Genomic DNA, 72,089 nt, shown 5'->3' with positions numbered 1-72,089 from the left:
TGGCTCTCCTCACCATTGATGCTTGCTGAATGTGTGGTGGTGAGGTAATTGTAGGCAAAGATTGGAGGGCTGAGGGAGAGAGGTGCCACAGGACAAGGAGGAGAGAGGCTTCAGTCTCTGGACTCCAGAGTCTAGGATTCATCTTTGGCAAGCTGTGTGGCAGCTTGTCTGCCTCCTTCACTTCTCCCTCTAAAGAATAATAAATGATTGATCCTGACTCTGATTGATCCTGAGGCCCTCCAGAGAGCTAGCCTGAACATTATACAAAACTTTGGCTGAAAATCTGTATCTTGTGAATTACTCTGAAAAGCTTAACATTTTCATTTTTTTAAAATTTTATTTTTTTTATTTAATAGCCTTTTATTTACAGGTTATATGCATGGGTAACTTTACAGCATTAACAATTGCCAAGCCTCTTGTTCCAATTTTTCACCTCTTACCCCCCACCCCCTCCCCCAGATGGCAGGATGACCAGTAGATGTTAAATATATTAAAATATAAATTAGATACACAATAAGTATACATGACCAAACCGTTATTTTGCTGTACAAAAAGAATCAGACTCTGAAATATTGTACAATTAGCTTGTGAAGGAAATCAAAAATGCAGGTGGGCATAAATATAGGAATTGGGAATTCAATGTAATGGTTTTTAGTCATCACCCAGAGTTCTTTCTCTGGGCATAGCTGGTTCAGTTCATTACTGTTCCGTTGGAAATGATTTGGTTTATCTCATTGCTGAGGATGGCCAGGTCCATCAGAACTGGTCATCATATAGTATTGTTGTTGAAGTATGTAATGATCTCCTGGTCCTGCTCATTTCACTCAGCATCAGTTCGTGTAAGTCTCTCCAGGCCTTTCTGAAATCATCCTGTTGGTCATTTCTTACAGAACAATAATATTCCATAATATTCATATACCACAATTTATTCAGCCATTCTCCAACTGATAGCTTAATATTTTCAAAAAGATACTTCCTTTCCCTTGAATTTTCTGATTCTGACTAGGTTTTGGAATGTAAGGATTGGATTACTATTTTTAAAGTTGTTTTAAAGAAGAACATCCATTGTCAAGAATATCCAGTTTATGATTTTATAATTAAAAGAGAAAGGTAATCTCACAGAGAAGAGAAAAACAGGCTTGTAAGAAGTATTAGAAAATCAAAGTATACACTTGACAATTTTACAAATTAATTTGAAGTAGGAATCAATTTAGGAATAACTTTTTCTTATGTATTTTAAACTTATAAATTTTGCTATAAATTATATGAGATTCCTAATCTTGTTTATAAGAAAGTCAGATTTCTTATTTTTGTATAGACAAGAAGAAAGGAGATAGGGTCTACAGCATCGCATTGACAGGGGTGTGAAACTGTCTTCCCTTTTGATCTGTACAATTAACACTCTGAAATTCTTTTCCCTTTGACCCCTGAGGCCTCCCCTTCTCCCCTTCCTTCTCCCCCCCCCTCCTGGCTAGGCCTTTTCTAAGGCAAATCACTCCATTGATGCAGACCCTTTTCAGGAAATTCCAGATTCCAGAAGCCTTCAAAAAGTGATTTCCATTCAATTAGAGATCTAGGGATCTAGGCCTGAGGACTTTGGCTTTCTTTTCAACCTGAAACCTGAGCCTCAGATATATAAAAGATATTTCTAAACTCACTTCTTTGCAGAATGTCCAAAGTAGCATACTTTGCCTCTTTGGCATAGTAACCAGAACCCTACCTGCTGTAAAGACAATCTCTTCTCATCAAAAACCTTTTGTTATTTCCCAGTAGGACTTTGCCACTGAAGAAGTCAGTTTTTCTAGCAAAGCAGACTTCTCATCCAACAATAAACTTCCATTTTTGCCTCTTTGGGTTTGTGAATTCTTTCATGAAGAACCTTGTGCCTCTGATCAAAAGGGGATTCCCACAACTCTTTGAATGGCACTAGAACCTTATCATTGGTTCCCTGACCAACTGGGAAAACCCCCAAAATCTGGACAAGCTAAAGCCTTTTTTTTTTGGTCTATTCTATAGCATGACACTCAAATACCTGGGAAGATTTGTGTTGTTGGAGCTCCAGGCTGGAGCAGTATTTTCTCAGGAATGCCTGGTTGAGAATACCCCACCCTCCAGTATCTCTACCACTCTTGTCAGCTTGAAGTAGTTACAGAAGTCTGAGATCTTCACCCCCTTTTCCCCAAATGAATTTGGGTGATAACTGCTTGAGGGAGGGATGACAGGGATGTGAAACTGTGTTTCCTTTTGATCTGTAAAATTAACACTTTGAAATTCTGTCCCCTCTGATTCCTGACCTCCCTCACCCCCACGTTTTGGCTGGGCCTTTTCTAAAGCAAATCACCCTGTTGCTGCAGACCCTTTTCAGGAAATTCCAAATTCCAGAAGCCTTCAAGAAGTGATTTCCATTCAATTGAAGATCTAGGCCTGAGGACTTTGGCTCTCTTTTCAATCTGAAATCTGAGCCTCAAATTTTCTATAAAGGATATTTCTAAACTCACTTCTTTGCAGAATGTACAAAGTAGCATACTTTGCCTCTCTGGCATAGCAGCCAGGACCATGCCTGCTGTGAAGATATTCTCTTCTCAGTGAAAAACATTTTGTTATTTCCCTAGCAGGACTTTGCCACTGAAGAAGTCAGTTTTATTAGCAAAGCTGACTTTACATCCAACAATAAACTTCCATTTTTTGCCACCTAAATCTTTTCAGGCTTATGAATTCTTTCATCAAGGACCTGTGCTTCCCATCAAAAGGGGATTCCATAACTTTCTGACTGCCATTAGAATCCCATCACCGATAGTTTATGAAGTAGGGAAGATTATTATGAGTCTTGTAGCTTTAATTTTTAAAGGGCAGACTACCCACATCTCAATTGAAATTGAGATTAATTCAGTCTCCCTTCCACATTAAAGAGGGAATTTTTGTTACTCAAAAGACCAAATTGAAAATTTAACTGAAAGATTGAAGTCTAAATAAGCTTAAGAATTTCTACATATGATGGAAATTAAGAATTACAAAAACACCATAGCCAAAGGGATTTCCTTCTTAATCCCCAGAGAAAGAAGCAAATGGAAAGGCAATTAAGTCATCTAAAAACTTCTCTTTGCTAATCAGGATGAGATTTTTTTCAGATGATACAAATCTTTATGTCCCAGATAAACTCCCAGATAACTTCTCTCAGAGAAGTTAAGAAGAAAGTAAGAAGCCTATTATTATTGTTGTTGTTGTTGTTATTATTATTTCTCAATAAGTTATGTAAAAGTACTTAACTATATTCAAAACTAGTCCCTTTTAGTTTGCAAGATACTTCTATTACCGAAACCCTTTTAGAAACCATTTTTACAGTTTATACCAAGTTGAACCCATTATTGAATACATCAAAGATGCTGCTTTATATAATTTCTATGAGGAAAAGGAAAACCAGAAAAAAAGAAAAAGAGGGGAAGAAATTGGAGAAAGATCAGGTTGCAGAATTTAACCCCAGCTTTTTTCTAGCTGTTTCCTTCTCTTCCCACCAATTTTAGAAGTTAAATAACTGCCTTTCCAATTGAGACTTCCAATGGAAACTTAACAAGACTAACTGAACTTGAGTACAGAAAGGAATTTTTTTGAACTCAGACAAGTAACAATAGTGTATAAGTTTTCTTTCTGTTTTTAAAAACATTCCTTTCTCCTTATCCTTAAATCCACCAGTGAAATATTGGGGACAAGATCTCATGAGCAGACTTAGGGTACATTCTCTGCTCTCTGACAGTATTCTGTTCTTTACAATATCTGACACCCCAAATCTGACATTAGGACTATGTGTTTAACACTGCAAAATATTTTTCCCCCTTGAAGGCACATTTTGATCAAAGTTTTCTATAGAAGTCTTAAGTGCAATAAATTTAGAATTTCAGCAATTTATATTTAAAATGTATGTTACCATTATGAAAGTTGTTCAAAAGAATTGAAAAACAGAACTCAACTTATGAGTTTCAAAATATTAACTCTCTCCACATTCTGAAAAGTGAAAAGTAAGCAGAAAAGGGAAGAAAATAAATTCATTTTAGTTGGGAAAAAATATTTTCAGTTGATCTTTATAGACAAAATGACAAATGCAGTTTGCTAATTAAGTACCTTAAGTTTTTTGGTTTGTTTCTGAATAATCTTTACTGAAGTTACATATTAACCACCTTAGTCTTAATAAACTCCAGTATTAAAGATTTATTTTTGTAAGGGTTAAATAAGAGATAGATACCTGTCAATCTGTAGGTTTACAGCTATCATATATTCACTATATATACGTATCTACAGAATATTATTACTTCATTAGACTCTAATATCTACATCAGGATGAATTTTAAGCTGTTCTTGAGAAGGAGAAATATTGGTGAGAAGAAATTGTTAAGTAAAATCTTTAAGGTAATTTTTCCTTTATAAGGGCAGATAAAGTTGTATTTACTAATTTATTGCAATAATTTGAGAATATTGATAATAATTGTGTCCAGCCCTAGAGTAATAGATGAGTTTTGAGATGAAACTTTTTTGGGAACATAAAGTATTCTTTTTATGTTTCATTTTTAGCTTTGGTGTGTCCCAGGGCCAATCTTTCATTGATTCAAGGAAAAATGCTAGCAGATCAAAGACTGACAGGTATCTACCTGTATGAATAAGATTGGAAAGATGATCTTGGGAAGGCTAAAATTGAACTCTCAATTCATTCCCATACGAGATATTTGCAAATCTGGTTAATTCTGTACTTTGCTGTGTATTTTTCCATAAATTTGGCTATTTATGCTCTTCTAAGATAGAATTTAATTGAATTAAGAATGCTTTATGCTGTCGTACTTGTGTTGAAGCATTCTGTTTCCTCTGACAGAATGTGTGTAGGCCTGGAAGACCTATGAACACTGTACTGATGCTATGATAATCATGTCCCTCCTTCTTCCCTCTTGCAGGAAATCTCTCTACCCAGAACAAATTAAATTGAAATTTTTCTTTTTCCCCAGTTACATGTGAAAACATACTTTAAATATTTAAATCATGTTCTTTCCTTCCTCTCCATGCCTACCCTACTCATTGACAAGGCACATATAAAGTTATGTAAAACATTTCCATAAAAGTTATATTGTGAAATAAAATACATATCCACCACCCTAACAAAATTCAAGACACAGTATTCAGTGACTACAGTAATCTAGTGTTTGATAAACCCAAAGATCTCAGCTTCTCTCTGTATTGATCCTGCTGGTCATTTCTTACAGAAAAATAATATTCCATAACATTTATATACCACAATTTATCCAACCATACTCCAATTGATGGGCATCCACTTAGTTTGCAGTTTCTAGCCACTACAAACAAGGTTACACAAATATTTTGGCATATACAAGTCCCTTTCTCTTCTTTAGTATCTCTTTGGGATATAAGGATCAAAGGGTATGCACAGTTTGATAACTTTTTGAGCATAGTTCCAAATTGCTCTCCAGAATGGTTAGATGCATTCACAATTCCACCAACAATGTATTAGTGTCCCTGTTTTCCCACATCCCCTCCAACATTCTGCATTATCTTTCCCTGTCATTCTAGCCAATCTGACAGGTGTGTAGTGGTATCTCAGAGTTATCTTAATTTGCATTTCTCTGATTAATAATGATTTGGACCATATTTTCATATGGCTAGAAATAGTTTCAATTTCTTCATCTGAGAATTGTCTGTTCATATCCTTTGACTATTTATCAATTGGAGAATGGCTTGATTTCTTATAAATTAAAGTCAATTCTCTATATATTTTGGAAATGAGGCCTTTATCAGAACCTTTGACTGTAAAAATGTTTTCCCAGTTTATTGCTTCCCTTCTAATCTCCTCTGCATTAGTTTTGTATGTACAAAAGCTTTTCAATTTGATATAATCAAAATTTTCTATTTTGTGATCAATTATGATCTCTAGTTCTTCTTTGGTCATAAATTCCTTCCTCTTCCACAGGTCTGAGAAGTAAATGATCCTGTGTTCCTCTAATGTATTTATAATTTCGTTCTTTATGCCTTAATCATAGACCCATTTTGATCTTATCTTGGTATATGGTGTTAAATGTGGGTCCATGCCTAATTTCTGCCATACTAATTTCCAGTTATCCCAGCAGTTTTTGTCAAATAATGAATTCTTATCCCAAAAGTTAGGATCTTTGGGTTTGTCAAACACTTGATTGCTATAGTTGACTATTTTGTCTTGTGAACCTAATCTATTCCACTGATCAACTAATCTATTTCTTAGTCAATACCAAATGGTTTTGGTGACTGCAGCTTTATAATATAGTTTTAGATCAGGTACAGCTAGGCCTGGAGGGAGGGAAGGAAAAAGTTGGAACTGAAGTGAGTGCAAGGGATAATGTTGCAAAAAAATTACCCATGCATATGCTCTGTCAATAAAAAAGTTATAATAAAGAAAAGAAAGAAAAAATAGAGAGTGAAGGAGTCCTACCAAATTCCTTTTATGATACCTAAATCAGGTAGGACTGAAACAGACAAAGAAGTTATTGACCAATCTTCCTAATAAACATTGATGCAAAAGTCTTAAGTAAAATATTAGTAAAAAGATTATAGAAAATCATCCCCAGGATAATACAAAATGACTTTCTGGAAGCAAGATTCTCAATGTTTTCTTGTCTTTTTGTTGTTCTTGCTTAAATAGATGGATGTTTCACTACTTTTTGAAATGTTAGAAGATGAGATGGATATTTGTTTATTTTTAGGCATAAGCAATAACTTGAAAATTTTCTATGTCAGAAACTATGAAAATCTTATTTTTCTTTTTGGACTTTGTTGTTCTATCTAATAAAATTAAAGGGGCGGCATGGAATAGTTGTCTAGGCTAGAGATCTGCTCTTGGGGAAATAATGACCTTGTTTTAAATCTTGCCTTAGAGTCATACTACAACCAAGTTACTTAAATTCTCTTGAAACTTCAAGAATACATTTTGGACAGAGAGAGAAGCATCAGAGGGCCCAGTTCAGTGCATCTGAACCAGATTAAAATGTAATTGGAAAAGAAGCAAGAAAATCAGGAGGGGAAGGGGTTAAGCCAAGATAGCAGAGAGTAGACAGGTTTTTGACCTCTTCCTGGTGTCCCTCAGATCAACAACAGATCAAGTCTATGAATTGGTTTTGGAGAGACAGAAGACACAGATATTTAAAGTATAACAAAATTTCAGCAGAAAATATTTTGGAATAATTTCAGAAAAGGTGTGTTTCAATTGGACATGGGGGATGCCACTGAAAACAGAAACAGCAAAGGATCCAGGGCAGCAGGGTAATCTACCAGGAAGCTGTTAGCCAACCTACAGCATTGGCTACTGTGTCCTGGATCAGAAGCCAGTAGATAAGCAGATTAACTATGAGAAATCCAATACAACTACAAAAGACAAATAGCAAGAGAGTTTTGAAAAGGAAACCCAGAAATTATCTGAAGAAAACTCTTTAAAAATAGATTTAGTGAAATTGAAAAAGGATATAAATCATTACAAAATATATTTGGTAAGATGAAAAAAAAACATATAATTGCTTATAAAATAGATTGATGAAATGGTAAAAGAAACCAATTAATTGAAAAACAGAATTAATGAAATGGAAAATAAGAAAACAATGAATAAAGCAGCTCATTTAAAAGTTCAATTGGCCAAAAGGAGATAAAAAAGCAAACTGAAGAAAATAATTCACTAAAAATTAGAATTGAGCAAATGGAAATGAATGACTCAATGAGACATCAAGAATCAGTCAAACAAAACCAAACAAAAAAGAAAAAAACGGAAAAAATGTAAAATATGTGATTGGAAAAACAACCAAGAAATTAGATCCAGCAGAGGCAATCTAAGAATTATTGGACTCCCTGAAAACCATGATGAAAAAAAGGAGCCTAGACATCATCTTTCAGGAAATCATCAAAGAAAACTGCCCTGATGTCCTAAAACCAGAAGGTAAAAAAATAGCCATTGAAAGAATTCATAGAACGCCTCCTGAAAGAGACACCAAAATGAAAACTCCAAGGTATATTATAGCTAAATTTCAGAATTATCAGGTCAAGGAGAAAATATTGAAAACAGCCAAAAAGAAACAATTCAAATATTGAACCACAATCAGGATTACTCAAAACCTAGCAGCTTCCACTTTAAAGGATCAAAGGCAAAGAAGCTTGGATTTCACCCAACCATCAACTATTCATCAAAATTAAGCATTATTTTTTTTTCTGACAGAAAAGATGGACATTCAATGAAACAGGTAGATTTCATATATTTCTGATGAAAAGATAAGAGCTTAATAGCAAATGTGATTTTCAAAAACAGAGCTCAGGAGAAGCATAAAAATGGAAAAGGGAAAAAAATGTTTCTTTTAAAACTTAAAAAAGTATACATTCTTATATAGGAAGATGATATGTTTAACTTGAGAACTGTGTCTCTATTATGAATATACTTAGAGGGTGTAGATATAATTTGATTCTATTGTGGTGATATAAAGAAGAAACTAGTGGAAAGGGGATTGTAGTAGAAGAAGAGAAAAATGGAGATAAAATGGGATAAATTGCATCTCATGAAGAGGCAAAAAAGATCTATAAAAACTGAGAGAAAGAAAGGATGTGGACTGATCATTGAGCAAACCTTACTCTTATGAGATTTGACTCAAAGGCATAATATCAGCTATATTTAGCTTCACAGAGAAAGTTGTCTCATCCTATAGGGAAGTAGTAGAAGAAAAGGGAAAAAAGGGGGGATGCTAATAGAAGAGAGAACAGAAATAGAAGGGGAAAAGGATAAGATAGAGGAAGGGGCTGTAAAAGGGGAGAGATGTTTGAGGGAGGTAGTAGTCAGAAGCAAAACACTTGGGAGATGACATAGGGAAAAAGGAAAGAAAAAAATTTAACTTGAGATAAAATAAGATTCAGGAAATACAGTTAGTAATTTAAACTACAAATGTGAATAGAATGAATTCTCCCATAAAATGAAATAAAAATTAAAAGCCAGAATATTACATTATGTTATTTACAACAAACATGTTTAAAGCAAAATGATATATACAGAGTAAAGACAAAAGATTGGAGCAGAATCTATTTTCTTAAGGTGAAGTAAAAAAGCAGGGGTAGTGATTCTGATCTCAAATTCAGCAAAAGCAAAAATAGATCTAATTCAAAGAGATAGGGAAAGAAGCTACATTTTGCAAAAGGGTACCATAGGTAATGACGTAATTTTAAAACTAAACATATATGTACCAAGTGGTAAAGCATTCAAATTCCCAGTAAGAAGTTAGGAGAGATGCAAGAAGAATTAGAAATCAAAACTATACTAATGGAGGATCTCAAACTTGTTCTCACAAAACTAGAAAAATTGAACTACAAAATAAAAAAGAAAGATATTAAAGAGGTAAATAGAATTTTAGAAAAATAAGGTATGATAGACCTTTGGAGAAAATTGAATAGAGACAGAAATGTATATGCTCATTTCTCAGTGGTATATGGAACATTTAGAAAAATTAATCATGTATTAGGGCATAAAAACCTCAAAATAAAATGCAGAAAGGTAGAAATGATACATGCATCTTTCTCAGATAATGATGCAATAAAAATTACATGTAATAAATGGCCAGGGGAAAATAGACTAAAAAACAATTGTAAGCTATATAATCCAATCCCAAAGAATGAATGAGTGAAACAACAAATCACAGACACAATCAATAATTGCATCCAAAGGAATGACAATAATGAGACAACATAACAAAGCTTATAGGATGCAGCCAAAGTAATTCTTATGGTAAGTTTTATATCTCTAGATGCTTACTTGTATAATATAGAGAAAGAGAAAATCAATGAATTGGGCTTACAACAAAAATATTAGAAAAAGAACAAATTGAAAATCCCTAATTAAAGAACAAATTTGAAATTCTGAAAATAACAGGAAAGATTAATAAAATTGAATGTAAGAAAATTATTAGTTCTATAAAAATCAACAAAAGAGATAAATATTTTAGTTAATTTGAAGGAAAAGGAAAGAAGAAAATCAAATTATTAGTTTCAAAAATGAGAGTGTAAAATTTCCACCAAGAAGAGGAAATTAGAGCACTAAATTAGGAGCTATTTTGCCCAATTATATACCAATAAATCTGATAATCTAAGTGAATGGATGAATATTTATAAAAATATAAATTACCCAAATTAACAGAGAATGAAATAAAATACTTAAATAATCCCATTTCAGAAAAAGAAATAGAAAAAGCTATTACTTAATTCTTTAAGAAAAACTTCCCAGAACCAGATGGGTTTACATGTGAATTCTACCAAACAGTTAAAGAACAATTAACTCCAATACTATATAAACTATTTGAAAAAATAGGGAATGAAGGACTCCTACCGAATTCCTTTTATGACACAGACATGGTACTGATACCTATACCAAATAAGGTGAAAACTGAGGAAAAAAAATATAGACCAATTTCCCTAATGAATACTGATGCAAAAATCTTAAATAAAATATTAGCTAAGAGATTACAGAAAATCATTGCCAGGATAATATACTATGACCAAGTAGGATTTATACCAGGAATGCAGGGCTGGTTCAAAATGAGGGAAATTATTAGCATAATTGTCCATATCAATAACCAAACAAACAAAAATCATATAATTACCTCAAAAGAGACAGAAAAAGCATTTGACAAAATCCAACATATTCCTATTAAAAACACTAGAAAGCATATGAATAATGGAGTTTTCTTTAAAATGATAAGTAGCATCTTTTTAAATTCACAGCAAGTATCATATGTAATGGAGATAAATTAGAAGCACTCCTAATAAGATCAGGGATGAAACAAGGTTGTGTACTACCACCATTACTATTCAATATTGTATTAGAAATGTTAGCTTTAGCAATAAGAAGAGAAAAAGAAATTAAAGGAATTAGAGTAGGTAATGAGAAAACCAAATTATCACTCTTTACAAATGATCTTAGAGAATCCGAGAGAGTCAACTAAAAAACTACTAGAAACAAGTCACAACTTTAGCAAAGTTGCAGGATACAAAATAAATCCACATAAGTCATCAGCATTTCTATAGGTTACCAACAAAGTCCAGCAGCAAGAGATACAAAAAGAAATTCCATTTAAACTTATCATTGATAATATAAAATATTTGGGAATCTGCATGCCCAAACAGTCAGGAACTATATGAATACAATTACAAAATGCTTTCCGCATAAATAAAGTCAGATCTAAGCAACTGGAAGTATATCAAGTACTCATGGGTAAGTTAAGCTAATAAAATAATGATGAAAATTTTACCTAAATCAATCTACTTATTCAATGCTACACCAATGAAACTGCCAAGAAATTACTTTACAGAGCTAGAAAAAATAATAACAAAGTTCATATAGAAGGACAAAATGTCAAGAATTTCAAGGGAATTAATGAAAAAATGTAAATGAAGATGGCCTAGCTGTACCAGACCTAAAACTATATTATAAAGCTGTGGTCATCAAAATCATTTGGTGCTGTCTATGAAATAAAGTTGTTGATCTGTGGAATAGGTCAGGTTCATGAGATCCAATATTCAATGACTACAATAATTTACTGTTTGATAAAACCAGAAGGGAAGCAATAAATTGGAAAAAAAAATTTACATGCAAGGGTTCTGATAAAGGACTCATTTTAAAAATAGATTGATAACTGACTCAAATTTATAAGAATCCAAACCTTTCTTCAATTAACAAATGCTCAAATGATATGAACAGACAATTTTCAGATGAAAAACTTAAAACCATTTTTAGTCATATGGAAAAAATACTCTAAATTACATTGATCAGAGAAATGCAAATCAAGACAACTCTGAGGTACCATTATTCACCTCAGATTGGCTGAGATGCCTGGGAAAAAATGATAAATGTTTAAGAGGATGTGGGAAAACTAGGAACTTAATACATTGTTGGTGGAGTTGTGAACTTATCCAACCATTCTGGAGAGCAATTTGAAACTATGCCCAAAGAACTATCAAACTTTGCATACCTTTTGATCCAGCAGAGCCTCTACTGGGTTGATATCCCAAAGAGATCATAAAAAGGGAAAAGGACACACATGTGCAAAGATATTTGTAGCAGTCCTTTTTGTAGTGGTAAGAAACTGGAAATGAGTAGATGCCCATCAGTTGGAGAATGGCTGAATAATTTATGGTATATGAATGCTATGTAATGTTATTGTTTTGTAAGAAATGAGCTACAACATGATTTCAGAAAGGATTGGAGAGGTATACATGAACTGATGCTAAGTGAAGAACCAGGAGAACATTATACTCAACAACATCAAGATTATATAATGATCAGTTCTGATGGACATGGCTCTTTTCAACAGCAAGATGATTCAGGCCAGTTCTAATAGTCTTGTGATGAAGAGAATTGTTTGTAAGGCTAGAGAGGATTGTAGAGATTGAGTGTGGATCACAACATAGTATTTTCATTTTTTTTTTTTGTCATTGTTTGTTTTCTTGGTCATTTTTTTTTTTTCCCTTTTTGATCTGATTTTTTTCCTGTGCAACGTGATATGCACATATGTTGGATCACTTGCTGCTTAGGGGAGAGAGTGAGAGGGGAAAGGAGGAAAATTTTTTTGAACACAAGATTTTGCAAGAGTGAATGTTGAAAATTATCTATGCATATGTTTTAACAATAAAAAGCTTTAATAAAAAAGAAAAAAGAAATGAAATTAGAGTAAAGCATACAGAATATTAGCATATGGTTTTCTAAGTCAACATGCTGATAAATGATTTAATGGTTCTCTTTTGTATTTGAATTTAACCCCAGTGCTGTAAGAGCATTCCTCATATACATTAATACGGAGAGTTTTCTCACTGGAAACTTCCTAAACCCATACTATTATAGGTCTGAGCTAATTACAAAGCAACAAAACAAATTAGAAGTTATAAAATTAGGTTCTGCTGGATTGTAGGTAAGTACTTTCTATTTATTTACTGTACTTATCTCATATAAATTGTTTACTTATCTCATCTTCCTGAATTCAGATCTGACTTCAGATACTTATTGCTGTGTGACCTTGAGCAAGTCACTTAATTATGTTTGCCTTAGTTTTCTCATTTGTAAAATGAGATAGTGAAAGAAGTGACAAACCACCCCAGTATCTTTGCCAAGGTGATGGCACATTACAGATATTGAGTAAATATTGAATGCAGATTAGACACCTATTTACTTCAACTTATCTTCTTGGGTTACTGGGAAGTAAAGTGACTTTTTATATATGTCACAGCTTGTATGTATCCAGTACCAAAAAATGAACTTTAGTCTTCCTGAATTACTCCTTGAAATTACTTCAGGCAATATCTTGTATCCTAACTATGATCAATTTTTACTCCATAATCTTTTATGTCTTTAGTCCTTCTAAAGTGTTTTGGAAATTATTTTCATTAGTACATTTATGGTTTAAATTCCTTTTTATGAGTTTTACATTTGACTTTGCCACATTTTTCTTTATAAATCTTGCAAATATTCCTTTAAAATGTGTATGGCACATTTCACTTAAAGGAAATTAATTATTGCTTTTATTAAATATTTGGAGACTTAAAAACTTAGTTTTAATTTACTCCCTTATTGTAGACTATCTAATATTACATGAGCATTTTCTTAGTCCTCTTAAAGTCATTTTCTGAGAATTAATTCTGAAGTTGAAACTTCGGATACTTTTTTTGAAAGTTTTGTTTCTAATGCTCCTTCTCTGTAAATTCCAAAAGCAATCTATCATTTAGATGCATTGGAAACTTCTTCTCCAGAAATATCAATGTCTTTTGGAAAGACTAATATTCATCAAATAATGCAGCTGCAACCAGATTTCAAGGTTATGATTTTCAATTTTCAAGGTTTTTCTACTTTTTCTAATTATTATTGACTGTAAAGAGTAAAAGATAATTCTTTAACACAAAATGCATAACTTTGCTCTTTTTATATTTTTCATTGTTAAATTTTAATTTCAGTTCTCTTGATTCAGAGTCACAGATGCTAGTTTATTCATGTTGCAATTCTTTGCATAGACTTTTGCAAGAAGTATGTAAATTTTAATAGTTGAATGATATGTATTTCTTAGAAATAGTTTGAAACAAAAGTCATTGAGTGATAGAATCTTAAAAATAAACATTTGATTAATCTGAAATAAAATCAGTCTGACTTGCATTACAGATTATAAGTAGATAATCAGTATATAGAATGCTAGACTTGGCATTTAGGAAGACCTGATTTCTTGCCTCAGACACTTAGTTGCTATTTGATTCATGATAAATCAGTTAACTTCACTATGTATATTTTCTCATCTATAAAATAGCAATTAAAATAGCACCTACCTCTCAGAGATGCTGTAAAGTTAAAATGAGATATTTGCAAAAGTACTTTGAAAGTCTCAAAATGTTATATCAATGTTATATAGAAAAAAATAATTTTGTAAAGATTACATGATCCTAGAAATGTCACTCTATTCTCTCTCAGGGAGGTGATTTTACCTAAGTGCCTCATCATGAAATAGGAATGAATGAATTCTTTAAGATCATATCAGTATAGCAGATATTGTTTCAAGTCTTACCAAATCAGAAAAGTTTGGAGTATGAACCTGGTGATATACTTTATGTCTGTAGTTACAGGAATAAACGAGTTAGCCTCAGGACAATTAATTCTTCAAAGTAAGATAGTTTTTTTTGTTTGTTTTTGTTTTTGTTGTTTTAGTCAAAATACTTAGCGTTTGCATTGTATCCCAGTAGAAGCATCGATATTAATAAAACTATAGTTTTGGACAACTGAAAAACCAATTAACCAATAAATCATAAGCATTTACCAAATTTGATATTAGGCATTGTGATTGGCTTAGGGGATGGAAAGACAAAAATGAAACTCTTTGCCCATTGAGAGTTGCATTCTACCAAAGGAAGATGTACTAGAATAATATTTCTAATAGCTTTTTAGGATGTAAAATTCCCCTTGGGTTATTTCCAAAATCTTCATTTTGTTTATTGTCTTAGTCAAATTTATTGTCAAATTTAGTTTAGTTCTGCATTCAAAATTTACTCAGTACCTATAATCTGCCATGCACCTCAGCTTCCTCATTTTTTGAGTGTTTGTGAATACAAAGAATGCATCTTTCACAAGACTTCTGAAAAAATATAATCAAAAAGGGTTACAGAGTCTACTATAAAAAAGGTCTCATCCTAGGGTTCTTCATTTTTGAGAGGGAGAAAAATTAACAGTTTGGAATTGTTGGTAGCTGTTTCTGGATCTGATAGACGAAAAGAGGTGGATTGGAAAGCATATAGGGGAAAGGAAGAAAATTGATTACAAGAGAAAGGATGAAAATATGTATCCGATATTCATTTTAGAGTTTACAGCTTTATTCTTTATTTTAATACTTTATTTAGTACCTTATACATAATGCTTTAACACTTTATTTCAGAACAACAATGAAACAATTTGTTGTTGTTTGTTTTTAATTTAAAGGGTTCCATACTCTATTACACATTCACGTGGACACACTTTAAACAACTGAATTTTTTTTTTAAACGTCCAGAAACTTTGAGGAGTGTTGTTTAGAGATCTGGTGGGAGACAAAAGTGGAGGAGCTAGTGAAGGAGTCTGAATTCTCAATTCTTGGAGATAATGTCTCCCAAGGATTTTCTCCTCAAATCCTCCTCTTTCAATCTTCACTGTCCGGGTCCGCCTCTCTACTTCACCCTGCACGTTACCAAAGCTGAATGAAATATAACATCAGGCAGCTTTCCGGAGTCAAGTTGCAGGAGGCTGGGGTGCACTCCCGGGAGACTTAGAGGAAAAAAAGTGGGTGTCTTTCCCTCTTTTAAGGTTTCTTCTGAATCCCTCTTCGTTCACCCGGCCACTTCAAGTCTTTTTCCTCCGTCCCCCTAGAGGCCATAACTCCCTTCAGCCCCAGTACCAGTTTGTGCCCCGCCATGGGAGGGGCGCAAAGAAAAATCAGCCTATAGCTGCAGAATTCTTGCAGATAGACCTACTCCTCACTTCCCCCTCACTTCTCCTTTTCCATCCTTCCTGTTCAAACCTCCTCCGTCCTCAATTCCAGACCTCCCACGCTTCCTCCATCTAACTCACAGTCAAACCAACCAGTCGGAAGCTAAAAGAAAAGGTCCTGCCCCGCGAAGGAGGGACTGAACTCCTTGCTCCCTGAGGCTGGCAGGCCGGCGGGCGGACGGGCTGGCCGGCAGATTGCCAGGGCCCGGTTTGGGGGTGGAGGTGGAGGTGGAGGTGGAGGTGGAGGTGGAGGTGGAGGTGGGGTGGGGTGGGCAAAGAGGGTGAGTGCACGTCACGTGCACGTTCCCTCAGCCTGGGATAAATGTCCTGGAGCAAGAAGGAGCCCTGGAGAAGCTCTCTGAGCAGGGGCTGGGAACTGAGGAACTTGAGTGGAAGAAGGGAAGCGAGGCGCTCGAGTTTACCCCAGTCCCTGCTTCGCTTTCTCCCCGGGGGCCCTCAAGATATAAAGAGCCCAAAAGACCGAGGTGAGCACCCTGGCAGTCAAGCCAAGCACTCCTGGCTCGGCTCCGACTCTTGACATTGGACATCTGAGCACTTCACTTCTCAATCAACTTCTTCCAAGGCTGCTAAGGAAGTGGTTCAGGGCGCTCCACTTCTTCCTCGACTTGCGCAGCGAAAAGCCCCTACCTTGGCTTTCACTAAAAGAAAGCAACCTTCATCACAGTCACTTCTGGGTCTTCAATCTGGGTTACTAACAAATTGGAAAGTTCGGCTCTAGTTGGGGGAGGCAGGCAGGCAGGCGCACAGTGTTTCAGCCTCTAGCTCCTAACTGTGGACATCACGCTGGAGAGGTAAGGTTTTTTTTTTTTTTTGTTTGTTTTTTTCCCTGTCATATATCCTACGTACAATGTGGAGGTAGCGTCTTCCTATACTTTCCTGCTTACTTTTTCTTTTGTTTGTTTGTTTATATTTTCATGATACTTAATCTGTAGGAAATTAGAAGGCAATGGGGAGGGTAAAGTCCTTGAAAAGTAAGAAAAGGAAAGGCTTCCAGGAGTGTTGCTATTTTGAAAGTGTGGGTGTCCGGCCCCTCTTTTGTCCTGCTCTTTACCCCTTGGGTTGTTTATACGAGGAACTCTCCCAGAAGAGTATAGAGATGAAAAGGGGGATCCGAATTTTGGTTGGTTGCTTTTGAGAAAGCTTGCGCTTGTGACACCAGAGACCCAAGAGCAAACAGTGTTGGGCCATGGGAGAGGAACACACTATCCAGGGCATAAGGACTTTTGTTTTTTTGGGAGGAAAGAAACGATACACGTGGTTAAGAAGCAGTGCTGATTTCTGCTCTTTCAGATGGTAGTGGTAGTTGTAGGTAGTACAATTGAAATGCACATGTAACTGATGTAAAAATTGCATTGTGAATTTCTTTAGAAAGAAGAGTGACATTTTTTCATTCCAATTCCCCCAAACTCAGTGTTTTTGATAATTGTTACCAAGGATTTACACTTATTTTCAAAACTTTCTTTCAGAGTTGCCCCAAACAACAAACTACATCCAATCATTCCTCCTCTTTCCTTCTCCTTTTCTTCTTTCTTCTTGTTCTTGTTCTTTTCTTGTTCTTGTTCTAGATCTTGTTCTTGGTCTTCTTGTTTTTGTTCTTCCTTCTTTTCTTAAAACTACTTTGGTTGATGGTACAAATGATCATAATCTTGGGTTTCACTGGTACCCTAGTCACCTTTTTGTGTCATCTGAAGTTTTATAATTAAAACTTTATTATTTTTTCTAGTTTTTTTTAGTCTTAGAGGACAACTGACTTAATGATACACAACTTGGCACATAACTGAACAAAATGGATTTCTATGTATATGTGAAACCTACATTTATATAAAGTTATGATAAAGGAGGATAATTTATGTAGAAACCATAAATAATGAGTGTCCCTTTCTACTTCACCTTACAATGGTATCTTTTATTCATTTCTAATTATTGTATAATTAAAAAAATAACTAAAAGTCATTTCATCCTGAACTTTTGCCTTAATTATTGAACTCTCATTCATATCTTTAGAGTCAAAAAGGAGGGGAAGGAAGACTTTGTCTTGGAGTTTATCCTAGGGAAATCCTGAAATCATTCACAATGAAGTGGGCAGCACAAGAGTGGCTCAGAATAACTTCATTGCTATTCATTGCTAATGCGATTCCAGCAATGGTTGTCCCCAATGCAACAGTTTTGGAGAAACTTTTGGAAAAGTACATGGATGAAGATGGTGAGTGGTGGATCGCCAAGCAAAGAGGGAAAAGGGCGATCACAGACAATGATATGCAGAGTATCTTGGACCTTCATAATAAATTAAGAAGTCAGGTATATCCACCAGCTTCTAATATGGAATATATGGTAAGGACATATTGTGAGTGGTTTTCACAGAAAAAAAAATGTTGATAGATGCTTTCTTTCAGCACCACAGTTAAATGTCCTATGTTACTTGCTAATTTTCAGTATTTACCTGCATTGTAAGAAGTATGGTAACTTTTCTATGGTAAACTTCCACTCTATGTTGATACACACACACACACACACACACACACACACATACATATACATATATTTATATGTCTATATATATGGAGGTAATACAAATGACTACATACATATACAATAGTTAAATTTAAATTTTAAAATGAATGGCATAAGTTTTAATTGGCTAAATTACTTGAGTCTTTGGTATCTAAAGCCACTGAGCAACTGTCCCATTTCTATTTAGTGACCTGAGAGGCATTGTTCCATAAGACTTTACAGTAACTAAAACATTTAAAAAGGTTGGGGCCCTGTAATAGGGAAATACACACACACAGATATGTAACATATGAATGTGAACACATACATATTTCTAGATTTAGGTTACTAATACAAGTCTTCTGATAAAAATTCAATAGATTATAAGGAAAGTTTATCTATAAATGTGCCATGTTGATATATCTCTACAGTATCTGATTTGCAAATGTTTGTAATATGAGAATACTTTAGTTAAAGCATCAAATACTGAACTATGAATTCAAAGCAGATTTTTCTTATGTCCCTCTCAAATGTTTAACCCATTTCTACAGCAAAATAAGAAGATTAGGGAATAGATTTTAAAGTCACAAGATTACTTTTGGCTAAGAAATTACATGGTACCTTAGTGATTTAGAGCATTAGGCACTTACCGAAGAGACTACTATTAGCTAGAGGATAGTATTAGAATTAGAAAAGTCTAATAATAAGTGGTAACGAGACTTGAATTTGTTTTTGGTTTCAGTGACCTCTCAGGACATCAACATTACTCATTTAAAATCATAGCATAGTAGGCTGGCTTTCAGTGACCTTTGTTAAGGCCTGAAGATAAAGGTGTTTAAGTCATCCTAAAGTGACTTTAAAACCAAATTCCATGAACACATAGGATTCAAATCTTGCTTAAAATTTTTTCTTAAAAAGATTTACCATTAAGAGAATAGATAGCATTTAGAAAAACTCAGCCAAGAACACCAATCTATGTTATCTATTTTAATGTATTGAAAATAAAAGCCAAGTTTTTTTAAAATTTTTTATGAAGAGTGTTAGCTCAACTTTCTGCTTATTTGATGAATCTTAAAGCACAGTATTTATTATTTTGTATTTTATCATACAATTCGAAGAATACTCTTTTCAGTGTAAAGAGAAGCAGGAATATTCATTTTTATTTGTACCTACAATGCTTTTGGGAATTTGAAGAATTAGTTGCTTTCTAATTGAAAGAAGATTGTAGAAGGGGAGGTTGAGGAAAACATCTGCAAAGATGATCCCAGAAATCTCAATATAGGTTATAAACTATAACCTATTATATTGCACAAACATAGAAGTTATAAAAAAATATTTCTCTCTGAGCATGTGTGTGTGTGTGTGTGTGTGTGTGTGTGTGTATGTTGTAGCAAACTTCCAAAGTTAACTAATACCTTTTGAATGAAGTCTGGTATAAGAAGTTTATATAAACTTCTCTTTTAGTTTCACTGGTTTTATCCTAGCCTTGAAATGGAGATCCAGAAACCAGACAGGATTTATGTTGTGTTGCCCCTAGATACTATTAGCTCTGGAACCATGACTTGGCCATTAATTTGTCTACAGAGGAGTTCATTGGCAAAGTAAAGTAAAAGAGCAGATTTTAATATTGCAATATGTTTTCCAGACTACAAAGTTAAGGAAGAGTCTAACAGCAGTTGTGTTTGTTTTGAGATACTTTGGATTAATACCAAATAAGTTTATAGCTACAAGTGTTGATTTACTGTGAACACATTATTTTTCTTAGTTACTTAATCTCTCATTTATTTCAAAGGTTCAATGGTAATTATATTTTTAAATCTAGTGCAATATATTTAATATTATCTATTTTAGTTACCTTATGATCCACTTTTAACCTCATGGATGACTACTAATATCATTTTAAAAATAGAACTCATTTTAGTCACAGTTAAGCCCTCAATTGCAATTGTAATCAAGATAGATCTGCACTCACAGCAGTGCAGTGATCTGAAATCCAATTAGCAATACAACACATGAGAAAAATAGGCAATTTATTGCTATTTTTAAAGAAGATGTAATATAATTTGAAAGACTGGATAAGCATACATGTAAAAACTTTAGAAACTTTAGATTTTTTTCAAACTACACTTAAAATAAGGGGATATAGAATAACAGAATGAATAATTCATATAATCAGAAAAGGTTTTCTGGAGACTATAGGTTTTAGATTGCATTTTGAATGAAGGGATGCCAGATTATAGGGAGGAATTTAAGGAAATTAAATAAACCAGTAATAAATGAGTTTGTATTTTTCAGGACACAGCAAGTAAATTGTCTTGGTTAGATCAAAATATTCCATCGCAAGAATCTTAAGAAACAAGAAATAGACTTAGGGCTACATTTATGATGAATGTTCTGGAACCACTGTTGAATTTAGAATGTCATGATCTACTGAGAAAGTAAATTTTTGAAAGAATATGTAGAATGGATTTCATGGAAAGAGATTAGAACAGTTAGCCCATCTCAATGGTTCTAGCTAGAATCCAGAAATTAGGTGATGTTGTCTTAAAATAAGATAGTTACAATGGTATTGAATAGAAAAATAAATTTTTGTAGGGAAAGAATTGATAGTTTATTGGATGCAGATGACAAATAAGAGAGAGATATGAAAATGATTTTAAAAGTAATGAACTTGGATGATGGGGACAGATGATAAAGGTGCTGTAGATGGTGAAAGAAACCATTTCAGTTTTGACTTGTTTTGAGTCCATTGATGTATAAATTGTTAATTTATGACTAAGTAGAAATAATAATCTTACATTTAAAAAATAAACATTTGAAATTAAATTGTGAGTTCTGATTTTAACACTGAATTTCTAAGTTCTTCTTCCCCCATTATTAGGTTATAGATTTGTTAGGTAGATAATGTGATAGACCTGAATCTAAAAATAAATACTATCAAAATTATGCCAGGTATACTAAAGTGGCAGTTGCTATTGACAATTCTGCTTATCCATCACTTCTAAAACCCTACTGCCAGTCTCCCAGCTGGGAAAGATATTGACTGGCATATATTTCACTCTTCCTTTCTTTTATGGCAGACCTGGAGGAAATGGGTTAGAATTTTGGCATTTTTCAAGGATATACAGACATCTGATTCCCAGTTCGCTATTCTTTTTATTAGTTAACTTTCTATTGTAAGCCAAATAGCCAGTCATGTATAAATATTTGTTGAATTAAATTGAAATCAGCCCAGGACCCATGTTGATACATTTGATAGCTCTTTTAGAACTTGGATATTTGCAAGTTACTGTGGAAATCATTTCCTTCTTGTGCTTCACTACTCACCAAGCAATCCTAGAAACTTAAGAATGCCATAGCTAGTGAGCTGACCTTGGTATGTGCCAATGTGGGCTATGTCCAACCTCTGCCTCAATATGGCATCTGCCCAAACCTGTGAAAGTTTAGCCTGTGTATTACCCTGTTTCCTCTCATCAATTCAATCCCTTTTGACACTGTTTTTCATTGGTATGTTTCTAATGAAGGAAAAAGGTAAAAAAGAAATGATTAAATTATGCTTAGTGAATCCAGATCTTAGAATTTTATTCTGCGCTTATTAAAACCTACAGAGTATTTCATTGATTATTTTAATGGATTTTAAAAGATTTTATTGTTTTCTAATATATTTTGAAATATATCCTATACTTTTAAGGAATGAAATATTTATCTCCCATTGAGGTTTAACGCAATATAGGAATACATATAAATAAAGATGTCATACACACACACACACACATATCTTTATATATATAAAATAAGTCAAAATAATGTTTACTAATTCAGTTAAATGTATTTGCTGGATGCCTGCTATATGAACACTGTGCTCATTGATGTTCTTCGCTAATCAAAGAATAGCATTACTTAAAGAGAAACTAATTTGTTTAGTTTGAAGTCACTTCATTATCAATTATTTAGTAGTAATATAGCAGTTTTTTAATGATCCTGTTAAACAGGATTTAAAACTCTGAAGAATAAAGTCATATAGAAATTCATTTACTGGAACTTGAAGACTTTTAAGATAAATTTTCAGACTGTATTACATAAGAAAATAGATGTTAGGACATGTTGGCAAAGTTGTGTGATTACAGTTCAGTTTTGTTAGAAATCATAAAATATTAAACAATGAAGTGAATAGGACTAAAGGTAATTTTAGTTATTTTAATGGGTGCAGTGATTGCTAGATAATGGGAGGAATTCCTATGGTATGGACTGGGAAAGGACAAAAAATTTGGAGACCCACCATGATAGAGGAGAAATCCAGCAGTGAGAAATATCTTGTAAAATTCTAAAAATGTTTTGAAAATGTTCCCATTGCTATAATGTCAGCATGCCATGAAGGGATCCTTGATCTTAATCTTTCTTAAAAATATTGTAAATTCATTTAGTGCAGGAAATTTTTCAAGGGAATATATATATATATATATATATATATATATATATTAGCATTTTACTTTAAAAATGACAGTTGAGGGGCAGCTAATTGGTGTGAATAGAGTACCTGCCAGCTCTAAAGTTAGGAGGACCTGCATTCAAATCTGGCCTCAGAAATGTAATACTTCTTACCTGTATGACCGTGTGCAAGTCACTTAACTTCAGTTACCTCAGCAAAAAACAAAAACAAAAACAAAAAACAAAAAAGACAGTTGAGGGAAAATAGATTTTGCCTTGAAATAATTTATTTCATATTTTGCTTTACTAAAATCAACTAGTCCATAAAGCAAGGGATATTTTTAACTCTAGTTAAAATCACTATGAGAGGAAGAAAGATAGCTCTCCCACATATAACTCCCATAATTATTTTTTCAAATCAATAATGGGCCCACAGAATGGGCCCTTTAAAGAAGGATGTTTATATTTAGTTGTTGCAGTTGTGACTGAGTCTTCATGACACTATTTCAGGTTTTCTTGGCAAAGACATGGGAGTGGTTTGCCATTTCCTTATCCAGCTCATTTTGCAGATGAGGAAACTATGTTAAACAGCATTAAGTGATCTGCATAGGGTCACATAGTAAGTGTCAGAGACTGGGTTTGAACTGAGATCTTCCTGACTACAAGCCTGGCTCTCCCTATCCTTTGTGTCTAAAGGAGAACCTAATATGTCAAGCATTTCAAGGAAGTATTATAACTGATATCATAACTACCCCTATGCTTTTACTGAGAATACCATTGATATTATGGTAGAAATCATATCTGTTATTAAGACCGTATAAATGCATTGATTCACATTAGCAATTGATTCTTTGAGAGTAAAGTCAATATCTCAAAGATAGCAGCACTGCTTTTTTCCTTGTCCTTTGAAAATATACTGTCAAAATCTAGATTAAATATGCTAAAGGATATATCTTGGACGGACCCTATTGGTACCCTATTGCTATCATTCTTGAAAGTTTGGGAAATAGCCCTGAACAATATTAGTTTTCCCTTGTAAATAGTTACGACTTTGTCATTATGAATTTATCTAATCCTTTCTGGAATTTATTTACAACCTCTTAGTATATCAAACTACCTAACATCTGCCACAGAAATAAAAAAATATGTTTTTCTAAAATTATTATATTTTAACTTATTCTTTTAAAAATAATTTTAAGATTTTTGATCATCAAGAATTTTTTCTTCCTCTCAGCTTCTCTAATCAACTACAAAAAGAATACAGAACCATTATGTCATATAAGCATAATAAAAGAAAACAAATTCCCACATTGATCACATCCAAAAATGTGTTTTTCAATCTGCATATTAATGCATCATCTCTTTGCAAATAACTAGAGTTCTTCATGAATTCTCTGGAATGATGATTGGCCATTGCAGCGGTCAATTTTTACATCTTTGAGAGAGACATATTTTTCATTGTTAATGCTATAGTATGCACTGGTTTCTTGATTCTGCTAACATTTAAACTTAGGAGAGAATCATTTGTTTTAGAATTTTGTTATTATGGGGTTTGATTAATAAGTTCATATTCTATATTTTGACATAACAAATATTAATGTTGTATCCCTTCAGTTGTTCAGTTAACTCTTCCTAAAATTTTGTCACTTTTTTGTTTGTTATATTGTATTTCAAAGTATGGTAGCCCAAAAAACAAACTGTCTTTCAGAGTTCATTTTAACAAAAATTTGCCTTTGAGAGCATCTAAATTTGTTTATATATTTCAGAAATCAAAATAAGATTTTTTTTAGAAATTTTCTACTTATTGAACTATTCTCTTGTGTTAGAGTAGAGGCACTTTTGGAATAATGAAAAGAGCACTAATGGAGATCATTCCTTTATTGCCCAGTCTCTAAGTACCCCTGAGCATGATAACACTTTACTCCTCATTTGTAAAATGAGAGACTAATCTCCAAGGTTCATTCCACATCTAATTTCTATGAACCAAGTCAAGAATTATGATGAGATTCTTTTGTGAGTGTAATGTATTTTTCTTCATCCATTCTAGGGGGAAAACTTTACAAATATTATGCTCACAACATTTCTATGAAGTAGGCACTTTTAGTTCCATGTTTCATAGAACTTAGAGTTGAGGTGTAATATCTTTCCAACTAAATTAACATTAAATTACTGATAATAAGGTTGATTACATAAGTTCATCATATATCTAACCTTTGTAAGAATGCTTGGTAATGTTGTTTTTCTTTTTTCACTTTGCCAAACAAAAGTCATAATCCTTTTAAATATACTTATTTTGGATCATCCTTTTGAGTCTGTCAAGAGAAAAAAAAAAAGGACCAGTAAAGCTTTCATATTAAAAATAATTTAGAATCCTCAATTTACATTCTCATGAATAGTTTTATTAACAGACATTACATCCATAGAGTATTAAGAAATATAGGGGTGAGTAGGATACTTATGACCCACTTGATGATCTGTGCTTTATAATGTAACTGTAAGATTTCTTATCATGAGGAATTCTTAGTATAAGTTTTCTATATCAAAGTAGATTACAACCTATGTGTGACTTAGTAAATAATTTCTATGAAATGGTTTTGAAGGGAGGTTGTAATGCTTACTTAACCTTTAGGATCAAACATAGTCAGAAGTAATATTTGCAATCAGCTGATATATAATAATAAAAACACTCTAGCATGCTACTTCCACTAGGTCATTAATATATATTATTAGATCTTAGAAAAGGAAGGAGAAAAAGGAAATGAATAACCACTTATTAACAGTATATTATGTGCCAGCCACTGATAATCATTTAAATCATTTAAATAATCATTTAAAAATATGATCTTATTTGAACCTCATCAACAACTCTGAGAGTTATCTTCATTTTTTGTAATTGAGGAAACTGAAGAAGATGGAGGTTAGGTGTCTTACTCAGTGTCTCCTGTCAAATAAGTGTCTGAGACGGGATTTGAACTCAGGAAGATGAATCCTGACTCTAAGTCTGGCATTGTAATTTCTTTGCCACTTAACTGCTTCAAAAGGAGCTAAAACTGCAGTTTTTTCATTGCATTATTCATTATTCATATTCTTGATGGAGCTGAGGCTTATATCCCTTTTTATTTTTTACCTGATTTCTGGTTCATTGCTTTTCTTTTTATATGGCTTCCTGAATTAGTGTATAATAATACATGGCACTATTCTCAATTACTTTAAAGCATGCTTTAAAAGAGGCTTACATTTTAACGGGGTCATCAGTAGTTAAAAGTGATGAGTTGCAAACAATGTAATACTATACTTGAAATACGTCTCTCTATTTGAAGAACAATTATTTATTGTAAGAATTTCATTTCTGGCATAGCATCATGGTTTTTTTTTTCCAAGACAGTGTCATTAAGTGGAAAGGGGTAAATTCTCATATTTAATGTTTAAACAAATGATCAAAAAAGCATTATGCCAGGCAATCATTTCTCTCTGTCTTTAACATAGCAAACTTCATCTTCAGAGTCAAGTTATTTACTATGGATTAATTCTCTTTGGTGTAGATTTCTAGGACAGTGGTGGAATCTTGCCAGAGGTATTTTCCCCAATGTGGAAATAATATTTTCACCACAGATGACTTGTTGGCCATGAAATCTCATAACATTCTATTGCCAAAAGAAACATGTGTGGGTGGTGTATGCAGGCCCAGGGCCATTTTGGCATATCTACCAGTAGGATATTTCCCCCTTTCTCTGATGGAGTTTCCATCCATGGGCCCTGAACACTTTACAACCTTTGGAGAGCAAGGGTATAGGATCATAGATCCAAAGGCTCTTTGATATTGAGATATTCACATTTAAAATATCTCACCATTTTTCAAGTAATTTCAGTTTTAAAATGCCCATTGATCCATCAGTATAATAGTATTTACATGAATGAATTTTCTTTTATTATTGTCAGCTGAATCATCCATCAAAGAATTTACATTTAAAAGGGACAGATATTACACAGTTTTTATTTGGAACAAAATATTTCTGTCCCAGCACTTTCAGCTATGTCTCTATGATATTATTTCAGACTGCTAAAATTAGTGAAAATACTTGAGGATAATAAAATTTATGATAGTATTTTCAGTAAAAATTATTCTCTTTTCATCACAGACTTAAATTTTTTTTTCTTAAAGTTAAGACAACTAATTTGAAGCATTCTTACTATTAAAGCTACCCTTTTCAAATAAATCAGGAAATATTTATTTAATTTGCTTTATGCTAGGCACTATGATAGTATTAGAGAGAAAAAGAAAGTCCAAAAACAAACAAACAAAAATTATAGCCTCAACAAAATAGTCTTCTCTCTTTAGTATACATTTTAATGGATGTGTGTATTAAAGGAGAAAAACTAGGTTTAAGAATTATAAAAATTACCACTTTCCAGATAAATTATTAATTGGCTTTAATTATAATTTGATAATATTAAGTATGGACTATATACAGAGCTCTATGTTCAATGCTATAAGATACCTACAGTTTTGATAAGATGGGGTCTAAGCTGAAATAGAATTAAGATCTGTTTGGGAGAAGGAGCAATGAATAGAAATAACTATGTATAATTTGTATTGTTGTTATTTGTGTTTAATTTCATTAGAGTAAAGAGCTATTTGCAAGATTCCAGGAATATAAGTGGTGGATAAAAAAGAAAAGACTTGACTGACTATAGTAGAAAGAAATCAGAGAAAATGAAGTTGGTATTTTATCTTACCTTTTAAGGACAGGTCAGATTTCAAAAGTAATAGCTTTCAAAGGCAGTTAGGTGGTTTTGTCCAAGGATCAGAAAGACAACAATCTAAATAGCTCATACATTAGCAGTGCCTGATTGCCTCAGTTTCCCATCTGGAAAATAGGGATGATAATAGCAGTTACCTTTCAGAGTTGATGTGAAGATGAAATGAAATAATAAAAATAAAACATTAAGGAAACCTTAAAGCAAAGATATAAATACTATTATTGGCTATTATTAAATTATGAAGAATATTCATTTCAGCATACAACTTTCTTTCTTTCTTTCTTTTTTTCTTTCTTTCTTTCTTTCTTCTATAGTTCCTATTTTAGCTACTCTACTTCAGGTATCCATGGCTTCGTGCATAGAGTATTGTAATTACGTGAAAACTGGCCTTATTCCTTCCCATCTGTATTACTTTCTAATCCTTCTGTAACATGAATGTCTAGTCAAATCTGATCATATCAATTCACTCATCCCTGAAAAAATTTTAGTGGCTTCCTCTTGTGTACCAAATGGAGCATAAAGTCCTTATCTTAACCCTTGCCCTCCCCTGTTCCTCTTATTTTGACTTAAACCTTACCTCTATGTAGTCTATATCCTAGACTGAGCATTGTTTCCTTTTCTCAATTTGTCCTCTCCTATTCTCATACTTTTGCTTACTCTATACATTTTGGATAGGATTAACTGTCCCTTTATGCCCAACTCCTTTTCTTATCCTTCTGTTTAAATTCCTTCTTTCAAGATGCAACTATAGTTCTATCTCTTCTATGAAGCTTTCTTTCATTTTTCTTTAAACCCTGGTTGAAAGTATTTTTACCTTCTTCAATTTTCTTGTAGCAAACAGTGAAGAGATCCTCTTTTTCCTTATCACATTTATCTTTTTTTTTCAAAGTCATTAATGTACAAGCTGCTTCCTTCTCTATTAGATTTTAGGTCCATTCAGAGATATGGTGATATCATACAGATGATTCAGTATATTATACCTATACTGTGTATATGTATAAGTAATATGTATTTATCTATATGTATATACACACATGCATGTATATCTCTATATTATATGCATCAATGATGAAACATATGGTTTGTTGTAAACTGAACCAGTAAAGTATTATCTTGAGTCTTTCATTGAAAGAGGAACAAAAGAAAACATTCACATTAATAATTATTCCTTGCTAATGTATAGTGATAACCATTTTTGGAGACATGAGAGAATCATATCATAGAGTTAGAGTTGGAAGGGAACTTTAGGCCTTGTGGTCCAATCTACTCATTTTAAAAAGAAAAGTTAATCCAGGAGATATAGCCAAAGTCCCACATGTAATAAGTATTCCATATGGGATTTAACTGAGATTCTGAATAGAGAACCAGCATTCTTCTCACTGTACCATTTATATCTTTATCTATTAAAAATTAAAATTTTGACTATTTTCTGGTTCTTTGGCCAGCCAGTAATGGTATAAGTAGGAATTACTCTGGACATTTCCAAAATGTGTATTTCTTGTCATGAGGGATAACATTTCATGTTTTATTGAAGTTAGAAGTGTTTGCAGTTGTCTGTATCAGGGGTAAGCAAATTAAGGTTAATAGTTTTTGTCTGACCAATGAGCTAAGAATAGTTTTTTTTCATTTTAAATAAGGTTTTATTGTATTTAAAAATATAAAAACTATCCTCAAGTCACTCAAAAACAGGCAGCTTCCAGATTTGACCTCTGGACAAATTTGCCAATTCTGGGTATATAACTACCAAAATCACTAGCTGTAATGGGAGTGTGTGCGTTTAATTTTTAAAGTGTTGTCTCAGGTATTTTGAAAAAAGAAGATAATAGCACCTTCTATTTAAATTAGATGGTTTTTAGGAAAAATATTATGGGGGGCAGAGAGATTAACAAATACTTATTTTGAAAAAATACTTTATTTTTATAAAGTATGATCTATATATGCAGGTAAGAGAGGGAATTTCATTCATGACCAATATCTATTGTGACATGATATTTAGAGCTACATTGGATTTAAAATAAGTTTTTGTGAGGAACTGGGGAAAAAAATCTTTCTGAAAATTTTGCCTGAATTTGCAAATCTACATTTAAGCAGGAATTGGTGGGTACTAAACTGCAATTAAATAGAAGTGGTTAGAATCTACTGGTAATCTTAGCCTAATGTAACCTAATATGTAACCAAAAAAATAAATTGCAAATACCATTATTGTCTCAAAATTTTATAAAATATTTCAATAAAACTTTATTTAAAGTATTCTGTTTATGTATCAAAGGATAGACATATTTTGAATTTTCTCTATCAAAATAGGTGATCAAATAGTTTTTATATCATAATAGATCATATTCAAATAAGAACCATTTGTTTTAAAAGGATAAAAGAGGAATGGTGAATATAAGACAAATTAGCAGATAAAAGCATTTTGCTCATCAGGCAAGGATGAACAGCACCAGGTCATTTGATCGAGTTTTGAATGCATTTGATCACTCGCTGTCCATGGTTTTTGAAGTATCTTGAAACAGAAGAGAAGTTTCCTAAGATTAAAGATAAGTAGCATTCTAATGTCCAAAGAAAGAGAAAGAAGCTGAATATTTTAAACCATAGGTCAGAAAAGCTAACATTGATTCCTTATAGAATTTTAATACAGAATAAAGGACAGGACATAATAATTAGGACATAAAAATGATTTAGAATCAGTACTTTGAAACAAAAAAAGATGTTCATTAAAAATAAGATGTGTCAGATTAACTTCATATTCATTTGTTTTTTGACAAATAAATTAAAAGAATTTCAGGGCCATCCTATATCCAGATTTTAGAAAAGCATTTGATACTCTTTCACAAGCTTATAGACAAGGTGTAAGTACATCAAGTTGAGATACATTTGAAAGGAATTTAATGACTTAGCCCAAAGATAATTTACTAGAATAATCACACAATCAAGTAGTAGATTTCTGTAATGGATATTTAGGTGCTCCTTCCTTGGTCCATTCTGTTTTTTGAGCACCTAGAGAGTAAATTTGTGGATGGTTCAAAGCTTGGAGACATATATGTCATAGGTTGAATAACAGGATTAGACTCCAGAATGATTGAAACAGACTCTTGGGAATATCTGTGATTTGGGGAAGACATGAATGATAATTCATAAAGGAAGAAAGAAATATAATCAGAAAGGCAAGAGGAGAACCAAAAAAGAGAATGGTTACAAAATCCAAGAGCTAAAAGAGTATTCATGAGTTGAAGTTGATCAAGTATCAGATGTTTCAGAAAGGTCAAGGCAGGTGAATCCTGAGAATTATAAAATTTGTCACTAAAGCAGTCATCAGATTACAAATTAATTAGTTGTACAAATATATGTTAGATAAGATATGGTAAGCAAATAGTTCATGTGAAAAAGGTTCCCTTTGGTATTTCCATAAACTCAGTTAGCATAATGTAGAAGTTACATTAATAGAGATATATTTTCATCAAGAGAAAAATGATCATCCCATTCAGCCTTATAGAGAGGCCATTTAAAGTGGTTGTTTCCAATTCTAGATGCCACATTTTGGATAGAATCTGGATAAGCTGAAGTATATCAAGAAAAGGATAGTGAAGAATCTGGAGAGGGCTCTATAGGAGGATTGGTTGAAGGAACTAGAAATGTTGAACCTGGGGAAAAGACCTAGATAGGACATGATAGCAATCTTCACCTTGTTGAAAGATAGCCCTGTGGAAGAGGCATCAACTTTCTTCGTATGGCATTAAAAATAAAATTAAGATCAATAAATGGAAGTTTCAAGAGGGTAAAGTATGAATCAAGATAACAAAATACTTCATATCAGTTAAGAGTTGTCCAAAAATAGAGTGGGTAATGAGTATTCATTGGAGGACTTCAAAAAAAGGCTACTTAAACAAAAGGAATAATTTGAGTAAGAATTGGACCAGAGGACTTTCTTTTTTTTTTTTTTTTTTTTTTTTTTTATTTAATAGCCTTTAATTTACAGGATATATACATGGGTAACTTTACAGCATTAACAATTGCCAAACCTCTTGTTCCAATTTTTCACCTCTTACCCCCCCCACCCCCTCCCCTAGATGGCAGGATGACCAGTAGATGTTAAATATATTAAAATATAACTTAGATACACAATAAGTATACATGACCAAAACATTATTTTGCTGTACAAAAAGAATCAGACTCTGAATTGTTGTACAATTAGCTTGTGAAGGAAATCAAAGATGCAGGTGTGCATAAATATAGGGACTGGGAATTCAATGTAATGGTTTTTAGTCATCTCCCAGAGTTCTTTTTCTGGGCATAGCTAGTTCAGTTCATTACTGCTCCATTAGAAATGATTTGGTTGATCTCGTTGCTGAGGATGGCCTGGTCCATCAGAACTGGTCATCATATTAGTATTGTTGTTGAAGTATATAATGATCTCCTGGTCCTGCTCATTTCACTCAGCATCAGTTCGTGTAAGTCTCTCCAGGCCTTTCTGAAATCATCCTGTTGGTCATTTCTTACAGAACAGTAATATTCCATAATTTTCATATACCACAATTTATTCAGCCATTCTCCAACTGATGGACATCCATTCAGTTTCCAGTTTCTAGCCACTACAAAAAGGGCTGCCACAAACATTCGTGCACATACAGGTCTTTATAATCTCTTTGGGATATAATCCCAGTAGTAACACTGCTGGATCAAAGGGTATGCACAGTTTGATAACTTTTTGAGCATAGTTCCAAACTACTCTCCAAAATGGTTGGATTCGTTCACAACTCCACCAACAATGACAGAGGACTTTCAATGACTCTTCTAGCACTGTTAATTAATAATTTTAGAATAATTATAAATTAATATAGAGTAAATCTGTAAGTACTGCTGATGCATTAAAATGAGTCCATTATCAATCATGGGTTATTTAGGGACAGAGATACTGGCCTATATTCTCTACCAGTTCACCTCCAAATTATGAATAATCACTTGCCAGTTCTTAGTTTTGTAGTTACCTTGCCTCTTGATGATTTTTTAGGTATTTTTAAAATGAAAAAAGTTGCCTATGTCATATGATCAGCATTTATATATTTTAAAATCGTAGACTTTTAGGATTAAATAGATTAGGATTTGTTGCTTTAGATTTATTCTATTTAGCTAAAATTATTATATACAAGTCTAGCTTTAAATTTTTGTACTGCATTTAAGTTATAGTTGATTGATTCAGTTATTAGACTGCAGATTTAAATCAAGAAAATCTAGGAGAATGTTCATATTCAAAGATTATTTAGTGATTATTCTGTACTCAGAGAGAGCTCTGTAATTGCTTATTGTAGTTCTGTCATAGATATTGGCCTCTTCAAAAGTTTTTTCATGAAGATTTATATATTATTATTAATGTTATCCATTCAAGAAGAATAGCTGAATGAGAGAATCAAAAGTCCTTTACTTGTATCCTCCCAAAATATTTCAATGAATTGAGAAAGTTATGTATTTAGGGTCAAAAAGTGTTACATGTTAGCCAATGATATTTCCTGATTCAGAAAACAACAAAGAGCTGTTCAAAATGATGACTTTGTGTCATGAAGTTTATAACAGTTGTGTCCATGACAACATTTCCTAATGCCCTCTAAGCATGCTTGGGATACATAGGGACCTTAATAACTTATTAATAACCTTATAGGAACCCTTATTTAGATTAAGCCTGACTCAGGAGGGATTGTGATCATTAACTAATTGATCTAAAGTTATGGAAATTTGCCTGCTATAAAGGACACTATTCTAACTGCTATGCCTGAAAGATTTTTCCTTGATGTTTTAAACTTTAGAAGATTCTGGTCATTGAACCATGATTTTATCTATTGACAAATATTCACATTAGATTCCAGGATTATCAAACAATTTAGTGCTTTTCCTGACTTTCCAAAGTTGACTCCCAATAAAGAAACCATTCTATATACCATATACCTTTCTGTTGGTTGTCAAGTAATACAGGATGTTAATAATCTCATTGCATTCTTGACTAGTTAGACCACAGATAGAGTATTTTATTCAATGTCATATTCCAAGAGAGGTCATGGAATGAGAACAGAAGAGGAATTCTATGATAGAATTTGAAAAACAGTTTAAAAGAACTTAACAATTCTATCAAAAACTGATATAATTGTATATTTGTAGATGAAAAAGAACTAGGTTATCTTTTGCTATTTGTGTTGAGATGGTTTACTGAAGTATGGTTGAGGGTAGTCCTTCAAAAACAACTTAATCAAGTTGAGGGTAATCTATAAGCCTCAAACCTATAGATTGAGTTAAAGGGATATCTATCCAAAAGAATCTGAAGACTTTTTCCCATCAGAATGGGTGAATGAGAGTAAATTGTTGTAGTGGACCATGAAAGTGGCTAAAGCAAGGACTTTGGAGCACTTAGAGCTTGGTTAGATATCAAATTTACCATGGTCATCTACTGTCATCTTGACTTTTGTTCCATTGCACTTAAATCCAATACAGTCACAAGTCAAGATATCACCTATGTGAACATTCTCTAAATCTAGAGAATAAAGTGACCATTAAGGCCTAAAATGGGATCTCACTGTGTTTTCAAATATGTATACAATTTTTAGCTAGAAAAAGAAAGGGTATTTAAGGTGATAGAACTGATAGAAAAAAGTACATGGAAATATGAATAATCATGGCATATTTAGAGGCTAAACTAAACTAAACTAAAGTTTACATTTAGAAAATAATGTAAAATGGTGTAGGATAAATGATATACTTCCAGATTATGGACAATCTTGAAAGTCAGTCAAAGGCATATAGCAGAAAGTAAGGAGGAACTGACATTTTTTGACCCAAAGAACAACATGGTAAAAATGCTACTGAAGGAAGACTGGTTTTGTGGCCCAGAGCACACTGCATTGAAGAGGAAAAAGAAGTTGTGCTGAGGAAAGAAAGTTATGAGGCTGTTATTGCAATCCAATAGTGAGATGATGGATATCTTTATAATAATGGATGTAGGGGGATTATATTGAAAATTGAATATAAGAAACATTTTGAAGAAACAATGATAGAAAGTGGTGATGGAATAGTGAATGAAAGACATGAATAACTAAACTAAAAAAAAAAAAAAACTGAGGCAAAGAGAGTTAAGTGACTTACCCAGGATCATACTTGGTAAGTGCCTGAGGCCAGAGTTGAATTCAGGTCTTCCTTGCTTCAAGGCAAATGCTCTATTTTTTATATCCCTTAGCTACTTTGTTTTCATAAATTACTGATTGCTGGTATATTCTATGGGAAGGAATTATCTTCTAGGAAAATTCCAAAAATTCTTTAAGCAAAGAATGCTTTGTAATATTTGTAGATTGAAATTTAAAGGCAGAAAATTATAAAAGGCATCAACTTTATTTACTCATATGTGAAAGAAATAGATATAAGCAAAATGTTGTTTTTTTTTCCTGTATCATATTAAGATGGAATAGCAATTGAATGAGATTTCTAGAGAATTGCTATTTCTAGGATCTTGATTATAGACCACAGTGAATTGCAAATACTTGAATTATACTGCTTTTTTTTATTCTAGTACTTCAATGATCTATGATTTTGTTAGTACAAATGTTCTCTAGAGAACTGGGTTTGGAATTAGGAACACACATCCTCATGAATTCAAATATGGCCTCAGACACTTATTAGCTATGTGATCCTAGGCAAATCACTTAACCCTATTTGCCTCAGTTTCTCATCTGTAAAATGGGTTGGAGAAAGAAAATGGCAAACTACTTCAGTATTTTTGCTAAGAAGACCCCAAATTGTGATCTCAAAGAGTTGGACATTACTGAAAATGGCTAACCAACAGCAATTCTCAAGTAATACAGGTTACACCTTCTTGATGTCACTTAGACAGAATGGATGATTTTTTAAAGAATGATTGTTACTGAAAAGTTCATCACTCTACAAAACAGTCTGGAAATGATTTACAAACTTAGATTGCTTCTTGGGCCTATATTTGAAACATCTAAGGTGGAACATGCTGAAACTTATACTTCCATAGCATAGCTTTCTAGAAAACTGGATCACTACCATACTAACAGGAAACATTTCAGGAAGACTAGTGATTATTTGACTCTTATATTGGGACTAAAACTTTCAATCTAAAATCATACTTGTTATATAAATTGTTTAGTTCATCAGATATGCATTTAACAGTGTACATAGTTTAAATCTGTTATAGGTATCTGACACTGAACAATCACAAAATTGTGTCAAAAGCCTCAATTTTTTATATATATCTAAAATCCTTCAATTAATAATAAAAACAAGGTCATGTAAAAAGTCTCTTATTAACTGATTTCCAATTTACAATGGTAAAAATAACTCACGTCAAGAAATAAATTATATTAATAACTTAGAATTTTTTAAAAGTTTATTTTTGTGTATGTATGTATATATTACAGCGAAACCTTGGGAAAATATTTTGTAATGAATTTATCAGCAAAAGCCAAATTATTTGTTTTAGTCTTTCTATATTATGATTTTAAAATGTTATTCATAACATTATTAATAACTAGAATTTATATGCACATAATATTTTCAAAATGCTGAACCTCCTATTTTATTTAAGCCTCACAACAACACTGGGAGTTAGATGCTATTACTATTTGATTTACAGATTAGGGAATTGAGGCAAATAAAGATTAAGTGACTTTCCCAGGATCACAGGGGTAATAAGTATCAGAAGTGTAATTTGACCTGAGATTTTTATTAATTCAAATTCAGTGTCCTTATACATTGGGCCACCTACCTGCTGAATTATGTCAGTGAATGGTGAAAACTTGGTAGTCTTCTTTTATTATGAAGACTTTATATAGTTTTAAATTATTTTCTTCCAAATCACACATCAAGATTTTCAACATTTATTCTTACTAATTGTAATTTCTTTCTACCTCTCTTTGGGAAAAAAAAAAAATTACATTTGGAACATTTAAAGTGATGTCTCAGTGCAAAAGATAGGTTGGGAACTGAATACCACCAATGAGATGTGACTAAAATCTCAAACTTCATGTATGCACATATATACATAAGCTTTTTTTTTTTTTAATTATAGACATGGGATGTAGAGCTGGAGAGATCTGCAGAATCCTGGGCTGAAACTTGCTTATGGGAACATGGACCTGCAAGCCTTCTTCCATCAATTGGACAGAATTTGGGGGCACACTGGGGAAGGTAATTTAAAATGAAACTTAATTATTACAAATTGAAGATATAACATATATATATATATATATATATATATACATATATATATATAACATAACATAGCACATATCTACAAACTAATACAATCTTAGGACTAAATTTAAATTAGATATAAAAGTAATAATAATGGTGCCCTAACAGCTTCCTTGTTATATGGGTTAAATTAGTGACAATAAAGTCACACTTTTTTGGAAACACTTTATTTCAAAAAAATCTATCTCTAATACTATTTAACTCATTACAATATATTACTATGTATTTTTCCATACTTAGTTTGGAGCTTTAATAAATTCTTATTTCATTTAACATAGATACAGACCTCCAACATTCCATGTGCAAGCATGGTATGATGAAGTGAGAGATTTTACCTATCCTTATCCACATGAATGTAACCCATATTGCCCCTTTCGATGTTCTGGTCCAGTTTGCACACATTATACTCAGGTATGTTTATTGGCTTCATACTAAGTCTCTACCTCTAAGGTTGGATCAGTGTTATTCTAGGAGAGGTAACTGAATTTATAATAAGGTGGAGAGGGCATTAGATTTGGAACTGGGGAATTTAGTTTCTTTTCCTGGTTCTACCACTTAGCATTATCTCTGGAATCATCCTCAGAGATTATTTATTACAATCTTCTATTTTTACAGTTGACTACCTTGAGTCCAATAGTAGCAAACTGCCTTGTTCAGGTTCATAAAGATAGCAAGTAATTGAGCTGGAATTGAACCTCAGGTACTTTGACTCAAAATTTAGTGTTCTTTTCTATTGTTTGCCACACTGCTACCACCTGACTCATTGCTATTGAAATAGTGGAGATCTAATTTAAAATGTACATATTATGTATGGATTAATGTGGATTTTATATACTTCTCTTTTCATTATTGTTTATTTACCATAATTGATATTTTCTCAATTATTTTAGATACTTATACAAAAGCAAGAATTTTTATTTCTTTTTTTCCCTAAGAATGTAATTTAAACAAAATCAGATATATGATAGTCAAAATATACTAAGATTTTCATTTATCATTGTTCTGATCAGTTTGATGTCTAGACTTTTCTTTGTCCAATGTTTAAAGCAAGCAATCTAAGCCTATATTTCTATAGGCCATTTTCTCTCCAATCCCTCACAGTATATGAAAATTGAACTAAGCAGTTGTAACTATTTAAAATAAATGTCAGTCTCTATCCATTCTGAGACCTAATAATGAAAGACACACAACTTACATCGATAAATTTATGGGGAAGTAGGAGAAATTAAAGCAGCATAAGCTATCAGATGTGATTTCTATATTGGTTTTGCCTGTGTTTTTCTTTATCATAAGGGATGGTTCAAGAGTCAAAAATACTATGGAAAAAAGAGGAATAAACAAAATTTTATGAAAAAGAGCAAATCAAGGAAAAACATAATTTAGTAGAAATAATATATTAAGTTGATAGTAAAGAAATCTATTTTCCAGTAGAGACTTTTGTGTATTTATATATTGTATCCCAAATGTCTCAGTACAATTTTAAGCTAAAGCATAAAAGTGTACTAATTCTTTATAGACCTACATACATATATGTGTGTCTATCTAGTTTTTTTGTTTCATGTATAGACATACACATTTGTGTGTGTGTTTCAGTTGTGTTACTAATTAACTTTATGACTTTGGGTAAATCATTTCTTTGTAGATCTATAAAATAAAATGTGGTTGGACTAGAACATCTATATTATTAAATTTTATGACCTATAAATTAGAAAATTAATCCTTAAGTTTATTTTCCCTTTCCCCTAATAAAAATCATTCTATAATCTTAGAACATTCTGTTTGATGGACAAAAATAAATTAAAGGGTTATTTTATTCATTCACTTGTTTTTTTTGTTTTTTTTTTTTTTTCTGTAACTCTTGACCAGTTCATTCCATCAACTTTCATTAAGTACCTCCCATAGATGCTAACAAATGGCAGCACTATGCTAGGTCCAAAGGAAATTTCATTTGGCGGTGTATTTGATTTAAGTTTCTGATTGAACTATTTTTAAAAAGTATCTAGTCATTTCAGTTTTTAATGACATTGGCTATTCTTTAAAGCTTACCAAAAAAAAAAATAAAAACAAAAAACAATTAGCTGTCAGAGGTGCTTCCTACAACTTTCCATTTATTTCTTCTGAAAAATATTCATTTAATTTAAGTAGCAAAATGTGATGTATCTACAGATAATAGCACTTATAGCTAAATCATTTTTAAAAAAGGTCATTTAAAAGTGATGAGTCCATCACTCATTAAATCTACTTATTGTTCTTGGACACTAGGGTAATTATTATAACCCTGCTTCCATATAATCTTCCACAGTTTATAAAACACACGTACATTTATCATCTTATTTGCTTGTCAGAACAACTCTTAGAAGTAGGCACATTTTACATCTTATTTTACATTCCCATTATACAAATTTGGAATTTCAGATTTAGGAAGGGTAAGGTAACCCAAAGGTAACAAATAGCTCTTGATTAACAATCAGCATTATATGATTAATAAATGATTATTGCTTTTCTCATAATCAGGAATTCATTCAAAGAAATGTTGGTGTTCTTTATCTAATTGGATGTAACTTTGTTTCCTGTCATGTAGGTTGTTTGGGCTACAAGTAGCAGAATAGGTTGTGCTATTAATTTGTGCCACAATATGAACATCTGGGGACAGATATGGCCTAAAGCAGTTTATTTAGTGTGCAATTATTCTCCAAAGTAAGTATAGAAACAGGAGTGAATTTCTAAATTTATGCTTAAAACTTGAAAATGCTTTCATTTGTACTCTTAAAATGTTTTCAGCATGCTCACACAATATAGACCCTTGAAAGGCAAATGAAATTATTACTTCTTGGATTCAGTAGGCTGTGGCTTTTGTAAAATTTGAAGATGTAAATTCCATGATTTGAGGCCATATTTTTGATCTCTTCTCTTTTACTTAGTATGTATTATGCTCCATAATCATTCCCTTATGTTAATTCAATAGAAGTATGTGAATTATTTCACAGGGAACATAAACAATATTTGGAAAACAGTTCTGTATATATGACACAGCCACATTATATCTAATTTAATTCTAAGGTAAGCAGATTTTGTTACAAGCAATGACATATAGCTATATTCCATGGCAAGATTCAGGCCTGTGGTACATAACTGGAATATATATAGTCAGATTATTTTGAAGCTTTCCAAAGGTTCAAGCAGGGCAATTATCTATATTTTATAATTGTAGAGTAAAAGGATAAGGGTATGATCCAAATGACAAAATCTAGTACATTGACTTTTGGAAGAATTTTAAATATTAGGTTGTTCAACTCTTCACAATTGTAAGTTAAACTTTTGGTAAGTTATATTTTCTCTTTAAGGGGTAACTGGTGGGGCCATGCACCTTACAAGCATGGTCGGCCCTGTTCTGCGTGTCCACCCAGTTTTGGAGGGAGCTGTAGAGAAAATCTTTGCTACAAAGGTATATTAACCACTATTGTTATGTTAAGGTTACATTTTTGCAGCTTTTATATTTGGGCTTTCATATTATATGTTAACATTAATGCCAGGAAAGTGATCAGAGTTATATAAAGAACTATATGGGAAAGTTTTATAAAATAAACACAGAATTATTTGTAAAATATCCAAGTTATAATAACTGTATGAAATTGATGAATGGATATTATCATGGCTATTCCAAATGGCCAAGGGAGGAAAATATGTTTAGATCAGAAATTAATATTTATTTCTTTTGAATATCAATATTATTTGTTGCCAATTTTCAATACTCTTGTAATATTTTGGAATTGGGTTAACATTGTATTAATTGGGTGGTTTACTTTTGTATACTGGGACTCTATAACTCAGTTTCCTCAACATAATTGTTAGATTGTAGATTTTGTGCCCAGCATCTCATGCAGTGTATATTTCACTGTGCTTAAGCCAGAAAATGTCTTTGCATGTCCCTTTGGCCAAGGAGTAAAAAGACAAGATTTTTACTGTTGAAATATTACAAGGTATAAACACTGGAACAAAATTTTTTCCTATTAAAGAGTTATGAGAAGTTTTAAATAGAAGTGGCTAGCAAAAATGTGTCAAATTTATCTAATAAAAAGATGCTATAAAATGAATGAGTTAAAATATTCATTCAAACCAATATTTTACAACCTGTGATTTTTATCAATGTAGCAATCCTGTTAGATCTATAACCTACAGCCCTAAAGAGCTGTCTGTTGATTTGTGGTTTGTTATGGTCACATAAGGCATTCCTGATGCTGGGCCCTAAGCTTTCCCCCTTTCCCTAAAATAAATAGGCTACACAGAAGTTAGTAGGTCATGTTATTTAAATTCAATTATATGCACATTTATGAAGTGCCTACTTGCACTGTGCCAAGACAGAAATAAAACAATCTGTTTCTCTAAGGAATTTGGATTCTACTAGATTATTTGTGAAAATATTATTTACTATCTTAATATGTTAAAATAGATATATGATTTAAACAGCTTTAGGAAAAATTAGATTATAATCTTAAAATATAATTCATAATATTCTAATTTTAGAAGTAACGTAACCTTATATTTTTGTACACATAGCCTGTCTTCTATATTTTTGCTGCTCACCAAACATTAAGCATAGTGGAGGGTGATTGGCTCCTGTAGATGAAGCCCATTTTGGATTACTCTTCAGAAGGGTTTAAGGTATTTATGTTTAGCCTTTCTTTAGCTAGAGGAGCACATTAGCAGCACTGAATTTTCCTAGTCTCTTACCTGTTTTAGAGAGATAGATAGATAGAATTTACATGGAACTTTGTTTCGCAAAATCATTTATAAATATCTCATCTTATCAACACAATAGTCCTGAGAGGTGAGGATGATTATTATTCCCAGTTTATAGATGAAGAAACTATGGAAACAGAGATTGTGGCTTTCCCAGAGTCACACAGCTGGAAAGTGTCTGTGATAGGACTTATTTTGGACTTACTGACTTCTCTTCAGTGTCCTATCCACACTATCAGCTAGTTACTATTTGTGAACGAGAACTTCTTCTTTTCTGGTGTGCTTTCTTTGCTCTTTCTATATCTAAGATCAGTGATATTGAAGTCAAATAGAAATGGGAACACTAAACCATATATAGATTCTGCAATCCTTTTCACTTACTTTTAAAACGTATTGTTGTCTATTATTTCTCATATTTTTATTTATTTCATGAAATAGTTCCCAATTACATTTTAATGTGTTTTGTACCCCACTTGGGAGAATTGTTGGCTACATAAAGAACACAGGCTATTTGTATGACACCTCTGTTCTAAATAGTTCCCACAACTGAAAACTTATTGGTTTGTAATGCTGAAAACCAGTACCCTCAAGGCAGGTTATTGCAGGAATAACATAAGAATTATGTAAACTACTATTTGAATACAGTACTATTTGAATATCTATATTCTACAGTTTAAATTTATAGAAACCCCTACTCCTATAGTTTGTGATCAGGATTTGAACACAAGTCTCTAGTTTGATTACAGTTTTCATTCTTCTGCTTTACAGTAATGTCTCCCAATAACTACATTTGCTCAACAGATTTTCCCCCAGAATTTTTCCCCAAATTTTAACTTGATTGGTATTTGAAAAATATCTTAACAAGAAAGTTTCTTGAATCGATATAAATGCAAAGTGGGTCTCTCTCTCTCTCTCTCTCTCTCTCTCTCTCTCTCTCTCTCTCTCTCTCTCTTTCTCCCTCTCTCTTTATATAACAGAAGGCTCAGAAAGACATTTTTCTCCTCATGAACCAGAAGAAACAAATGAAATTGAACAACAGTCACAAGTATATGATCCCCAGATTCAAACAAGAGCTGATGACAGTAACAGAAATGAAGTTATAAGTACACAGCAAATGTGTAAGACTTTTTGTTTTTCTTAAAAGGAATGGTTATGTTAGAACTTTAAAAGACATTGATAGTTTCCATCAATATGGAGATTCTTTCTACTGGCAAAGATCAAAATATATTCCTAATTTTTCATTTTGTACAATTATGATCTGCTTCTTGATGGGCCTGTCTTTCACAGTAATAGAATCAATATATGAAAAATTTTATAAAACTTGGAGGTTTTTGGGCAATTGGTGTCATATGATTTGCCAAGGATCAACTCAGCTAGGAAATGTTAGAGTGTCTGAGGCCAGATTTGAATTCAGGTGTTCCTGATTCCAAGTTGTTCTCTCCATTGTACCATCTAGCTGCTTCTATAACTTAGAGATTTTTTTTTAATTAATCTACCCAACACATCAGATTCATGCTTTGTTTGTGATTGACCAATGTCTAGTTCTGGTCATGGACTTACAGGTGGACTTTCTAATAGTTTTGATGGGTGATATCCTATGTCTAACTTATATCTACCACTTGTCTTTCCATTATCCTTTGCAATTTTGATTCCTCTGAGAGTTTGGTCTTAGATTCTTCATATACATGTAGCATCAGCTGTACATTTTTGAAATCACACTACTGAAATTTTAAGAATGTTATATTGAGCGCCAATGACATTCATATCTTTTATTTTTCATTTTTCAAATGGTCAGAACTCAGATCTAATATTATGAACTATTTTTCTCTTTTAAAGACTACATATAATGAATTTTTTAAATGTCTATTTTATAATAAATGAAATTTAAAATTATATATGCATGTCTATTTGTATATATATATATGTGTGTGTTTGTGCATGTATATGCATTCATAAATATGCATATTTACCCACATACATACACATGTATGCACAGATACTTTACACTCATAAAACATATGTATGCATATATATAATACATATATATATACACATACACATACATATATGACTAGGAAAGAAGCTAGAGCAATTTTGGAGCCTGTCATGAGGAGAGAAGTGTTGCTGTAACAATTACATAATATAAAAGAATGAAAGAAAGCATTTAGTACATTGAATGGACTTTCTCTGGAGAATTTATAAAAGGACCTTAACAGGATAAGAAGCCAAAGATGGATTATATATAAACTAGACTATTAGAGGATTTATGGCTGTAATTGAAATCATGTATATATTATAATCCTGGAAAACATTTGATTAAAGATTTCACATTAGTTCAGATATTGATAATTGACTTTTATACAGGACTGAATTTTTTGTTATAGGACGAATATTTTCAAAATTAGGGAACATGTTCACTATTTGCTTGCAGATATTTTAATACTTTTAAATCAAAATGATCGCATATCTCAAATTTTAAAAAGTTCTATTATTTAAAATGTTTTTGTGATGGTTTGTTCTTATCTTTAGCTCAAATTGTTGCTTGTGAGGTGAGATTAAGAGACCAGTGCAAAGGAACAACTTGCAATAGGTACCCTTTATATTTTTTCCTCAGGATTTTATATAAAGCAATACAAAATTATTTTCAAATATAAACAACTTAGCATCCTTTCAACTATTCTTTCTAGATATGAATGTCCTGCTGGTTGCTTGGATAGCAGTGCCAAAGTTATAGGAAGTGTACATTATGAAATGGTAAATATGATGAAAAGAATTATTTAACCATTTGTTATTAAAACAATTGAAATGATTGGAAGAGTAAGTAAGATATTAGAAGGCAGATATTTTTGTTTATATTCCGAGTGCCTAGCATAAGCACTTAATAAATATCTATTAATTAGAATTAAAGCAAAGATAAATTTCTATTAAATTTTCATATATACTAAAAATTTTAAATGCATGTTACATATATATGATCATTATACTGTGTGATCTATTCTTTCTTAAGTCATGTAAATACTTTGATATTCTTTTTGATCTAAAATGTGGTTTCATCATGAAAATAACTTACTCTGTGTTTTCCCTTTCACCTCCCCCGAAGCAATCAAGCATCTGTAGAGCTGCAATACATTATGGAATAATAGACAATGATGGTGGTTGGGTAGATATCACTAGACAAGGAAGAAAACATTATTTCATCAAATCCTATAGAAATGGCATTCAGTCAATTGGGTAAGTGTAAAACAATTTATTTAGAAACACATTATTGTAGGTGATAAAATAGCATTTATCTTTTCAGAAAATCTCTGCTCAATATTATATTAAACAAATAGGATGTCATTTATTTTCAAATTGAAGTATGCGATAATGCAACTCTAAAGCTAATATCTCTATATGTAGGAGTGTATATATATATATATATATATATATATATATATATGTATTTGTGTTTGTGCGTATGTGTGTGTGTGTGTGTGTACATTTGCACTACAGATTAGATACTTAGAAGGTAGAAATGTAACAATAGAAGTATAGAGAAAATATTAAAAATCAGAGTCTAATTTTCTCTGTTGAACACTAAAAAACCAAATTTTTAAAAGAGGTTAGTAGAAGACAAATTGGATTTTTCATTTTGAGGGATAGCTGATTTAATTTTTTCCTTCATAATTATGATACATCTGATCTATGTGAAATTGTAATCCATAATCATTTTTAAATTGTGCTTCTAGTGTACCCTGATACTTTAACATAAATAGTTATCTGTGCAAAACAAAAATCCACATGTGTACTATTATGACCAAATTTCTGAACTAATGTTTAGAAATTCATTTTGAGAACAAAGTTCCTCTTATACATAAGAAAATGTCCATACTTAATTTCAGTAGCAAAGTATGATTTATTTTTTGCCATTTTTATTTGGAAGACAACTTTTCATCTTTTAAATTCAAAATTATATTTCAGGTTTCAGATTAAGATTTTTTCTCCATAATTTTGAAAATTAACAGTTACATATTTTGTTTTTCATGATGAGAATAATTGAGTATTCAGAAACATTTTAAGGAATTTGCTTTCTACATGCTAAGAAGAAATTAAATTTTTCAAAGTTTCTCCTGCCTATAAGCTGCCATAATATTTCAAAGTAATATTTAAGATATTCTGTTCCATGAATATATAATATATTGGTATTTAAGATACTGAAGAACTTAATAGTGATGAATGATTTTATCATAATTTGGCATCTTTTATCAGGACACCATTTTCCCATAATATAAAATATAGTGTAGCTTGGGGGAAAATTCTCATTAAAAAACATTTTATTTGGAAAATATCATTTTTTGGCAGGGAAGAAGAATCATGATTTTTTGGTTTTAATTCTGTCTTTTTTAGCAATGTGTTTTTCATTTGGATCACAGAATCATAGGTTTAGAGTTATAGGGGATCTTAAAAGACTGTTAATTTATAATTTTAAAGATGGAAAAAAATGAGTCTGAGAAAGGTGACAAGATCATGCAGCTTCAAAGGGTTGGAGGCAGGATTGAACTCCAAGTCTTCCATGTTTCCAAGCCCAAGATTCTATTCACTGTATTTTTTTCAACATTTTACTATTAATGTGTTGTCTTAAAGTGCAAATAAGCATACGTTTCCTTTGAAGACATATATAAAAACTCCAGTACAAATTATTTGGATATCACTTGAGTTTAAAACTCTTGCATAAAATATCATTAGAGAAGTCTTTTAGTATTTGCTTGCATATGTTTTTAGTCCTGGTTAGAATTCTATATACAATAGCAAAAATGTCTTTTCCAATAAATTAGTGAAACATAAAAGATTGATCAATATGGTAAATGTGAAAAGATAGATGTTAATAGATATGAAATTTTAAAATTCTAGTGATAAAATGTCATTTATCACAACTTTAAGTGTTCATTCATATTAATATATGCAGCACATTCATTTTTATTAATTTAACTTTAGATTCTTATTCCGTGTACCAAGTATCACATTAAAAATATTGAATATACTTCTTGCTTTCTCTGTGTGTGTGTGTATATATTTGTATATATTCATATACATATGTATATAGTAGAAGATAGAATAAAATACTGCTTGTGAAATAAATTCATAGAATTTTCCCCCTTTTTCTATGGGGTATGCTATAAATATTTTTATAGTCATTTTACAATATTTTCTTCATTAAATGCAGCAAAATTTTATTGTACTCTATTTGCATAGAATTAAAACATCCACCCAAAAAGGGTGCTTAAGTGGAGTACTTAACAATTAGAGTATGTTTTACACAAGTTTTCAGGTATAGGCAGATTCAGAGACTTCTTATACTGTATCTCAGTAATGATCATTATTATTGATATTTATTGAAATAGAATTGTAGATCAACCTTATTTGCATAATAAAATTTTGTTTTCTTTTTAGAATGTTTATAAGAGAATATTTTCAGTCTGAAACTCAACTGCATCCTGAAATATTTGTCTGTGTTCAGTAGTTATCTTTGTATTTATGTAAAATTGAGATTTTGTTGGTGGGGTTGGGGGAAGAGGATAACATGCAATATTGAACATTATACAATTTTGAGATAGATAGAAATGAGGGTTTGGAGAGTTAATTTCATAATTAACCAATTAACTGTTTTTTTTTTTTTTTTCAGCTGTAACTTTGTAGAGTAGCTATGTTCTTGGAAAATTGCTTCAATCAAAACCTATTTTATATACTAGGGAAGTTTGATGCTTAATGAAATCTTTAATGAAAACTGTTATAAAGCAAAGAATGCTTCCATTCATTATATTCATATCTTGATGTGAAAATATTGGATCTATTTAAAACAATGTAGAGCTGCATTTGAAATCCAATATTTGAGATTGATTTAATATAGATGTCTTCCCATTATACATTTTATTTAATGCAACTTAAGATCTGGAATGCAATAAGGCATAAATTGGAGGAAAGTTCCAATAAAATGTAATATGAAAACCATTTCTATCATTTTCATAATATATTCTTGCAGTAGCCAGTTATACAAAATTTAGATTTATGGTGACCTTACTCGTTCAAGATATATAAGGAATAATTTTATTGTCACAAAGCCATATCTAACTTTTCAGAATGTGTTAATAATATGGTCTAAGAATGATATGCGTTGTCTTATAGTATTACTAACTATATTGATTTTAGGCCTATTATGTTGGATTTTTTTGCATTATTTTATTCTTTTGGTGGTTTTTATTAGATAGTCTATTTTTAGGAAATTTGCAAGAGGGCAAGAACTGCTGTTTTCAAATATTATGGTATCCAAACTCCTTGCTTTCTCCCATCTACTTTCATTTCTAACCCAGTATCCTTACTTACATAATACTCTTTGGGATGCCAAAAAAGGCAAAGACAAGGGAAAAGTGTATTGAGAGTGCTGGTGTTAAATACTCAGGCAGTACTTAAATAGAGTTGTTATCTCATTTTTGTGATAAGACTGTAAAAAGATTTTCATTACAGTATGCTGGAGTTTTTAGTAAATGTTAGTTTCCTTTGGAATAAAAGTTCCCAAGTACAAATTATTTTTATTTTGTAAATGGACATTAATTTTTTTTTTTACTATTGATATCTTGTGAACTTAGAATAAATAAGAGCATTTTAAACTTTGCATTTGACATGTAATTTATTGTTTTTATTTATTTATTATCATGTGTTAAATATTCTATTGAAAATTCCAACAAAGTACAGATGTATTTTGGATTCAATGTAATTTACAAACATTTTAGTAAAATAAAATTATCAAAGCTATGTTAATACCATTAGCAGTATTTATGACAGTCTTGATATGGCTAAAAAACTATTGACTCATTCTTTTTTTTTTATCTTTAGCAAATATCAGTCTGCTAATTCCTTCACAGTCTCTAAAGTGACAGGTTAGCAATTATGTTTTTAACCTTATTTTAGTACTGCTGATTTTTATTGTTTTCTCTGGGTGTTTATTAACATTTTTTTCTTTAGTTCAAGCCATCACTTGTGAAACAACTGTGGAACAGTTATGCCCATTTCACAAGCCTGCTTCCCATTGTCCGAGGTAAGATTCTTGAAAACTTTGCTGGATCATAATCTATATTACAACCTTGAACTCTGTACCACCTTGTCCCCTTATCTCTCTGTTCACTCTACCTTTGTGAATTTGTTATCTTCTATAGGTGTAATTAACATCTACATATTCTACCTAAATCTCTACTAAGTTCTGGTCTTGCATCACCAACATTTTTGGGTATTGCCAATTAAATTTCTTGTCTCAATTTCAGTATGTTCTAAACTGAACTCATTGTCTTTTGCATCAAACCAACCACTCTATTCCTTATTTCTATGAAAGATAGCATTATCCATCTAATCTTCTAAGATTGCAATAGTGAGTAAACTTCAGTTCCCTGTTTTTCCCATTCCACAAACCCACTAAAGAATTGTAAAGTTCCTTGATGGAATATGTTTAATTTTTCTCTTTAGCTTTGCATACACATAGAAGGAGATCAGTATATTTTGGTTTTATAGATTTTCTGTGACATTCCTTGTTATTGCTTTTGGGTCATGTCTGATACTTTTTGTCACCTTTTCATGGGGTTTTCATGGAAAACATGCAGGAATAGCTTGTTTTTCTTCTCCAGCTCATTTTACAGATGAGGAAGTTGAAGCAAACAGGGTTAAGTAACTAGGCCATCCTCACACAGCTTGTAAGATTCCAAAGCCAAATTTTAACTCAGTAAGAGGAGTCTTCTTGACTCCAGACCTAGCAATCTATTTAGTATACCATCTAGTTGCCATCTTTCAGAAACAGATAAGACTAAATATATGGTCTATTTTTAAAAGTACTTAGTTGTTCTTTTTAATCATCCTACTTTTAACTTTTCTTCTGTATTTTGTAATTCCAAAATATGATCAAATTTAATTCTTACTACCAAAAAAAAAAAAAAAAACCAGACTTAGATGAGTAAAAAAGGTCATTGCCTTTCATTTGTTAAGTACCTACTGTGTGACAGGCATTATATAGGGGGGATTGGTGATTCAAAGTCAAAAAGAAAATAATTGGTACCCTGAAGGAGCTTATAGTGTAAAGGATTAAAAATATTTCTGCAAAGACCTCAGTGTTGAGAGTTTTTCATTAATGCTTAATTCCATTCAGCAAATACTTAAGTGCATCCTATGTACTATGTACAAAGAACCTGACATAGCAATGTACTGAAAATGTATTCAATAAATATTTCTTGAATGAAATTAGCTTCTATAGTAAATATGAAAGCACCCAAGTTACAATTGCTATTTATATCTTCAGGTTGCAGATATTCTAATGAAGATGAAAACATTAATACATAGCATAAGAGTGTTTTCTCTAAAAATACAAACACAAATGAAATGTGGTAGGCAAGTCTCTCTCTTTCAATTTATTTATCATAATGAATACATGGTAAGTATGTTGAATTACACCTGATAAATTATCATTATCTACTTAAGTTTATAAATATTTTGTTTACTAAAGTAAGGGAGCTCTTTGGATCATTTCATAAAATTAAATAGCTAAATTATTAGTTTTAGTGATTGGCTGAAATTTTTCAGAATTTCCATTTTAGTCATACTGTGAAAAAAAAAAAAAAACACAGACCAAAACAAAAGAAAACACTACCAACAAAAAAACTACAAGAAAAATGAAGTTAAAAAAAAGTAGTGTGTTTTGATCTGTTTTCAGTCTCTGTAAGTTCTTTCTATGGAAATGGATAGCATTTTTCTTCTCTTCTTTTGAAAGTCCCAGTGTCACACACCTCAAAAGTGTTACATGTCTGAGGTTGGATTTGAACTTAGATCCTCCCAACTCCAGGGTCAGTTTTGTTTTTACTGTGCCATCTAGCTGACTCCTTGGATATAATATTTTTCATAATGATTTTTTTTTGTATTTACCTTCTGTTTAAAATGTTTTAAAAGTCTCAGCTTTTACATATATGAAATTTTGAATTGAGTTTACTTTATTAATTTTATGTGTTTAAAAGACACATTTTACTATAAATAAAACAACCTCTGGGATTCTGAAACTTCAGTTGAGTGATGTATGCTAATCTAATTTGGTAAAAATAATGTTCTCATTAAGAGTTCAATGTCCCAATGAAATCACTAGTCTCTTATCTCAGACAAAATGTAATATACACTAAGTTCTATAAACCAGAGAAGAAGGGTGATCTTGTTACTTTGTAGGCACATTATAGATGTTACCAAAGTAATGGAAAATTTAGGTAAAGAAGAAGTACATTTTAGTAGGTAATCGTTCCATTTTGTGCATTCAGAATATTGTGGGTAACCTTAGAAAACTCTTCATCCTTTAGGTTCCTTGGTGGGGGATAACATCAAAAGGAAAGAAGACTCATGCTCTTTGGTACTTCTAACTCCATGTTTGGTGGGTGGGGCATCTTTTTGTGGTTTTCAGAGAAAGCATCAATACTGAAGACTGTCTTGACTTTCTGCAAGGTTATAAATATTGCTCAACCACTGAAGTACTGTATAGCTACAATCAATATTATCTGGGATTATTTTGAGTGCTCCAAAACAGCAGGGTTTTGAAATCATTCCAACAAAATTGAAAGTCTTAAATGATGGTGGCTTCTCTGTTCTTTGAATTTTTTTTAAACCCCTAATTATTCCCTTCCCTGAAAGTTTCCCTTACCTGTAATTATTCTAAAGAAATAACAAAATAAACAGGTTAAGGGGTAATTTTTTAAATGACAAATTATGTTACTTTGGGACACACATTGAAATGATTCCTTTAGACTGACAATTGTAATCTTCATGAAAAGAAACTTGTTTTGTCTTACTGAAATTTGAATCTGTAATCTTAACTTTTAAAAACATTATCATAAGAAAACCTAAGCTTAGGGACAATCAAATCAAGGTTTTTTTTTTTTTTTTTAATATAAAGTTCTATACATTCTATAAAGCTCTAAAATATAAAGTATTTTTATAAAGTTCTAAATATTATTTCCCTCATTTATACAAATCCTTACTTGCCCTTTGTAAGTAAAGAAGAATAACAATTAAAAATGGAGCTCCACAAGAATACTATAAATCTCAAATATAAAATTACTGACTGTCAAGAGTTTTGAAGTGTACCATGAGTCAAATCATGTTTCCCAAAGTGTACTTACACAAAGGAAGGAATAATAATCTGATTAATTTTTAAGGCAAATAATAAGCCTGTTTCTTAATATGAATGTAAAAAATTAGTAAACTCTATAATGGCCAGGCTAACTCTTTAATATCCAGGCTAACTCTCTGGAGGGTCTCAGGATCAGTCAGAGTCAGGATCAATCAAAGTCCTTGGTCTTTAGGGGAAGAAGTAAAGGAGGCAGGCAAGCTGCCATGTAGCTTGCCAAAGGTGAATCCTGGAGTCCGGAGCCTAAATTCTCTCTCCTCCTCGTCCTTTGTCCTCTGGCAGAGCAACTCTGACACTCTCCCTCAGCCCTCCAATCCTTGCCTATGATTACCTCACCACCACATATTCAGCAAGTGCCAGAGGAGAGCCTTCACATCATCAACTCACCTAAATATATGTATAAAACCATTTTCTCACATTGAATAGGTAATTAGCCTTAAGTGCTCTGCTGTCTGATTCAAGTACAACTTTTCAGAGTTTTCAGCCCTCTACAAAACTCTAAAAGCTCACACACACTACAGGTTATAGACCAGCCACCATCTGAGGAGCTACTGATTTCATGCATTGTACTATTGTGCAATGTACTATGTACACTGAACTATTTGCCAAGGAACTCACCCAACCAAAGATGATTTCTCTTAGCATCAAACATAAAGAGAATAGAGTAGCAAAAAGCCTGCTTTCAGATTCTACATAGTTTTAATGTTAAATGAATCAGCTATAACCTGAGAATATTAGACTCAGGAAGGTCCTCAGCCATCATCTAGTACCATTTATATATCAAATGCGATATTTGGGTTTCTTTTATTTAAATAAAAATTCTACTCCAAAACTTGATTTACTATTATTTAACATCCCACCCATCCAGGGCTCTCTCTGTTGTCTTCTTGCCTCATCCTTTTCTTCCCTATCCATCTATCCCTCCTCATATTTCTTTACACATTTTGGAGGGTGCTATACTCTTCATGGTATATATGTAGTGTTGCCTATTGAACCTACTTCCAATGTGAATAGTTTTTCAGAACTATGAACCCTCCTCCCCCTCTAAGGCTTCTGTATCTATTCCACCTCTGCATCTCATTGGTATAACATGATTACAATTTTTACCATTGCTTTCCAATGTTTCTTCTGAGCTTACCCTATTGTTGATATAAATCTTCAAAATAAAGTATACATTTTCTTTGTTAAAAAAAAACACATAAACAATTTGTCCATGTTTAAAGTTTGTCCATGATGAGTTCCTTAAAAGTGTTTTCTGATATTGGCTCTTCTAAGTTAAATTTTCTGTTTAGTTTGAATTTGATTGGCAGAAAGTCCTGGAAATTTGCAAGTTCATTGAATTTTTTGTCATTCAAAATTATATATCATTTTTTTGAATATGATATTTTGGCCATTGGCCTAGTTCTTTTGCTTTTCTGTAGATATGATTCCAAGGCCTACAGTCTTTTATTGTAGCTGCTGAAAAGTCTTGTACAAATCTAATTGTAATTCCAGTGTATTTGAATTTTTTTCTTGTTTCTGGCAAAATTTTATCTTTGATCTTGGGGTTTCAAAATTTGGCAATAATCTTTTTATGAGTTTTCCACAGAGAACATCTTTGAGGTTATGATCAGTGTTTTTTTTTTTTTTTTTTTTTTAATATTTCCAATTTCCCCTCATGTTCTCTCATTCTAGGATTTTCTAGGATTACTTCCTGCTTTATTGTGTTGAGGTTCTCTTTCTGGCAGTCTAATTATTCTTGTATTTGCTCTTCTTGATCTGTTCTCCAGAACTGCTGTTTTTCTTATGAGATGTTTCACATTCTGTTTTATTTTCTCATTCTTTGTAATCTGTTTTATTATTTGATCTCTCTCATAGCTTCACTGGCTTCCCCTTGGCTGATTTTAATTTCAAAGAGATATTTTCATCTTTGAAACTCTGTACCTCCTTTTCTAATTGGTTAACTTATTTTTTCATAATCTTGTTTTTCTTGAATAGTTTTAATTTTATTCTTTAATTTTTCCTTAATGTCTCTCATTTAATTTTTTCAATTCTCTTTAGAATTCTTCTATAAATTCTCTCTAGACAGAGAGTCATTTCATTTTGTTCTTTGTTATAGAAGCTTTTTTTTAAAACTGAAGTGTTCTCCTCTGAAGATGAATCTCAGTCTTCCTTGTTCCAATATATTTAAATGGATGGGATTCTTATTTTCTAATTCATTATTTTTAATAAGAGGTATTTGCATAAGCTCCTCTAATCAGGGGGTGAGAAGTTCTGCCCCAAGTCTTCTTCAATCTTCAATCAGGAGAGTTTGAAATTTACCAACCTACTCTGCCATCTTCCTAGGATCCTCCTCTAGATAATTTTTTTTTAAGTGCTCACCACAGTACCTGATAGAGTTTTATAAATGTTTATTCCTTTTTCTTCCCCCAACCTCTCTCAATCTGGTTCTAACCTGAATTCATGGTATTCGCATCCTTGAATTTATTCCTCCGTTAAACTTCATTTTTTCTTTCCTACTTTGAGATCTTCCTGTCTTCTTTTGTCTCTGTGTTTCTTTACTTATCCCAATCCTTAACTGGTCTCATCCAGTTTCATTGCTATTTCTCCCCAAAACCTTGACATATCACTTGTCCTCCCAGGTAAAAGTGATTTCATCTTCAATTTTGTAGAACAAATTGTGTTCATATCATTCTTGTTTATACCATTATTATTTGTTTATTTTTGCTTCCCTCTTACCATTATATTGTAAATTGTCTAAGAACAGGGGTCCATGTCATTTATTTATATACCCCCAGTGACTTGTCCTAGTCCTTTTTGATAGATTGTTTAGATGAATAGATAATGAATTAGGAAAGAAAGGCTATTCAATATCTTATTACCTCAAAATTACTTTTGTAATAGGACATTATGGGAAATATTACTGAATATCTCCCTATAGGTTTCCAAAACCTCACTTTCCAACCAAAAGTCCCTGAACTAATTTATTTTATTACATTTTACTTTTAAATTGCCTTAAAATTGTATGAGTGTATACACATGCACACATATGTATATCTGTGTATTGAAAAGAAGTCCTATCTGAAACTGAAAAATGAATCAACCATTCCTAGTATAAGTAGAAGAATATCTGAAAGAATTATCTAAAATATTTAATTTGGTAGTTTTCTGACAAGGTATTACTTTTTTTTTGAATGTGGGCAAAGTCTTTGGCATTCTAAGAATTTCCTTTATTGTTTTGAAGTTGTCTGTGCCTCTCTATGCTGTGTGTTTGTTCTTGTTGTTATCCATTTTACATATTTCTCTTTTGAGAAATTCCAATTGGAACATGCTTAAGGAAACTTGATTTTTTTTTTTTTTCTGACAGCCCCTTGAGCTGAGAAAATGCAGGTCATCTAAACTTGGTGTGGTTAGTTGAGCACTAATAGTGTTTGTATAAAGAGTAAAGATCTGGAAAAATGTTTAAAGCTGAGGCATATAACATCTTCATGAATGAGGCAGGCAAACGTTTCAGAATTACTCCCTGGATTATATTAGTGGATTGTAAAATAACATTGGGAATGTACTTTTTACAAAACCTATTATGTTCCAAAGACATATGGAAAAGTTGCTTCTTGAGTGATATGCAAAGTTTTTGTTGTTTTTTGTTTGTTTGTTTGTTTTCTTAGCCCATAAAATTAGAACAAGACTGGAAAAATGAGAGAAAACATTGTACTAAATTCTAGGGAAAGTTAAAAATAAGTTGGACAAATGATTTCTATTTTCAGATTCATGCACTTATCATGGTTTATAAAAAGAAATAGGAAAAAAAGGAATATTGGTCAGGGTTATTTTTTGATATTTCATATCTACAAATGTATATTCTTTATAAAATATATTTTTCAGGGTATACTGTCCTCGCAATTGCATGCAAGCAAACCCTCACTATGCTCGTGTAATTGGAACTCGAATTTATTCTGATGTAAGTAACCTAAGTAATCTAATTTGTATAATTCTAAAGTACTTAGTCATGAACTGTATACCATTAGCTTTTTGTATTTCCACATGGCAAAGCAAGGGAAAAATATCGGTTGATGTACATATATTTTAAACAAGTATATAGTGGAGTTGCAAAATAAATCTTATTCATAATTGTTTTCTGGTCATAAACATTATCACCATTTTACTAAACTATTCCTTAGGACTGAATTAACCTATGTTTGGTTAAGAATAAGAATGTGGAGTTAAACATAAATATATAAAAACATATATTTATATATGTATGTATATCACTGTGCTTGTTTTTTCTGTTTTCTTCTTACCCAATTCCTTGACTCATGAAGAAAATTTCTTGTAACATTATTAGGAAAGAAAAAAGCAGGTCATTCATTGGTGTTATGTGAAAAGGAATAAAATAAAATGTATCTTGTATTAACAATACTTTTATTACCAACATGACACTTTAGGAATTTAGATTCCAGTGGAGACCATGCGATTAATACCTAAAAAGAACAGATAGATGAGAATGTAGAAATGAATGATGTAAGTAGAGTAAGGGAGGTTTACTGTGGAGTTGTCATGGGAAAAAAATATTTAAGCTAAGTTTTGAATTATGGGTAAGCTAAAAGATAAAATGAAAGCAATTTACATAAGTCTCCAAGACAAGAAGAAACAAGCTACATACATACAGGGTTTACAAGGTAGTTTACTTATCTAGATTGAAAACTGTAAGCTTGGCTAACCCTTACATGCAAAATCTGAAGACAATTAGCTTGGAAGAGGACAGAACTGGTACCTTGAAACATATAGGTGGAGGGTCCTTATGATCTGTTACAGACTTTTAAGCAATTAGAATTCACATAAACAATAATTGAGGAAAATTATTTTTGCTGCCCATGAGTGTCATGAAAACTTCATCTCTCTTGGTAATATCTTAGCATGTTAAAACTAAATGGTAGACAACCAATTCTTTTTATTATGCAGATGAAGAAATTGATTATAGAAAGAAGAGAAATAAATTTGTCCAAGGAGACATAGCTGAGGATAGTCACAGCTGGGGCCAGAATCTTTATCTTCTGTTGATGCATCTAGCATCTAGCATCTTACTTGTCTAATTGAAGCAGTTATTTTTTGATTGCTCTCAATCCTAAAGAATTAATTTCTAAGTTCTATTGGTGCTATCTTCTCATCTTCCTCCTTCTTTTCATCTTCACTGCTAGTGTCCTTATCACTTGGACTATTACTGCTTTTCCTTCTTTGTACTTTATTCTACCTCCTCCCCTCACCACACACTGAAAGCAAAGTTCTTCTTATGTGAAGCTTCTTCTAAAAACATTTTAAGGGGTTTTATTTCCCTACTTAATAAGCTTCTAAGATATCAAAAGCTCTTGATCATCCAACCTCAGCTTAATTTTCCAAATGTATCTTTTCTTATCATTATACTCCAGCATTTTACCTTGTCCATAAACATTCTGTAAAAAACAGGGTTTCCCCAAAATTCTTAATACAGTTTTATACTTTATAGGTTAAAGTTGCACTTAGACATTTGGTACATACATTTGTTGAACTCAGAAATTTTATCAACCTTAGAGAATGAGGAACTCTATAAAGTAAATATCCCAGATATTTGTAACCTCTGTACATCTGTGTATGTCTGTATCTGTGTTTGTGTCTGTATGTGTCTCTTTGTAGATTTGTGTATCTCTGATTTCTTCAAGATAAGAAACTTGTTCTGAAAAAAACTTCTACCAATTCAATTTGATCATTGCTTTTCAAATTATCATTTTAGAGGCGTACCTTGGAAAATTAAGAAGTGACTTGCCTAGAGTCACATAATTGGTGTGTCTCAAAAGAAGTGCTTGAATTTAAGTCTTTATGTCTCTGCTCTCTATCCTTGAAGTTGCACTATCTTTCCTCCCATTCATTTACACAGAACTTAAGCACAGCAATAGAGATAGGAACTAGATTTGTGATTTAATTTGCATATGGAAATCCATGAAGAGCAAACTTTAGTTCCTAAAGTATGTATGTCAGCACTATAATATTGGAGTTGGCTAGGTCCTTTTTAAGTAATTTACAGAGATTCACACAGCAGTTGAATGTCAGAGGGAGTAGTTGAGACCATGATTTTCTGATACTAAAGCCAAGTCTATAGACTCCACCTACTACCATTATCAGGAAACAACAACATTTGTAAAGTGCTAGGCTTTGTTAGGCTCTGTGCTAAGCATTTCACAAATATCTCCTTTGATTCTCACAACAACCTTGAGAGTAGGAGCTATTATTTTTCCCACTTTGCAAGTAAGCAAATTGAGATAAACAGAAGTTATGACAAGGGTTCACATGGCCATTATTTATCAAAGGTACCAGTTAAGACCAGGTTTTCCTGGTTCTGAAACAGATTTTCTATATACTACCCCATTCCTAAACATAAATAATTAAACTTTTTTTTTTTTTTTTATTGCTGAGGGTCACATATATTAAAATTGCTTTCTTTTATTGCTTTGTGAGAGAGGATGTTTCTTAGTACCCAGTAGAATAAGCAATTAGTTAGCACTATATATAGAATGTTGGATTTGTAGTCAGGAAGCCATCTTTATAAGTTCAAATCTGAAATCAGACACTTATTAGCTATTTTGTCTTGGGCAAATCATTTAACTATGTTTGCCTAAGTTCCTCAATATAGAAAATGAATGGGAGAAGGAAATAATAAACAACTATAGTATCTTTGCCAAGAAAATTCCAAAGGTAGAAATTCAGAGTCAAGTGTGACTGGAAAATGACTGAATAGAACATTAGGTGGTATAATTTTATTTATTTTCCTAGAAGGACATTCTTCCCTCTTTATGGCTTCTGTAATTCTGAGAGGTTGGGGATAAAAAAAAAAAGTATCAAATTGGCTACTAAGAGCTAAATTTTAGTTCTAGTTCTGATAATCTCAACTGTGTTCTAGATTCCATCATATCCTTTTTCTTCATTATTTGACACTGTATTTTTATTCATTCTATTTGGGTATTAGAGAAAGTGCGTGACTCAGCCACTCCTTATGAATAAATTACATTTTTGATTAACTAGACTTCTTAGAAATCTTTTTGGGGTATACTTATTTATGTTTGTAGATTTTTTTCTGGATGTTTGAGTACTAAAATTTTTGGCTTCTATCTGAGAATTCCAAATTTGTCTACAAATTTTATACATTATTTCAGTATAACATCTCTCATAAAAGTTATTATAAATTCTTTTTTTCTTAAATATCCCTGAATTAAAAAATCTTTTATAACTTCCATGTCAAAGTACTCTCAGATATTGGTTTTCTAAGTAAAGTTTTTCTTTTATAGAAGTGTCTAGTTGTCTAGTTCCTTAAGATTGCAAATTCATAAAAATTTTACCATTCTCAAAATTCCAGTAAAATTAATTGGTTGAACACAGTAAGCTCATTTTTTTATCCTGGAAGATTAAGACAGATAAATTAAGACCCCTATAAATAAAAAAGAAAATCAGATGAATTGTAAAATATGCCATTCATTTCCAAGGATCAGTCTCACTTCAAATAAAGTATAAAAGAGCTGGGGCCGGGGGTGGGGGTGGGGGTGGGGACAGGGATGATATGGGTAAAAACAAAAGAATTTGTCCTGGTTCTGGCCCTGACTTTTGTGTCCCTTGAATGATTCACTTAAATTCCATGGATCTTAATTTCCTCATTTGTAAAATAAGGGCATTACATTAGATAGACTTTGCAGTTCATTTCAACTCTCTCTTTATGTCTTTTTGGGAACTGATTTGTCTTTGTTGTCACTATATATGTAGATACAGCTCACACATTTAATTCTTGAAAAAAGATTTTGGACTTTCATTCTGGTTAATTGCAAATTCTCTGTGTTCAATATAAGTGAGTACCATTGTTCCACTATAAATTCTTCATTGTTTTCACACTGTGCATCTTTGTTCTGGGAAAGACTGGATATGAAGAGAAAATCCTTTTTGACCTTTGAACTTGATCAGGAATGCATACCAGCTACTCTGGCATAGGAAAAAGGATTGCTTAAGAATACTTTAAAGTGCTTAAAATTTAATGAATGGTATATCCAGGCACTTTTTATTGCCTTTGGAACAGGTTGATAATTCTCTTCTATGGGATGAATTGTGAAATGTGTGCTGAATTACTGTTAATCCAATCTCTTATGAATTATATCAAATGCAAATATTAATTGAGTTAGGGGCTTAAGACTATGATTAAAATGCCTTTGCAGAGTCATGATGTACATTTGTAGACAGCAACCATTTTACTGTATTACCAAAGGGGAGAAATAATTAAGGTTCTTGGCATTTAGATTCCCTGATAAGTTAAATACCAAAATATAACAGAAAGTTCAGATCATAGGATCAAAGTAAGGTTGTGTACTTGTGGATGAAATGTTTATTTACATTAACATATAGCATTCATGGGACAGACCTTATGTGTAGAAAGTGAAAAAAATAATCTAAATCAATGAAATAAGGATGAAAGAAGATACATGAGGACCTGGGATTGGAGATACATTATCTTGTTTCAGGGTATTTGGGAAGTCTTCAAGCAAAGAGTATATCATTTTAATCTAACCACACTCAACTGCAAAAAAAAAAAAAATTAGTATAATATTTGGAAGAAAGGTAATGTTAAACACAAAACATTTTGAAGAACTCAGATTATTACTGCATCTTCATAAGAATTCTTAATCTATCTGTAAACATAGTTTTAAAATATTTCAATCACTGTATTTCAATATAATTGGTTTCCTTTGTGATCCTATATATTTTATTTTGCATATTTAAAATATTCTAAGATTAAATAGGTCAGTATACTTCTCTGAACTGCCAGAGGTGTTTGTGGTGTACAAAAAAAGTTAATAATCCCTGCTTTAGAAATAGAATTGTTCTTATAATCTTAAAGTAGTTTAAAATGTGAACATCTTTCATTCAACCAGTAAGTGCCTTTTCTCATGAATTCTACCTCAGGGATCCTTTTTTTTTTTTTTTTTTTTTTTTTGTAATGGATAATTAAAGTATTATTAAAGGAATTACATATTATATTATATATAAATTAAAGGAAATTCTATGTAAGCTATCTATGAACCCCCAGTATTATTAATTCCTTGAGTGATGCATATTATATTCCTTCTCTGCCTTAGTAGACTGTCTTCATTATTTGCAATGGTTGTAAAAATTAATTATCTAATGGTACAATGGTAGTCTAATACATCTAAAGGTAGATATTTAATGATAAACTTTTTCACATTTAACCTGTTTGTCCTTGGTCAACAGAATCCATTCTGTTTCTAGACATTTTCTTGATGGTTTTCCAGTATAGTAAAACCTGCTAGACATTGCATTGTATTGGCATAGTTAAGTACCCAGAGTCATCTTTATGCCAGAATGATGCATCAGAGTAGGACATGTAAGGAAACAGAAAGGGGCCTTCTAATTTTTCCATTATCATCTATTTTTTACTCCAAATCCCTTTGCTCTTTACATAACATTATGCTGTTTCCAGGAAATTCTATTGAACTGGGAGGGTTATATAACCAACTATTTAGTCAACAAATATCATTCAAAATCTGAGATGTCTGCGGTTATTTGTCCTTTTTCTTATTGATTATTCACCTTAGGAAGTGCCATGTCCTAATATACCCCTACCTCAAAGGGAAAAATAAATGTAGACTAAAATGGCTAAACCAATAATTCTTCATTCTGAATATTATTGGTTTGAGTTAATTAAAAATTTTAAGAACAAGAATAATGAATATTCTTAAAAGGAGAGAAAATAAACTAGTTTATTAACTAGTTCCTGCCACTAGATCTGTTCAGGAGGATTGTGTAAGCCTTTTGAACAGTAGATATGTTTGGCCAAATGGGATTGTAAGATGATTCACCTCACTATTTCAATCCTATGGCCTGTTTGATTTTATGGTTTTCTTATTTGATCTTTTTTCATATCTCTGAACATTAGTCCAGATTGGCTACAGAGTCCAGAGATAGATTAGATGACCTTGAAGTTCATATCATACTTCACATCTATGGACCTTTATAATTTTTTGATTGATCCTGGCCTTTTGATGCAATATATCTTGTCAATTGCTTACTTAAATAAACCTTTGAATTTATGATTAGTTTGTTCAATGTAATATAAGGAAACTTAATTGCAAAATGAAATGTTTTTTTTTTTCTTTCACTCTCTCAGGTGTCTAGTATTTGCAGAGCAGCTGTTCATGCTGGTGTAGTTCTTAATCAGGGTGGTTATGTTGATGTTATGCCAGTAGACAAGAGAAAAGTTTATATTGCTTCCTTTCAGAATGGCATCTTTTCAGAAAGGTAAATTTTATCATTATCAACTAGAATAATTAACTTATTTCTCAGTTAATAGGTCTATGTAGTTGTTAGGGTTTAAGGGTCAAGTAAGTAGGGCAGCATGTGAATTTATCATGCTTTTGTGTAGCAGTTGGACCTTAAATTACTGGAGAAACTGCAGTAGCAGAACTGCCTGTCTCCTTTAAGCTTTTAACTCATGGCCTGAAAAGCTGATTACTAGTCAAAACAACTCTATTGTTAATTAGTCTTACAAAAAAAATTAATAAAATATATTTTCTTCATTTTCTGGATTTTCCTAGAGTAAATGCATTTTAAATTATTATTATTGAGAATTGCACAATTATTTGCTTTATCTAAATTAACTGAAATTTATATAGTTAGCATAGTTGTGTGATGTGTGTGTTTGAGAGACACACACACACAGAGAAAGAGAGAGAGAGAGAGAGAGAGAGAGAGAAAGAGAGAAGCAGAGGCTGAGAAAGAGAAAGGCACACAAAGAAAGAATGAGACAGACAGACAGACAGACAGACAAATAGAGAGAGACATAGAGAGACAGGAGGAGGGGGAGGAAGAGAGGGAAAAGAGAGTTCAAAATAATGAATATACTTGATTTTTTCTAAAATTCTAATCACTCCTTGAGAGAAAATTAGATTCTGTTTTCCCTATTAACTTGACTAAGAAGAAAATTATATAAGAATTTAGAATCTATTATGCCATTCTCATAAACATTTTTTCACTCATGCCTATAATTTATGATTTTTTTTTTATTTTGCAGTTTGCAGAATCCTCCAGGAGGGAAGGCATTCAGAGTATTCGCTGTTATTTGAATAGGGCAAATAAAAATGCACAGTGTTAAAATGAACACTTGGAAGGGGATGATAAAGATAAACCAGATTGCTATGTTGTACTTCTAAATTGTATAAAGCTGTATGTAACATTGTTGTATAGAAGATATCAACTATTTGTAGCCCTCAAAAATGTCAGTGCATGTAAATCTGGATTAATTTTGTAAAATAAAAATATGGGATATTATTAGAAAAATATCTTGAATATGAAGCAGTTTCAGAAATCCTGTGTTGAATATTGCTATATTTTCTTAGCAATTATTTCTGTTATGATTAATTACAGTCATATATGGGCTATCTTTCTTCTATCTGAATGTTATTATGTGATGCTTTATGTTTGCCACTAATATAATAAATCTAAAAGCATAAAATGGATGACCTCAGAGAGATCACCTTGTACATTTAAAAATAGCTAACTGAAAATAAATAGAAACTATGCTGTCATTATTTCCATTTTCTAAAATCTACTATTACTTACCCAAATAAGTTCCAGTGTCTTTCAAATTTATTTGTGTACAGTTTTTCCCATCTTTTAAGTTTAGGCATAAGTTGTGTTCATACTTCATACTGGTTTTCTATTTTTTGGATAAACATTCTCCTAATTTTCAAAAATAAATCTCCCTAAAATGAAGATAAAAATAATTAGATGTCTCTAAATCTTTCAGATTAAATAGATGGTCCCAAATAGACTGTGTCTTTAATGGTAGATGGAAAAAAAACAACATAGGATGATGTAAACATATGCATAGTTGGCATATAGCATATATAGTAGATACAAGAGTGAACAGATTGAAAAAATTATGTACTCTTGAGACTAAAACCATATTATTTTTTGTTTTATGTCCTGGCAAATACTCCTGCAGGCCAGGATGTATGGAGGCAAAATATCTTATGAAGATGAATTCATTTGATTGCTTCACCATTGCCATTGATTTTCTTCATGGTGAATGGCCTCGTGAATAAATATTTTTACCATATTATGGTATATAAAAAACATATAATGATGATGTAATGTTTGTTTCTGTGAAAAAAATGTATTGTGCTTTAAGACTAAAAAGCTGTTAAACTTTATTTTTGGTATTTTTTTCTGCTCATGAATTTACTATTTTGTCTTCCCATAAATATATCGACATTCTTGATGTTTCAGAGTTTTTTTTTTTCCTAACCTTATTTGCTATGTGGACTACCTCATATAGTTGAGCAAGTTTGCTTAGGATTAACAGTGTTAGAATAAAATGAATAAGTGTGCTTGCTAACAGCAAATTCATAGGTATTTTCATCTGATTTTATATTAACATAAAAACCACACTGGAAAGGAACCAAGAGAGATGTGAAAGATCCAAAAGTAGGCTATATTTTTATGGCTATAAAATTAAAAAAGGAAAATTGAATATTTAGAAGAGTTTTAGTTATGAAAACTGAAAGAGATTGAACAAATGTACACTCACCAAATTACAAAAATTGTGGCAGAGATAGTGGCATTGAGAGAAAAGTAAGGTTGAACTCAGGGCAAGTGTGGTCAGAGATGGAAAAGGTAGAAAGTTGGATGGGAGCAGGGATTGTCCTTTGCATTTCGTTATATCCTCAATACAGTTTCTATTCCATAATAAGCACTTACTAAATGTTTTGTTGACTGGCTGATTGAATGAATGAATATAAAAGTGATTTAAATGGAGAAATGTTTGCTGGAAAAGTCACTAACAAATTGTGAGGAACACTGTGTAATAATGCTTCATTATTCCAACACTGTTTGGGGATAAAATGTTCATTGTAAGAAGATTTTCTAGTGCCTCAAATTTATTCCCAACTTAATCACATATTTCTTCTTTTGCTGTGAATATTTTTTTCTGAAGAAAAATATAGAAATATTCACATATATAAACATATACAAATATTCACATATGTACAGGTATATAGACTTTCTCTGTCATGATGCAATGCAGATAAATAGTTGACACTCAATAAAAATCAGTGTTCTCTTTGAATAATCTAAATACTCTTAAGTATTTCATTGAATTGTAAAAAAATGATAGTTTGAGGGACTATTGAGTAGTACAGAGATGCTTTTCCCTACATTTCTCCTATGTTCCTGTACATTTTTAGTCATGTCCATTTCTTTTTTTTTTAATTCATCAATTTATTTTAAGACACTGCTTTATGAATTATGTTGGGAGAGAAAAATCAGAATAAAAGAGAAAAGCCGTGGGAGAGGAAAAAAAAAACCAGAAAAAAAGAGGTAAACATTACATGTATTAATTTACATTCAATCTCCATAGTTATTTGTCTGAATTCAGATGGCATTTTCTGTCCAAAGTCTATTGGGATTGCTTTGGATCACTGAACCACTGAGAAGAACCAATCCTTTCATAGTTGATCGTCACATATTCTTACTGTTATTGTGTGCAATGTATTCCTGATTCTGCTTGTTTCACTCAGTATCAGTTCATGTAAATCTTTCCAGGTCTTTCTAAAATCAACTTGTTCATCATTTTAATAGAACAGTATATTCGATTATCTTCATTTACCACAACATGTCCAGTTATTCCCTAATTGATGGACATTAACACATTTTCCAATACTTCACTATCACAAAAAAAGTGGGTACAAACATTTTTGCACATGTGGGTCGTTTCACTCCTTTATGATTTCCATGGAATACAGACCCAGTAATGGCACTGCTGGGTCAAAGAGTGTGCACAGTTTTATAGCCAGTAGTGCATAATTTCAGATTGCTCTCCAGAGTGCTTGGATCATTGCACAACTATACCAAAAATGCATTAGCATCTCAGTTTTCTCACAGCCCCTTCAACATTCGTCATTATCTTGTTCTGGCATCTTAGCCAATCTGAGAGGTTTGAGTTGTACCTCAGAGTGGTTTTAATTTGCTTTTCTCTGATCAATAGTGATTTGGAGCATTTTTTTCATATGACTATTGATGGCTTTAATTTTGTCATCTGAAAATTGTCTGTTCATATCCTGTGACCATTTATCAATTGGGGAATGACTTGTATTCTTATGCTTGAGGCAGTTCTTTATATATTTTAGAAATGAGACCTTTATCGGAAACACTGATTGTGAAGATTTTTTGTCAGCTTTGTACTTCCCTTTTTAGTTTATTTCTGTTGGTTTTGTTTATACAAAACCTTTAAAATTTAATGTAATCAAAGTTGTTCATGTTGTCTTACATATGGTCTTTAGTCCTTTGATCATAAAATCTTCCCTCCTCCAAAGATTTCATAGGTAAATTATCTCTAGCTCTCCTAATTTGCTTATGGTATCATCCAGTATGTCCAAATCATGTACCCATTTTGACCTCATTTTGGTATAGGGTATAATATATTGGTCTATGCTGAGTTTCTACTTATTATTTTCCAGCTTTCGAGCAATAGTAAGTCCTGATTCCAGAATCTGGGAGTTATCAAATTGTAGATTAGTGTAGGTCTTTATTATTGTGTCATGTGTCTAATCTATTCCATTGATTGACCACTCTATTTCTTAATCAGTACCAAATAGTTTTGATGACTGTTGCTTTATAATAGTTTCAATTTTTGTACTGCTAAACCACTATCCTTTGCAATTTTTATTAATTCCTTTGGTATTCTTGACCTTTTTTCTTCCAGATGAATTTTATTATTATTTTTCATAGTTAAATAAAGTAATTTTGGGCAGTTTGATTGGTATGGCACTAAACAAGTAGATCAATATAGATAGAGCTGTCATTTTTATTATATTAGGTCAGTCTACCTTTGAGCAAGTGATTTTTTCCAATTGTTTAGATCTGAGTGTGTGAGAAGTGTTTGGTAATTGTGTTCAAATAGTTCTTGGGTTTGTTTTGGCAGGTAGTCATCCCAATATTTTATTTGTCTATAATTATTTTGAATCAAATGTCTCTTTTTATCTCTTGCTGATGAGCTCTCATATATAGAAATGCTGATGATTTATATGGATTTATTTTATACTATCTTGCAACTGTGCTAAAGCTGTGCATTTTTTCCAGTAGGTTTTTGGATGATTTTTTAGGATTCTCTAAGTAAATCATCAAATCATCTTCAAAGAGTGATCCTCATTGCCTAATTTAATTCCTTCACTTTCTTTTTCTTTTCTTATTGCTAAAGTCAGCCTTTGTAGTATAATGTTGAATAATATTGGTGATAATAGGCATCCTTATTTTACCCCTGATCTTATTGGGAATGTGTCCAGCTTCATTCCATTACAAATAATGCTTGCTGTTGATTTTCAATAGATACTGATTATTATTTTAAGGAAATCTCCTTTTATTACTATGTTCTCTAGTGTTTTTATAGGAATGCATGCTATATTTTCTCAAAAAAAACATTTACTGCTTCTTTTGAGATTATCGTATGATTTCTGTAGGTTTTTTTTTTTTATTGATAGACCAATTATGGCAATAGTTTTTCTGATATGGAATCAACTATGCATTCCTGATATTAATCCCATTTGGTCACAGCATATTATCCTGTGAAAAATTGTTGTAATCTCATTGCTAATATTTTCTTTAAATTTTTTGCATCAAATTTTTGTAGCAGTCATTTTTCTAGTGGTAAAGAACTGAAAACTGATTAGATGCCAATCAGTTGAGGAGTGGCTGAATAAATTAAGGCATATAAAAATTATGCAATTTTTTTCTTTTGAGAAATGATTAGCAGGATGATTTAAGAAAAGTCATGAAGATGCTTACATGAACCGGTCCTGAGTGAAGTGAGTAGAACCAAAGGAACATTGTACTCAGCAACAATAAGATTATCCGATGATCAGTTGTGATGTAGTTCCTTTCAACAATGAATTTATTTAGGCCAATTCCAAAAGATTTTTAATGGAGAGACCATCTGCATCCAGAAAGAAGACTGTGGGGACTCAATGTGGTTCACAACATATAACACAAAACACACAATTACATCATAATACATTTTTGTTGTTGTTTGCTTGTTTTTTTCTTTGTCACTTTTTCCCTTTTTGATCTGATTTTTCTTGTGCAGCATGATAATTGTGGAAATATGTGTGAAGAATTTCATGTTTAACATATTGGATTTCTTGCTGTCTGAGGGAGGGCATGGAATGGAGGGAAGGAAAAAAAATCAAAACACATGATTTTGCAAGAGGATGTTAAAAAACAATGCATATATTTTGAAAATAAAAAGCAAAAATTTCTAAAAATTAAAGTTTTAGCATCAATATTTATTAGTAAGAATGGCCTATAATTTTTTTCCTCTGTTTTGGCACCTCTTGGATTAGGTACCAGTACCATATTTGTGTCATAAAAGGAATTTGGCAGGAAACCTTTACCTATTTTTCCAAATAGTTTACATAGCATTGGAATTAATTTTATTATTATTATATTATTATTATCATTCTAAAGTAGAAACTAGGGAGATTAATAGAATCCTAAAAAACCTTGATATGATTCTCAGCAGAACATGGCACCTACACAAAAAAATGACAATATATTAGGACATAAAAATCTCACAAACAAATGCAGAAAGACACAAATAGTAAATGCTTCCTTTGCAGACCAAAATGCACAAGCATTATATTCAGTAAAGGGCTAGTTAACTATAGGATAAAAAGCAGATTGGAAATTAAATATTCTAAATCTAAATAATGAATGTGTCAAGCAACAAATGACCAAAACAATCCACAATTTTATTGAAGAGAATGACAACAATGAGACAACATAGCAAAACATATGGGATGCAGCCAAAGCAGTACTTAGGGAAAATTTCATATTTTTAACTAGTTACATGAATAGAATATAGAAAGAGGAGATCGATGAATTGGGCATGCAATTAAAAACATTAGAAAAAGAACAAATTAAAAACCCACAATTAAATACCAAATTAGACATTCTGAAAATCAAAGAAATAAATAAAATTGAAACTAAGAAAACTGTTGACCTAATTAATAAAACTAAAAGCTGGTTTTATTTTAAAAATAGATAAACCTTTGGTTAATCTGCTTAGAAAAAGGAAAGTAAAAAACAAATTACCAGCATCAAAAATGAAAGGGTGAACTTATGATCAATGAAAAAGAAACAATAATTAGGAGCTATTTTGCCCAGCTATATGCCAGCAAGTCTGATAATCTAATCAAAATAGATCAATATTTACAAAAATATAAATTAGCCAAATTAATAGAAGAAAAAATAAATTACTTACATAGTCTAGAAAAAGAAATTTAATAAGCCATAAATCAAGCAGGGATAACAATTCTGATCTCTGATAAAGCAAAAGCAAAAATAGATTCTATCCCAGCCTTTTACCTTTACTCTGTATATGACTCTGTGTGTCAAATGTGTTTCTTGTAAACAAGATATAGAATTCTGTGTTCTTTTTAATCCACTCTCCTATTCACTTTCATTTTGTGGCAGTTCATCCCATTCACATTCACAATTATGCTTAACAGTTCTGCATTTCCTTCCTTCCTATTTTCTTCCCTGTATATATTTCTGTTCTTTTTTTTCTACTCTGTGCTTAGCAGTGTTTTTTTTTTTAACCCACCCCACCCATTACTTTATCTTTTATCACCCTCCCCCATTTCTTACATTTTTCCACAATGTTTCTGTCCTCTTTTCTATCCAATCCCTCCCTTTTATTTCCTCTTTTTTCTCTTCCTTTATAATGCAGATAAATATTTATAACCAACTGAATAATTAAGTTATTCCCTCTTAGAGACCAAACTGGTGAGATCAAGCTTCAGATAATGGTCATCATCTTCTCTTCTTTCCCCTCCATTGTAATAGGTCTTTTGCCTTTTCACATGTTCTAATTCATTCCATTATAATTACCCTTTTGAATTCTTCCAGAACAGATCTGTTTCCATTCCTTAATGTCTTTTTCTTTGATATTATCATATCATAGTCCATTCACAAACCGACCCTCAGTCCATGTGATGTCCTCCTTTGTCCCAGTAACAGATACAGTTCAAAAAAGTTCAGACAGCATTTTCCCAACTAGGGATATAAACAGTTGAACCTTTAAATTATATATATATATATATATATATATATATATATATATATATATATATAATATACTCCTTATTTTTGTTATAGAATGATTGAAAGTCTCTTATGTTATTGAAGATCCATATACTCCCAAGATGATGCTCAGTCACACTGGGTAGTTAATTCTTGGTTTTAATCCTAGGTCCTTTGAATTATAGAATATGGTATTCCAGACCCTCCAATACTTTATCACAGAAACATCCAGATCCAAGTAATCCTGACTGTTGATACTTGATATTTAAATTATTTTTGTCTGGTTGCTTGCGGTATTTTTTTCCTTGAGATTGTAGTTTTGGAGTTTTGCAACAATCTTCCTTGGTGTTTTCATTGTGGATCTCTTTCCAAAGGTGATCAATAGATCTTTTTTTTCAACAAGTATTTATTTACCCCTCTGTTTTTAGAATGTTAGGGCAGTTTTCCTTGATGTATCTTGAAGATTGCTATGTAAGCTCTTTTTCTTTTTGGTCATGGCCTTCATGCAGACCAACAATTTTTAAATGGTCTCTTCTGCATCTATTTTCCAGTTTGGTTGTTTTTCTAATTAGTAGTTTCTATGATCAAAGTTCTTTTTTGTTTCCACCTCATTTTCTTTCCTTTTCTTTTGGTATTTCCTCTTTTTCACTTTTATAGTCAAAGTCTCCTCCTTGATTAAGGGGGCACTGTGTCAAGCTTGCTGTGCAGCTCTCAGCCTTGGCTTTGGATTTAGGGTCCCCTAGTGTTTGCTTTTTTCAGGACAAAGCCTGGTTTCCAAGTGTTTGTCCTCTAAACTGGGACTTGAGGCTGCCCCACTGATCCACTACTCTACTGAGCCAGGATCAAAGTTTCATTTCATGATTTGCTGCAATTAAAACCCTCCTACCCCTAAAATCAAAACACAGGAAATATAGTGGCCAAATTCCAGAACTATCAGATGAAGGAAAAAAAATACTGCAAGCTGCTAGAAATAATCAATTCAAATATAGAGGAACCACAATAAGGATTACCTAGGATCTAACAGTGTCCACATTAAAGGAAAAAAGGGCCTGGAATATGATATTCTAAAATGCTAAGGAACTTGGAATGCAGCCAAAAATAACTTATCCAGCCAAAATGAACATCTTTTTTTCCAGGGAAGAAGATGGAATTCAACAAAATAAGTGAATTTCAACTATTTTTGATGAAAAAAAATTGGAATTAAACAAAAAAGTTTGATCTACAAATATAGAACTCAAGAGAAACCAAAAAGGCAAAAAGAAATATTAGGAATGATATTTCTGCATAAAGATATATAAAGAACACATGTATACTTGGTTCTAGAAACTAGAGGTAGAAAGGAAATTGTACCCGGAAAAGCATAAAGCGGGGGGACTACAGGAAACCTATTATATCTGAGAGAAAGAATGGAGGATCATGAACATAGTGTGTATCTTACAGCCATAAGAATTGGCTTAAAGGAAAAATAATAGACATATTTGATTTATGGTGAAACTTATCCCACCTCATTGTAAAGTAGGAAGGGAAAAGTGAAAAGGGAAGGAGTAAGCTAAGCAGAAGGGAATACAGAAATTGTGAAGAAAAGGGGTAAGATGGGGGAGGAACTCTAATGTGGGGGGAGGGATACTAAAAAGGGAGGGCTGTGAGAAGCAAGTGGTGCTCACAAGTTTAATACTGGGGAGGAAGATAAGGGGGAAGGAAAGGAGAAAAGCATAAGCAGGGTTTAACAAGATGGCAAGTAATACAGAATTGGTAATTTTAACCATAAATGTGAATGGGGTAAATTCCCCCATAAAGAGAAAATGGTTAGCAGAATGGATTAAAAGCCAGAATCCTACAATATGTTGTTTACAGGAAACACACCTGAAGCAGGGAGATATATACAGAGTAAAGATAAAAGGTTGGAGCAGAATCTACCATGCTTCAAGTGAAGTCAAAAAAGCAGGGGTAGCCATCCTGATCTCAGATCAAGCAAAAGCAAAAATTGATCTAATTAAAAGAGATAAGGAAGAGAACTATAGCTTGCTGAAAGGTAGCATA

The 72,089-nt window shown here is 31.9% G+C and overlaps 1 protein-coding gene across 1 annotated transcript; it reads left to right on the top strand.

Annotated features, from left to right (window-relative positions):
- The first annotated feature begins 16,309 nt into the window (after positions 1-16,309).
- CRISPLD1 (cysteine rich secretory protein LCCL domain containing 1) lies at positions 16,310-64,194 on the top strand. Its single transcript, XM_003759697.4, has 15 exons — positions 16,310-16,845; positions 18,059-18,385; positions 36,804-36,922; positions 37,267-37,399; positions 39,570-39,685; positions 40,333-40,433; positions 42,706-42,846; positions 44,258-44,318; positions 44,416-44,482; positions 44,829-44,959; positions 48,599-48,642; positions 48,728-48,800; positions 55,773-55,848; positions 62,083-62,213; positions 62,986-64,194. The coding sequence occupies exons 2-15, from the start codon at positions 18,128-18,130 to the stop codon at positions 63,035-63,037; spliced, it is 1,503 nt and encodes a 500-aa protein (XP_003759745.2). The 5' UTR covers positions 16,310-16,845; positions 18,059-18,127; the 3' UTR covers positions 63,038-64,194.
- Positions 64,195-72,089: the final 7,895 nt, after the last annotated feature.

The sequence above is a fragment of the Sarcophilus harrisii genome, chromosome 1, assembly GCF_902635505.1.
Source record: "Sarcophilus harrisii chromosome 1, mSarHar1.11, whole genome shotgun sequence".
Lineage (NCBI taxonomy): Eukaryota > Metazoa > Chordata > Mammalia > Dasyuromorphia > Dasyuridae > Sarcophilus > Sarcophilus harrisii.
This window is presented reverse-complemented; position numbering and strand designations above follow the sequence as displayed.

Excerpts from the sequence above, each read along its gene's own strand:
- CRISPLD1 (XM_003759697.4), top strand. The coding sequence starts at position 18,128 with ATGAAGTGGGCAGCACAAGAGTGGCTCAGAATAACTTCATTGCTATTC. Across the intron at positions 40,434-42,705 it reads AGAAAATCTTTGCTACAAAG|AAGGCTCAGAAAGACATTTT; the intron begins GTATATTAACCA and ends TTTATATAACAG. Across the intron at positions 44,483-44,828 it reads GAAGTGTACATTATGAAATG|CAATCAAGCATCTGTAGAGC; the intron begins GTAAATATGATG and ends CCTCCCCCGAAG.